Consider the following 68272-nt stretch of genomic DNA (forward strand, 5'->3'; position numbering starts at 1 on the left):
AATCTTTGCTCTTGCAGCCCCCGGAAATACTGGCTTGCCGGGGGCTAGATGCTGGTATGTTCCTCTTTTTTTTCTCCCCAAGTGGTTCGGCACGGATATCTGTGTGTCCTGTGAACCAAAGAAGACAAAAGAAAGACAAAGAGACGCACACTCGACCTCTAAGCTATGGGTTAGTCGCTGCTAAGCACTATCAACCCTAACCAAGGACGAGACTTGACCTAGCATGCATGCTATAACTTAGGGCGCCAGCGCTTCATTTATTTATGCTTAGGGTCTGCGCCTGGCTTTGTACAAAGGGTTACATGCGTCATCGGCAAGGCTCGTACAAAAGGTGGCTTGCCGAGGGGCCCGGCAAGGCGTGCCTCACGGGTAAAACTTGCGAAGATGCTCAATGTTCCAGGAGTTACTCACCGGAACGGCATCTTCGGTCTCCAGGCGGACTGCGCCGGGCCTGGTGACTCGTATTACCCGATAAGGGCCTTCCCACTTTGCCGTCAACTTGTTGGAATTCTTGGCCGATTGAACGCGCCGAAGAACAAGGTCGCCTTCCTCAAAGCTTCGGGCATGAACCTTGCGGCTATGGTAGCGGCGCAAGGCTTGCTGGTAGCGCGCTGCTCTCACAGCCCCCCGAAGACGATCTTCCTCAAGGAGCGTTGCGTCATCTTGCCGCAAATGCTCTTGCTCAAGCTTGTCATAAGCGAGTACTCGAGGTGACCCGTATATGAGTTCCGTGGGGAGAACTGCTTCTGCCCCGTATACCAGGGCAAAGGGTGTCTGGCCGGTGCCTCGATTTGGTGTCGTTCTGATTGACCAAAGAACCGCCGGCAATTCATCAATCCAGCGCCTTCCACTCTTGTGCAGTCTGTCAAAGGTCTTTGTCCTCAGGCCTCGCAGTACTTCAGCATTTGCCCTCTCAGCTTGACCATTGCTTCGTGGGTGAGCAATGGAAGCGAAACAAACCTTGCTGCCGAGGTCTTGAATATATTGCATGAAGGTGTGGCTTGTGAACTGCGTGCCATTGTCGGTGATAACCCTATTGGGTACATCAAAACGGCACACCAGTCCTTTGAAGAACTTGACAGCTGACTGTGCTGTGACCTTCCTCACTGCTTCCACTTCTGGCCACTTTGTGAACTTGTCGATTGCAATGTACAAGTACTCAAAGCCCCCGACAGCGCGGGGGAAAGGGCCCAGTATGTCGAGCCCCCAGACCGAGAAAGGCCAGGAGAGAGGAATGGTTTGAAGGGCTTGAGCTGGCTGATGAAGCTTCTTTGAATGGAACTGACATGCTTCACACCTAGTAGTGACTAGTGTCGTCGCATCCTGGAGGGCGGTGGGCCAGAAGAAGCCTTGCCGAAACGCTTTGCCGGCAAGGGCCCTTGACCCGATGTGGGATCCACATATGCCTCCATGTATCTCCGCCAACAGCCCCAGTCCTTCCTCTCGAGGGATACACTTCAATTTCACGTCGTTCGGCCTCTTTCTGTACAGGACGTCATCGACGAACTGGTACATAGTAGAGCGACGGGCTACTTTTTCCGCTTCTTCCTGCTCCTCAGGAAGTTCCCCTGTTTGGAGGAATCGGACGGTATGCTGTGCCCACGCTGGAGCCTGGGGCTCGACGGCGAGGACTAAAGGCATTTCCTCCGCTATCGGAGCAGCTGTCTCCATGGCAAGAGCTTGATGCTCTGTCGGAGCCAGCCGTCCCGTGGCGGGCTCAGCGTCTCCGATAACATCCTTGCCAGCGGCTTCGGGGAGCTCGGCGGGAAAGTACTTGTCGGGCCTTGATTTTCTCCTCTTGTTCTGCTCTGTTGATGGATCAACGGATGGCTGAGTTAGCCGAAGCACAAAGGTACCTGGTTCCACAGGTAGCTTGAGGGCAGCGTGTTTTGATAGGTAATCGGCGATATCATTCTCCGCTCGGGGAATGTATTCTGCCTGTATACCGTCAAAACGCTCTTCCAGCTTTCTCACTTCATCGACGTAGGCCTTCATCAACGGGCTCTGGTAATCCTTGTTGACTTGCTTGACGACAAGTTGCGAGTCACCTCTGACGACGAGTTTCTTGATTCCGAGGTCCGCCGCGATCCTAAGACCGGCAAGCAGCCCTTCGTACTCAGCCGTATTGTTTGTTGACACCTCCCTGGGGAAGTGCATCTGGATCACGTACTTGAGGTGCTCTCCGGTGGGCGCGACAAGCAGTACGCCAGCCCCGGCGCCCTGTAAGGAGAAAGCTCCATCAAAGTACATGATCCAGTCGCAACTTGCCTCCTTGCCAGGGAGAGCAGTCTCTTGGGTTTCTTCGTCAGGCGTCGCGGTCCATTCTGCAACGAACTCCGCCAGGACTCGGCTTTGAATCGTCGAGGTACTCTCAAACTTGAGGCCAAAGCTGGACAGTTCCAGTGCCCACTCGACGATCCTTCCCGTTGCATCTGGATTGTGCAATATCTGTCGCAGAGGGAGGCGAGTGACGACAGTGATTTCGTGCGCCTGGAAGTAGTGACGCAGCTTCCTCGAGGCCATAAGAAGGCCGAAGAGCAGTTTCTGCACACTGGAGTACCTCGATCTAGCCCCCTGCAGGAGGGAACTAACAAAGTAGACCGGGTGCTGCATCATTTTCTTCTTCGACGGCACTTCAATTGGCTGCGTCGTCTCGGCATCGGTGGCATCGGGCTCCGTTGCTGCTATTACCTCATCATCAATTTCTCTCTGCGCCACTAGTGCGGCGCTGACCACCTGGTTCGTTGCCGCCAGGTACAGCAGCAACGGTTCCTGTGGCCTAGGCGCAACTAGTATTGGCGCGGAGGAGAGGTACCTCTTCAAATCTTGCAATGATGCTTCGGCTTATGGCGTCCACTCCATCGAGCCAGCCTTTTTCAAAATTTTGAAAAAGGGAAGGGCACGCTCGGCGGACTTGGAAATGAACCTGCTCATGGCGGCAACGCAACCAGCAAGCCGACGCACATCCTTGACTCGCTTGGGCGCTTCAGTCTGCTCTATAGCTTTGATCTTGTCCGGATTGGCCTCTATCCCACGCTGTGACACAAAGAACCCGAGAAGCTTGCCAGACGGGACGCCGAAGATGCACTTCTCAGGGTTCAGCTTGAGATTGATCTTGCGTAGGTTTGCAAATGTTTATTGTAAATCTGATATGAGGGTTGCCCTGTTCTTGGTTTTGACCACTATATCATCCATATAAGCTTCCATATTTCTATGGAGCTGGGGTTCAAAACCAATCTGGACCGCCCTTGCAAACGTTGAACCAGCACTCTTCATCCCGAAAGGCATCCGTATAAAGCAATACGTACCACATGGGGTGATGAATGCCGTTTTCTCTTCATCTTCCCTTGTCATGAAGATCTGGTGGTAGCCAGAGTAGGCATCGAGGAATGACAACAGATCATACCCAGCTGTGGAGTCAACAATCTGGTCGATGCGCAGCAACGGAAAGGGGTCCTTGGGACAAGCCTTATTAATATCTGTGTAATCAATACACAGCCTCCACTTCCCATTTGCCTTGCGCACTACCACCGGATTGGCCAACCACGTTGGTTGGAGCACTCCTCTTACCAAACCCGCTGCTTCCAGTTTCCGGATCTCCTCTGTGATGAACTCTTGTCGTTCCAAAGCTTGCTTTCTGACCTTCTGCTTGACGGGCCGCGCATGAGGACAGACAACAAGGTGGTGCTCAATCACCTCCCTGGGAACGCCGGGGATGTCGGATGCTTGCCATGCAAACACATCGACATTCGCCCGCAGGAAGGTGACGAGTGCGTCTTCCTATTTGTCGTCAAGGGTGGAGCTTATGGTAAAAGCTCCTCCCGTGCCATCCTCCTTGACAGAAACCTTGTTGGTTCCCGGCGGTGTGGCCCTGGACTTCTTGTTTCTGTCGGCGGAGCTCTCTGGCACGTCCTCGACGGGAGCGCTACACTCCGAAGAGGTGCGCTTGCCGGAGTGGGTGCCTGAGGTCTCATCGGTCTTCTTCTTTTGCCTTCCCGGGGCTCCAGCGGCAGGAGCAAGCGCCTTATAAGTGGCGTCTGCTGCAACTGCTTGTTGGTAGAGTTGGTCAGCGCAAATTAGTGCATCCTTCTTGTCTGATGGGACGGTGATGATCGTCACAGGCCTCGGCATCTTCAGGGTGTTGTAGGCGTAATGTGACACCGCCATGAACTTGGCCAACGCTGGGCGGCCAAGGATCCCATTGTAAGGCAAGGGGATCTTGGCAACGTCGAACACAATCCTTTCTGTCCTGTAGTTCAGATCACTCCCAAAAGTCACGGGCAACGTGACCTTTCCCTTTGGTTGACTTCTTCCCGGGTTGACCCCCTGAAACGTGCCCGTCTCTTCGAGGTCTTCATCAGGAATCTGCAATTTCTCGATCACGCCAGGCGAGATTAAGTTCAGACCGGCCCCGCCATCGACTAGCATATTTGTCACCTTGAGGTTGCGTATTGTTGGTGAAACCAACAATGGCAAGCACCCGACTGCAGTAGTGCGATCAGGGTGATCCTCAGTGTCAAAAATGATAGGTGTGCTGGACCACTTCAGCGGCCTTTGGGCATCAAACGACGGTTCCGCCGCTGTAATCTCACGCACCCACTGTTTAAGCTGACGGTGAGAGGTATGCAGCGAGGCGCCGCCATCGACGCACATGGCCTCTGTAGCTTTCTGAAATTCTTGGTCACCAGACTCATCGTCCTCTTCATGATCATCGTCTTCTGGCTTTTTGTCACGGCCCCAGGCGGGCCTCTCCCGCTATTTATCTTTGCCGCGACGGCCTGCCTGGCCGTCACGCTTCTTGCCGGACCCCTCATCACCGTCCTGGCCTTTCTCCTTGTCCCGCCTCTCATATTCAGCCCTCTGCTTCTCAGCAAGGAGCTCAACCTGTCGGCAGTTCTAGAGATCATGGCCTTTGGTGCGATGGATCTTGCAGTATTGGTTGTCGGAGTTTCCTGGCTTCTCGGCAGCCGCCAAGGCCCGGCAAGCGACACATCCGGCAATTTCCTTGCCGGGGTCATCTGCCTTGGTTTTCTTGGCGGAGCTGGCGTCGTCAGATCCCTCGACGGCAAGCACAGCTTTACCTTTGCGCTTCTTGTTGCGGCGCCGACCTTTCTTCGCCGGGGCGGCAGTATCCTCATCTGAGGAGTCGGTTTCCATGCCGGCATCTTCGCCGGGGTACTTCCTTCCCTCTTCAGCTCGGGCACATCTGTCAGCAAGAACATAGAATTCTGCCACATCTTTCACCTTGTTCATTGCCAGTTCTTCGCGCATCTTGCGGTTATGCACGTTCTGATGGAACGCGCTGATGATGGCGGCAGGGTCAACATCAGGGATATTGTACTATACCCGGCTGAACCTCTGTACATACTTGCGCAGACTCTCGCCTCCCTTCTGGGGAATGACATGCAAGTCGCTTGCTTGGCCATGGGCTTGGTGACCTCCAGTAAAGGCGCCCACAAACTCATGGCACAAATCCGACCAGGAGGAAATAGAGTCTACCAGCAAGTGCATCAACCACGACATGGCGTTGGGTTTAAGAGCCAATGGAAAGTAATTCGCAAGCACCTTATCATCGCGGGCTCCGGCGGCTTGCATCGCGATGGTGTAGATGCTGAGGAACTCAGACGGGTGAGTCTTGCCATTGTACTTTTCGCCAACGTCAGGTTTGAAGGTGCGGTGAGTGGGCCACTGGAACTGCCGCAGCTCACGGGTAAAAGCCGGACAGCCTACCTCGTAAGGTAGGCCTCCAGGGCTCTCCGGGGCCGGGTGGTTCACAGCAGGCCCTGCTCGCATGTCTGATTGGTGGCGCGCTCCACGCCGGCGCTCGATAGTGGTTCGAGCGTCTTCATGGGCTCGTTCCTGAAGAACTTGGCGTTGGTCACAGTGGGTCTGCGGGTCAGACGATGCTACGGAGATGTCGTCGCCCGCGACGTCGCGGCGAGCCGGCATCCGCGGTACCGGATGGGGAGAGGTGAATGCACCGTGGTCGCGGCGCCACCGGCTTTTCCGCCACTGGTCCGCGGGACTCCATCGAAGCGTCGGCCCGGGGGCCCCACCGGACTTGGTTTGTCTTTGTTGGCCACCGCAACAAGGCTTCAGATAGTGGCTCTCCATTCGTCGAGTTTCCCCATAGTGGGAGGAAAGTCAAGGAGCAACTGCGCGCGCGCCAGGGCCTCTGCTGGCGTTGGTGGTAGTGAAACCTGCACGGATCGCGACGCGCTTCGACTTCTGACCATGTCAGAAGGAGCTCTATCACGACCCCGCGGTCGCATGCCGTTTTCACCAGCGCCTCGGCGAGTGGGCAGGTCTTCTACGTCCCGAGAGTGGCGCTCGGGGCTCTTCCCGCGGCGACGCCCGGGATCTTCGGCATGATTACGCCGTTCGTCGTGCGCTGCTTGTGAAGAGCGCGCTGTTGGCGCCAGCATGGGAGTCTTGAAGGCCCTTGCGTCGCCTTCGGGGGGCGGCAATGACCCTGGAAGGCCCCGCTCCACCCGCGAAGGGCTTGGCTCTGCCTTTGGATTTGGCGACGTGTGGCCCGTTATCAGGCGCACAAACATCGCCGCCTCCCAAACTTCGGCTGCGGGGATGGTGTTGGTGTTCACGAGCAGCGCCCCGGGTCCTTTCTGCGACCGGTCCGCTGCTCGCCCGCGTCGGGACGGGCTGTCCGGCTTCTGACTGGCCAACCGCCACCGTCGTCTTCTTCTTGGGCGCCATGATGATGAAGAAGCGCTGAACTAACTGCAAAAGTCGATTCTCACAACTGCGCCCCCTACCTGGCGCGTCAAAGATGTCAGTGGGAACGACACCTATGGGATCACAAGAATCCCTACTGTGGTTAGCGGGGCGCGGGGTCGTGAGAAGAGCGGATCAAACAGATAGCACATGGTTCGTTTATCCAGGTTCGGGCCGCGAGGATGCGTAAAACCCTACTCCTGCTTTGGTGGATTGTATATATGTGTTCTTGAGCTAGCTATGGGGCGTGAGGAGCTCCAAAAAGCCGAATCCCCCCTCTGGTCGCCTCGGGCCTCCTTTTATAGAAAAAGGGGTTGCCACAGTGGCACACAGGAGGTGGAAAGGGTACAGTCATGCGAGGTTATCCCTCGCATTACATGACAAAGCGCATTTAATGCGTCTTTCTTAGGTTTCCTTGCTTTATCGGGGACGGGGGAGAGATCTGTCTCGTCCGTCGCCGCTCTTTCTTGTGTCGACACGCGCCCTGGCCAGCGACGCCTGCGATGCCATGTAGGTAGGCAGGCAGCTGAGGTGGCGCAGTGGTGGGTCTTCATGAAGATCTGCATGCCGCCACGCGGGTGCCTGCTCAGCTGGTTGGGGCAGCAGCTGCATGCATGCGGTGGTGGAGGTTTAGTCGACGTGGGCCTGATGGTGGCCCTGCGGGTGTCCTCGGCAAGGGCCTTGCCGGGGCCCCGGCAAGGGTCTTGCCGAGGCGCCTGCTGTCATCCCCGGCAAGGCGCTTGCCGGGGGCCTTGTGGTCTTCCTTGGCTGGGATCCCGCCAAGGGTTGTCGTCTCCTTAGTGCGTATCTGATCTTGAATGTCTTCACAAAGATCGGCATGCCGCCACGGGGATGTCTCCCGAATCCTTGCCCTTTGGGGGCAGTGGACTCAAGGGTGATTTGCTCCATAGGCGCGGGACGAGTCGCCGCGGCAAGGGTCTTGTCGGGGCTGCTAGAACTGTCTCCCGGCAAGAATCTTGCCGGGGGAGTCCGTTTCATCCCCTTTGCTCTTCGTGGTCTTGGCCTTGGCGTCGTTCTAGTTCTCTTGAGCTTCGGTCTTACCCTGGCTCACCTTCCTTGCCTTGCTTGGTGTGGTGGTGTCCGTGGCTCAGACTGCCCGTGCATAGTTATAGGGGTACAAAAAGTGTACCCCTCTTTTTGTACACCGACATGGCGGCTCGGGGCGGGCACGGGCGCGCGTGAGGTCGACGGGGCGGCTGGCGGCGGCGGGCGCGACTAGCAGCGGCGGACGCGAGCGTGGGCGCGGGATTTTTCCCTCCCGCACGAGGATAACCGCCAAATGAGGGTTGGGGTAGGTTTTGCTCCCCAACCCTTATATTTCAGGGTTGGGAGAGGGTTTGAGGGTTGGACCCTTAAAAAAATTTAAAGATTTGAGGGTTAAGGGGTTCTAGTCTACGCGATTTTTTGCTTGCAAATTGTAAAAAAGCAGCTATTTATAAGGATTTGAGGGTTTGAGGGCTCTGCTAGAGATGCTCTAAGGACACATACTCAGTAAGTGTCGAAGCCAATCACTACCAGAATAGCAGAATGACTTTTCATCCGAGATCACAAGGCTCTACTTTTAGTGCATGCCACAGCTGCATGTGATATTCTTCTGGAGCATTTCCACAAATAGTCCAAACATCATCAAGTTCTAAAGTTCTCTTCTGCTTATTTTGTTAGGTAGCTAAAGTATTAGTTGCTACCCTCCACCCCAACATTTTGAATTTTTTTCGGACACGTTGGATTTTCATATCACATCCCAAATGCTGCGAACATGTGCCTTTCCAGACGAACTCGAGGCGGCAAAAATTCCATGAGTTCGGTCTAGGTTGTTTGCACTCTTGAGCGTGAAATCACCTGACTTTTCATAGTGCCACACAATGCAGCCCTCGGTCGTACTGGTTGGGGTACGGATTTTGTATATTCCCTCGGCATCAAAAGGATGAAAGATTTGGTTTAAGAGCTCTGTATCCCACTCTTTGGACCCCATCCTTCATAAGTTGATTGGCCTATCTACAAACAGATATGAAAACCTGTCCCAAGTGATTCCGAGCTACAATACTGGATTATGGTCCATCTATCTCTGGTTGCCTACCTTTGGTTCACCAATAGATTTTTTTTAAGAAGCTCCATTTTTAGCCAGTAGTGGTGATGAGACCTTCCTCTGTAGGTGATGCTTCCAAAGCATAGAACAGGAAGATAGTGAACAAAAAAGGATGTCACTGATGTAAAAAAACTGGGCAACATTGGTTATCTGGCCACTATGTATATCTGTATTTGGTATATAATCCTTCCTTTCACACAACAATAGCAATTGTCCATGCCTCCCCCATGGCATGTTCAGCTTAATGCCTACTGAATCTCAAGATACAAAAAGACATTATTCAATCATGAAATTGAATAAGTTTTTCGGTGGAACAAATCAAATTAATGTTGTGAAACATCACAAACCATATAATATGAAAACACCGAATGAAAAAATGAACTATTTGTGTGTGCATGATTGGTCATCTGGTCTTAATGAATACGTATATGTAGAACAATATTCTTCATTTCACATAAGATACAAGAGTTGTGTTATAAATAAAATGCAAGAAACTTGGAAAATATCAAAACTTTCAATGGTGCAATTGAAGTCCAGAACCCTTGCTCAATCATAAGGGTATCTAAATGCCAATGACTATTGAAAAATAAGAAGAACATCGTAGCAAAATCTTGTTAGTGAAAAGGGACATGATATAAACACATATGACTTTTTGTGCATATGTATGTGAGAAACAAGTCAATTCTAGCTAGTGCATTTTTGGATACGTGAGAAGAAAGATGACATCTATACATGTGACTTAAGCTCAAATGGTTTGAGCACATGCATGCTATTTATGTAATAGTTTAACACAATTGTATGATGCAATGCATACCAAGGTAGAACAAAAATATGTCAAAACAAGGTAGATCAAACTTTTATGGAGGCTAGAAACATAACATGAAAAATTTCTTATAGAGGAAAGGGGAAGAGAAGGAGACGGAAGCGCGGCGGCATTGCAAGGAGCAAAAGGGCACGATGAGGAGTGGCGGCTAGGGTTTTCATCCGCTTAGAGGCCACATCAGAGAGAAAGAGAGAGTGCACAGGCGATTAGGGTTCCCTCACCTCCCGCCGGCGCCGCCATCGATCTACCTCGCTTATGTGGCCTTCGGTCCATGGAGGCGGGGTGGATCTCGGCCCCCGCCTCGAGAGGGCTCTGTTTTCCTGGTTTTAGGGTAAATGTTTGGTGGGACGACACTTAGATGGTGGTGGTGGTGTCTTCTCCAATAAAGTCTCCCCGGCTTCAGCCCCATCTCGGCGACGACGTCGGGAACCTTGTGGGAGTGGTGTGGTTCTTGAGGACTTCTTCTAGTTGTGGAGATCCATGGATCGTCAAGGAGCTTCATCGGCGGTTCTTCCTCCTTCGTCATCTCCGGGATGGATGTGGTCTTCTTGACCCGTTCGGCGACTTCCCGTCCGCATCCAACTAAGTCAGGCCGGCTCATGGAGGAGCGGCAGTGGCGGCGCATCGTCGACATGGTCTGGAGGTTGAAGACGAAGGGCATCTCAAGGAGTCCATTGCAATTTTCGTTTTTGTTGAGGTGCTTTGTACTATCTGGTGTTTCTTTTAATGCCAGGGTCCTTTTTGCAAAAAAGAAGAGGCCAAGCCCTCTCCTATCAAACCCTAAGCCACCATGCGAAATCCCAAAACTACCCCCACCCAAATCCTGGAAAATATCCAACGGCCAAGCTCGCATAAAAAATATCGAACGATTGAAATGATCCAGACCCAGAGATAGACGCCCACGATCGCATTGGCAAATCGATCGGGCGGACGATATGGTCCAAGCTCTGAGTGGCCCTAGTGCGTCGGCAAATCAATCGGACGGCAGATATGCTCTAAGCTCAGAAAACCCTAGTTTCTTGCATCTACATAACCATGGTATGGGTTGGAATTCCCAAGTGCGCCGCCGGTCATGCCCCCATCCAAAAAGCCCAGCGAGCTCCTCTGCGCATCCCTATCCCCGCTAGAGGCGACCTACCATATTTGATCTGAACTCTGAAGGCGACTGCATCCATGGAGAGCATGCCGGAGGAGCGGCGGCCGAAGCTTTCTGACGCCGGAGGCGGCGAGGACCGTCTCAGTGCATTGCACGACGACGCCCTCATCCAGATCCTCCTCAAGCTCCGTTGCCTCGCTACAGCCGCCCGGACCAGCGTCCTCTGCCGCCGTTGGCGCCACCTTTGGGCCCTCCTCCCGAAGCTGCACTTCTACAACGCGACAGACCCCCGCCGCATACGCTCCGCCCTCGCCGCCCACGAGGCCCCGACGCTCCAGGAGCTCGTCGTCGTCCAGCAGGACGCCTCTTTCGGGCCCACAGGGGCGTGGCTCCCCATCGCCGCGTGCCGCCTCTCCGGCTTACTGTTTTGCCACTATCTGTCGCAGAGGGTCAGGGCTAGGAGAAGAGCTGCCTTGAAGCTGCCATGCTTCGAGAGCGCCACCGGGATCTCTATGCGGTTAGGGTTCCTCCGCCTTACGCTGCCGCCTTCCGGTGTGTTCGCCCGACTCAGTCTTCTTCACCTCTTTCAGCTCCGGCTGCATGGTATGTGTGAGCTCGGTGCCATTGTCTCCTCGCCGCGGTGCCCATGCTTGGGTAGACTCGTCGTCGATGACGTCCGGGGTGTGGGCGGCCTCGCAATCCACTCGGAATCTCTTGGACAAATTGAGCTATATAATCTGCCCGACTTGCAGCAGCTCACCATCGTGGCGCCATCACTCCAGCAACTAAAAGTGCAGGATTGCTTTGCTCCGGTTGCGCGGCAACCAGTTGCCAGCATCTCAGCCCCACACCTGCTGCAGCTCGCATGGATAGATGATTATGATCAAAACTCCGTCAAGCTTGGCGAGATGGCACACCTACAACGGCTTGACGTCCAACAATTTATCGTATATGGAAAGGACTACATTATTGCTTCGCACAACCGTAATTGTGCGCTTCTTTTGCGGCGCTTTGAACGCCTACACAGTCTTGTTATCACTCTTCATTGCCCCCCGGTGAGTTCATACTATGTATAATCTATGTCATTGTTGAACATGCTATGTACAATCCGTGTCATTGTTTAACTACTATATATGTATAATCCTTTTGTCTGTGACCTCTCATACGAACCGACAGGACATAGCTAACAAGAAATACTTGATGGAAGATATAACAAGGGTTCCTGATGTTAAATTATTGGGATTGGGCATAACAGCATGTGGACATTCCTTTGGAGCCAGCTTATTTCATGTTCTGCGGATGTGTACTGCAATAAGAAGGCTGAATCTTGGTCTTATCGTCGCACCTGAACACGAGGTATGCTATTCTCAATTTGTTTATCTGTCTAGGAGTATTCTCAGTTTGTTGTCATCTATCTGCTATAATTTTATGTCCATCAAACCAGATCGGTTGGTCTTGTTAAGCCAATGTGCCCCTTGTTTCAGGCAGAAACTGTGTGCCCATCAGGTTGTATATGTGATCAGCCGCCAAGCTGGAAAACCAGGGAACTCGTGTTGAATTGCCTCGAAGAAGTAGAAATATTTGACTTGAAAGGAAGTGAGCATGAAATCAGTGTTGTGAATCGTCTATTCAGTTGGGCACCGGTGCTAAAAAGGATGACAGTAAATTTCCATTACTCGGTCACGGAAAACAAAGCTGAAGAGCTCTGCCAAGTGTTACTAACCTTTTCCAGGCCGGAAATATGTATGATTTGTAGGATGCCCAACATGTCGGAGAAAGTTTTGCATGCTTAACAAGACACCAATTTTTCCCCAGTATCCATTGATTGTCAGTTGGGCGAGCAGCTTATGTGAGACTGGACTAAACTAGTTTAAACTGTAGCGACAATCTTCATGTGCGTGTAGCTAGCTGCTAGTTTCCCTCTCCATGATTTATGGTTTGATACTCATATGCTTGGTATGCATTTTGTGTGCGGTAACTAACTGTATGCCTCATGCCTATTAAAATCACAAGAATTTACTACTCTTCAAGTTTGAGAAATTGGCATGCTACTTTGGTTAATAACTTTGTAATAGGATTTCAGTTTACAAGATTGTCAGTTTGTTGGAAATGAAAAATGGTAACCAATTTTGTCTTGTCTGCTTTCCTTCCTCGGCAAAAGTTTTGATCTCCAAAAATTTGGGTCTAGTGCCAACCATCCAAAGCTATATATGCTTATTTCCTCCTCTTATCAACAATTTCTATAGTTGTCATTTCCACACGTATATATTGGGATGAGATGCTTAATTTGGAATGCAAAATACGAGCCCTTCTACAAAGCCTCTGATGAGGAACCATATAATAGGCCTTACCAGTTATCTGTTTCTGGGATTAATTCTTGTCGAAATCTCAAAGCTAAAGGTGCTGAGCTGGAATCTCATTCTAAGGATTCTTGTGTAATGAACAAGGGATACTACACAGAATATATGTGCTAATGAAACAATCACCTCCACTAAGCATCATGCATCCAAGAGGCTCGGAGATAAGTAAGCCATCACGCATTGCGTGCACCTGGAGGTTGACCATCAAGGTCCATTGTGAGGGTATACACCATGGCAGGTATGCCAAGCGAGAGGAGCACGGAGATAACACAGTTGCCGACCAGGTGGTCCTTGTCCCTGCTCCGTGGAACCATGACCGCGAAGATGAAGACTATAAATAGGACACACGCCGTGTTGGCGAACGCCTGCACAAGATTAAAAAAAACAAAGAACTTGTGAGGCAAAACAAAGGATATATATATTCTCATACTGGACATATACAGGATCAAGGCAACACGCATGATAGCTTGCTCAGGCTGCAGGTGGGCACGTACCACGTACGTACCCTGAATGCGCCGACCCATGGAGGGTTGGTTTTCTTGGGTTTTGGCACCAGGCGTGGCGCCACCGTCCAAGCCTGCGGCTGCGGCTGCGGCAGCCATCCTTCCTCTAGCAAGCTGCAGCGCAGATCGTACGCCGGCGCCGGCATCGGCGCCGCCATGGACAGGAGCTTGGGAGGGTCGAGGCCGGTGGCCGTTCTTTGGTAGATGGACGTGCCGGAGTATATGTTATATATCTTGGTCGATTGGTTCAATCGCGACGAGTGTATATATAGATTGATTATATAAATATCTAAAATATCTTATAATCCAAAACAGAGGTTAGTACTCTACTTGCTTACGAAGAGGACTCCGATCCGGTCAGGTACCGCGTACCTGCGTACGTGCTATCAGTGGAGTACGTGCTAAAGGCGTATGCAGCCGTCACCACTCCCTTACCCAAGCCAACTTGAACTTGTTGATGACAGCCGACCGAAGCGTTGCTGTCGTCACTTTCCTATATCAGAGCCAGCTTGACCTTATGGATGACAGCCAACCAACGCGCCAATGTCGGTGTTCCCCTATCTGAGTCGGCTTGACCTTGTCGATGACAGTCAACCGACATGCCACTATCGATGCTCCCCTACCTGAGCCCCCTTGACCTTGTTGATGACAGCCGACCGATGCGCGAGTGTCAGCGCTTCCCTACCTAAGCCGGCTTGACCTTATCGATGACAGTCGGCCGACCATTGTCGACGCTCCCTACCTGAGTCGGCTTGACCTTATCTATGACAACCGGTCGACGCACCACTATCGATGCTCCCCTACCTTAGTTGGCTTAACCTTGTCCATGATAACCGGTCGACGCGCCGCTGTCGCCGCTCCCCTATCGGAGCCGGCTTGACCTTGTCGATGACACCCGGTAAGTCTTCGTGTATGTGCCCCTAAAGACAAACGCCCTGGAGCCGTACTTGTCGTTGTTGAACCCTTGCATAGATCTAAAGCATCTGGCACCAAATCTCGTCACATGACGAGAAACTCTATCCTCACTGCCCAAGGAGACGGCGGGAATCTATGTTGGAGCTATGTCCAGATGGATAAACTCGAGGAGGAACGGAGCCCGGAAGACAAACTCGAGGCGGCAAAAATTCCATGAGTTCGGTCTAGGTTGTTTGCACTCTTGAGCGTGAAATCACTTGACTTTTCATAGTGCCACACAATGCAGCCCTCGGTCGTACTGGTTGGGGTACAGATTTTGTATATTTCCTCGGCATCAAAAGGATGAAAGATTTGGTTTACAAGCTCTGTATCCCACTCTTTGGACCCCTCCTTCATAAGTTGATTGGCATATCTGCAAACAAATATGAAAACCTCTCCCAAGTGATTCCGAGCTACAATACTGGATTATGTTTCATCTATCTCTGGTTGCCTACCTTTGGTTCACCAATAGAATTATTTTAAGAAGCTCCATTTTTAGCCAGTAGTGGTGATGAGACCTTCCTGTGTATGTGATGCTTCCAAAGCATACAACAGGAAGATAGTGAACAAAAAAGGATGTCACTGATGCTAAAAAACTGGGCAACATTGGTTATCTGGCCACTATGTATATCTGTATTTGGTATATAATCCTTCCTTTCACACAACAATAGCAATTGTCCATATGACTATTGAAAAATAAGAAGAACATCGTAGCAAAATCTTGTTAGTGAAAAGGAACATGATATAAACACATATGACTTTTTGTGCATATGTATGTGAGAAACAAGTCAATTCTAGCTAGTGCATTTTTGGATACGTGAGAAGAAAGATGACATCTATACATGTGACTTAAGCTCAAATGGTTTGAGCACATGCATGCTATTTATGTAATAGTTTAACACAATTGTATGATACAATGCATGCCAAGGTAGAACAAAAAATATGTCAAAACAAGGTAGATCAAACTTTTATGGAGGCTAGAAACATAATAACATGAACCATTTTCTTATAGAGGAAAGGGAAGAGAAGGAGACGGAAGCGCGGCGGCATTGCAAGGAGCAAAAGGGCACGATGAGGAGTGGCGGCTAGGGTTTTCATCCGCTTTAGAGGCCACATCAGAGAGAAAGAGAGAGTGCACAGGCGATTAGGGTTCCCTCGCCTCCCGTCGGCGCCGCCACCGATCTACCTCGCTTATGTGGCCTTCAGGCTATGGAGGCGGGGTGGATCTCGGCCCCCGCCTCGAGAGGGCTCTGTTTTCCTGGTTTTAGGGTAAATGTTTGGTGGGACGACACTTAGATGGTGGTGGTGGTGTCTTCTCCAATAAAGTGTCCCCGGCTTCAGCCCCATCTCGGCGACGACGTCCGGAAGCTTGTGGGAGTGGTGTGGTTCTTGAGGACTTCTTCTAGTTGTGGAGATTCGTGGATCGTCAAGGAGCTTCATCGGCGGTTCTTCCTCCTTCGTCATCTCCGGGACGGATGTGGTCTTCTTGACCCGCTCGGCGACTTCTCGTTCGCATCCAACTAAGTCTGGAGGTTGAAGACGAAGTGTATCTCAAGGAGTCCATTGTAATTTTCATTTTTGTTGAGGTCCTTTGTACTATCTGGTGTTTCTTTTAATGCCAGGGTCCTTTTCGCAAAAAGGAAGAGGCCAAGCCTTCTCCTATCAAACCCTAAGCCACCATGCGAAATCCCAAAACTACCCCCAGCCAAATCCTGAAAAATATCCAACGGCCGAGGTCGCATGAAAAAATATCGAACGACTGAAATGATCTGGACCCAGAGATAGACGCCCACGATTGCATCGGCAAATCGATCGGGCGGACGATATGGTCCAAGCTCTGAGTGGCCCTAGTGCGTCGGCAAATCAATCAGACGGCAGATATGCTCTAAGCTTGGAAAACCCTAGTTTCTAGCATCTACATAACCATGGTATGGGTTGGAATTCCCAAGTGCGCCGCCGGCTAAATACGACGCCAACATGTTCCACAAAAATGGTATGGGTTGGAATTCAGATCGGCTAAATACGAAGGCCAACATGTTCCACAAAAATGTGGCTCAATCCGCAGCTTGCCCTCGATGTCAAGACCTGTATGAGGATGCTCTTCATCTCATCTCCACCTGCTCCTTTGCCACACAAGTTTGGTCCAGCTTGGGCCTGTCTGCTCCGACCTCCCTCACTGCTCTTCATCAACACCCACCGATTCTGGGCCTCAACCCCAGCATCTGGCCATCGGTGGCCTTGACCATAACTTGGAAGCTATGGGACTCAAGAAATGCTCTCGTCTTCAGGAACGATGATCACTCTCACAGAATAACGCTAAGAAATATTGTAGCTGACTTCTCTCTCTGGGTTTTCCGGTTCAAAAAACTGATGACGGCAACTCGGCTAGACAGTGGCTAAATTTTCTCTCCTCTGCAATCCCTTCTAGCTGAACTTGTAATAATAACTTGCGTGTATTCCTCTGATCTCTTTGAGTGGTAATATATTCAGGTGGGGAAGCTCTCCCCCCGGTGACCGTTCAAAAAAAAATAGCTGGGCTATGGGCTGTATTGTAATGATTCTTTCTAGGGACTGCTCCTGTTTTGTGACTAGATTGATAATGTAGCCAGTATGTCGCAATTTATTAGATTCATCTTTAAATGCTTAGTTCATGTACCTGCTGACACTGCTTACCTTTTTAGGTAACAAATCAGCGCTTGACTAAGAAGGATCCTGAGAGAGATGTGCGCCATTTTGAATTGGAAGACCCATCTTATGTATTTTCTTTGTTCAATGTGATGATGTTAGCTTGCAGTCATCTTGTTAACACATGAATAGATTGAAAGATGCTAATTTTGTCATGTTAGGCGGTCCGTTATCAAGTCGGTGATGCTTTAGAAATTCTACTAAGTCAGAATCCATCAGCTGTTAATGCTTTCATCAAACGTTGTAACTTGGATCCAGATTGCTACATATCGGTACGTGGCTTTGTTTTACCTTTGTGTTTTTCTCCGCCATTGACGCAACTTCCATTAGTATCTCAACACTTTTCCTTTCCACATTGGCTGTCTGCACATTGTTTGTTGCAAAACTAAATACAACTGCGCCTTGACCAGGCCGCTTTAGTAGTGAGCTATTCATCATGGTTTGAACAATACATCCTTTTTTTTTCCTTTCTCGAACCTATGATTCTTGGATTTAGGCATAAAAAGGGGGGAGGCTAGAGGAAGCTATGTTTTCTTATATCTTCTCAATCAACCATCTGGTTGCAGTTATAGAACTCGATGGCTGATTCTGCCTGATTCTATGGGAAGCTGATTCTGTGGGAAGTTTCCCAAAAGCTGATTCTGGAGAATCAAAAGCTAAAAAGAACTGGGCCATATAGGTGCGACAGTGGGTGGGAAAGCAAGTAACCACAGGAGAAGCACACACCCAATGCTTTTTTTTGGATTTGTGAAACGGAAAACCATCACTATAAAAAAAGAATTTGCAACAAACAGTACTGTAGCTAATTTATTGCGACATACACAAGTATAGTAACAAACAAACATACATCACTCTGCTACTACTGATCTCTACGAGGAGTTTAACATCTTCAGTTCAGGATGGTTTGCATGCTTGTCAAGTTGCCTGCGCAAGTCTTGCGCGAAGCTGCTGCTGTACTCTCCCGTTACACAGATTTCCTTGAGTCCATGTAGGTACCTTAGCCCGTCAATCCACAAGCACGACGATCCACCACAAGATCTGCAGCAGTTAATGTTGAGCGTCTCAACCGAGAAAAAAGTTGCCCGTCCAAAAGTTACCCTTGAGCGGATGCCGTGGCAGTCAAACCTGAGGTGCTCGACAGGTCTCCACTCAGAACCATCAGGTGTAGGCACATGACCAAATGTGAGAAGCTCCTCTACCGGCTGGACATGAGGGCGGTCAGAGCTTCGTAACATATCCCGGCTAAATAACATGCCTATGTCCTCTCCAGTTGATACCCTCCACTCATGTTGGAAACATACGGGATCGGGAAGCCTGGTCCATGTTTGCCTTATGCATGCAACACTGTTACGACTACTAGTGTACAGTACCTTAAGGCGCTTCAGGGTCTTGGGCAGCACGGAGATGCGGTCAAAACAAGCAAACTCATAGCTGCCGGCATTCTCCTGCAGCACCAGTAGTTGCAGTGACAAGGACTCGAGATGAGGGAGGTGACCGGAGATGGCATCGCACAACCCCTTCCAGTTTTTACTGTTGATGCCGGTCAACCCGAGCTTGCGCAGCTGGGTAAGATTCTCGAGCTCCTTGAGGAGTAGGAGACTGTCTTTCCCACCTGCAATATTCACAACACCGAGTGTATGCAACTCCGTCAGCTTCCCAATCCCCTCGGCGGCGGCACGAACAATCTCAACACCGTCACCATTTGCAGCAACACGAACGCGACGCCTGCGCTGTTTCTTCGACTCCCACCAGCTACTGCTGCTGCTGGATTCCACCAAAGCATGCACCCTATTCTTCAATGCTCCAGTAATTCTAGATGATGCTCGTTGGACCACACCTAATGCTGCTGCTGCTTTGACTCCTACAAAGGAGCTCCTTCCACTATGGATGTCTTCTTCTTGTGTTGTTGTTGTTGTTGGTGGTGGTGGTGGTGGTGGTGGTGGCATTGCTGCTGCTGCTCTTGTTGCTGCTTGTAGTCGTCTTGCTTTGGTGGTGCCAGCACGAATGTACTGAAGCTTGTGTAGCTTGGTGATGATAGCAGGTGGCAGCTCGACTATGGAGGTGTGCCTGGCATCCAAAGTCTCCAGCTGAGTCATGGCACCCAATGAATCAGGGAGACGAGTGACTTCCATGCATCCACGCAGGGACATGAACTTGAGGCGACGAAACTGCTTCACGATCTTCTCCAGAACATCATCTGTTACACTAGCAGTACCATCTGATGTCCTACTAGTACCCTCTAGATCAAGCACTCGAAGCACCTTCATCTTGTCCGAGACGAGGAATGGCACCCACTTCCCAAACACTGTCAAAGACCGTAGCCGTGACAAGTCCATGCTATTGAACACAATCTCATCCCTGTCCCAACAGCTGCTTATGGTGAGGTGTTGTCCCGTGAGTCGCGAGCTGGGGCTGCAACCCCCCTCTAGTGCAAACACAAGATTATCTTCCATTGGCCGTGACTTGATGTATTCACGGAAGAAGCCATTGACCATCCAGCTTTTTGTCGTTGATGATGTCCGCTGATCCAGATATAATATGCTCAATTTCATGAGTTCGGAGAAGAGCTTTTCTCCCTTCTCTGCAGCACCACCACCACCACAAGAGGAGTAACCCTCTGCAATCCACCGCCTGAGCAAACGCCTTTGCCTAATGCTTTGGTCCATAGGGAATACTGACATATAGAAGATACATGGCTTGAGTTCATCTGAGCAGGCATCAAAATAGGATTGCATCCAACAAAAGATACCCTTTAATCTAGGAAAGCTTAACGAGTTCTCCAATATTTCCATCAATTCAGCATTGAAAAGCTCCAAGGAACTAATTCTCTCTGAGTATGGGATGGCAATTTTTCCTGCAGCAACTATTACTTCTGGAAGCCCACCACACTTGGACATGATATGCTTTAAAATTGGTTCTACTACCTCAGGGAAAGATTGAGACAGTTTCTCGGCTTTGAGATTAATCTGCAGTTTGGATAGAATATGTCAGCTTAATCAGTGTGCAGGGAGGGAGGAGAGGAATATGCATGCACTCGAGTTGCCTACCTTCTTGAAGAGATTAAGGGCCAAATCATCTTTTAGACCTTTGACATTGAGAATTTCATCCTTTTTATTAGTACAATATGTGGCGATGCTTTCTTCACGTGTAATGACAACGGTTCTTCCTCTAACAGGCTGGGAAAACAAAGCTTTTTTTATCAAGTCCCAGTCATGCTTCGACTGCAGACCATCAATAACAACGAGACAATTGTTTTGACGGAGGATTTTACAGCACCCTTGAATTGGGTCTTTTCCTTCCATCATACTAATTAATGCAGTTTCCTTTGCCTCAAGATTATCCGGATAAAAATTCAAAAGCAATCTCCGGCATAAGTCCGTCAAATCGAAAGGATGGGGTACATCCACCCAGCTGTGCATTATGTAGTGTCCGCCTGTTATCACTTTGCCGTGGAAACTCTCTCTGACGATAGCTGATTTCCCAACACCAGCAATCCCCCACACACACAACAACTTCACGTCAGGACTACGGCGATAAAAAAAGTCCATCTCATCACTACGCCCAACAAAGTTATCAAGTTCAAATTCACCATCTTCCTTTCTGTTGTCTCCTCCATCTGAACATCCACAACGGTCAGAACCCTGCAAGTATGCATGCATGTACAGAGAGGATACATAATTAATTGGCTTCTCGTAGAATCACATAGAAGCATTAATTAATTATTATTGTAATTACACATAGTAGTATGATACGTGCATACCTTGATCATCAGATCTCTGAGGCTGAGCAGCTGATATTCTTTATGATATACACAATATGTGGCCACATTTTTACTTCTTGTAAGAACAACGATATAAGCTCTAGTAGACTCACATAACAGGTGTTTTTTAATCGAGTCCCATTCTGCGTTGGACTCCATCTCATCAATAAAGAGGAGGTGATCATTTTCAGTCAGAAACTTTAGACATTCTTTTGTTATAGCCTCGGGTTTCATCTGCATGAGCTCTACAAATGCATTACCTTGGTCATCTTTTGGCCTAGATTCCAAAAGTATGTCCATGGCCAAGGCATCAACCTGCGTATTTTGCTGACCGGCGAATCCGTGTGTATGGATATTCCAGTAGCTGTATTCAAATTTCACTCCATTGAGTACTCTCAACTTATTCAGGGTGTCGTTGGCCAATTGACTCATGAACTGGCTTCTGTCATCGAAATACAAATCCTGTTCTAACAATGAGATAACACCACCATGTCTTCTTAATCGCCAAATTAATTCGCCCAAGCCATGTCGATGCCAACAGTCCTGCAGCAATGAAATAGTTTTATTAAACTGATGCAAATTGATCGCCTATTTAATTAACGTGTCATTAAATATCCTAATTAATAAGGGCGAGATGGTGGAATAAATTAAATAACCCTTTGTTGTAAACTAAAAGCAAACCTAGCACATAGTCGAGCCCAAAACAGTTTTTTAAACAAAGCTATTGCCAAACCACTAAACTAGTACTTGTATATATACTTGCTTAACCAATTACTACCTCCTTTTCGGTTTGTAAGGCTCACACATATCCCTAGATTGATAAATTGACCAACGTATTATTTTTTGCGAATCACCGGGGGAGGAGTCCCTCCATCTAAATATATTGCTCAAAGTGGCCACAATGCCAGGAGAGTGATCCAGTTTATAAGGAAAACCGGATCCAAAACATTAACAAATTGACCCCGTTTATGAGGAAAACCGAGCCGAAAACCAGACAAGTAATGAGTGTTACAAGAAAAGGAGAGGAACAGGACGCCCAACATAAGGCAAGACCTAACTAGCATACTAACAGGACCAGGTAGACGAGGGGTGCATCGAGGGATCACACTACCAAGACTCTACAAACAGTCTAACGCACCGCACCGGCATGCGTATAAAACCCCACAGCACAACGGAGGAGCATCCACAATCCACGAGTGCCAAAGCTTAACACGAACCTTGACTGAGCGCTCCGCCACGGAAGTTCAAGACGATTAGCAAGTCGGGGAGGCGTCATTGCATCGTCATTAAGCAAAGATGAACCAAGACGAGTGTGACGCCCCCGATTTAATCGTACACTAATCATACACACAAACGTGTACGATCAAGATCAGAGACTCATGGGAAGATATCACAACACAACTCTACAAATAAAATAAGTCATACAAGCATCATATTACAAGCCAGGGTCCTCGAGGGCTCGAATACAAGAGCTCGATCATAGACGAGTCAGCGGAAGCAACAATATCTGAGTACAGACATAAGTTAAACAAGTTTGCCTTAAGAAGGCTAGCACAAACTGGGATACAGATCGAAAGAGGCGCAGGCCTCCTGCCTGGGATCCTCCTAACTACTCCTGGTCATCGTCAGCGGGCATCACGTAGTAGTAGGCACCTCCGGTGTAGTAGGAGTCGTCGTCGACGGTGGCGTCTGGATCCTGGGCTCCAACATCTGGTTGCGACAACCAGGAAGAAGGAAAGGGGGAAAGGAGGGAGAAAGCAACCGTGAGTACTCATCCAAAGTACTCGCAAGCAAGGAGCCACACTACATATGTATGCATTGGTATCAACTGGAATAAGGCTATCATAGGTGGACTGAACTGCAGAATGTCGGAATAAGAGGGGGATATCTAGTCCTTTCAATGACTATGCTTCTGGCAGCCTCCGTCTTGCAGCATGTAGAAGAGAGTAGACTGAAGTCCTCCAAGTAGCATCGCATAGCATAACCCTAACCGATGATCCTCCCCTCGTCGCCCTGTGAGAGAGCGATCACCGGTTGTATCTGGCACTTGGAAGGGTGTGTTTTATTAAGTATCCGGTTCTAGTTGTCATAAGGTCAAGGTACAACTCCAAATCGTCCTGTTACCGAAGATCACGGCTATTCGAATAGATTAACTTCCCTGCAGGGGTGCACCACATACCCCAACACGCTCGATCCCATTTGGCCGGACACACTTTCCTGGGTCATGCCCGGCCTCGGAAGATCAACACGTCGCAGCCCCACCTAGACCAACAGAGAGGTCAGCACGCCGGTCTAAACCTAAGCGCCCAGGGGTCTGGGCCCATCGCCCTTAGCACACCTGCACATTGCAAACGCGGCCGAAAGCAGACCTAGCCTAGTGGCCTTCCAGTCCAATCCGGCGCGCGCCACTCAGTCGCTGACGTCACGAAGGCTTCGGCTGATACCACGACGCCGGGATACCCATAACTACTCCCGCGTAGATGGTTAGTGCGTATAGACCAAATGGCCAGACTCAGATCAAATACCCAGATCTCGTTAAGCGTGTTAAGTATCCGCGAACGCCGACCAGGGCCAGGCCCACCTCTCTCCTAGGTGGTCGGAACCTGCCCTGCCGCTCCGCCTCAAAACTCCACTCGCGGGTGCTCCTCAAGCCGACCCGTCTTTAGTCACCACATGTATCATGTATAAAGTATATAGTATATACCCGTGATCAACTCCCGAGTGATCACGGCCTGATAGTATAGCATGACAGACGGACAAGGATGTAGGGCCACTAATGATAAACTAGCATCCTATACTAAGCAATAGGATTGCAGGTAAAGGTAACAACAGTAGTAGCAAGGACAGGCTATGCATCAGTATAGGATTAACGGGAAGCAGTAACATGCTACGCTACTCTAATGCAAGCAGTATAGAGAAGAGTAGGCGATATCTGGTGATCAAAGGGGGGGCTTGCCTGGTTGCTCTGGCAAGAGAGAGGGGTCGTCAACTCCGTAGTCGTACTGGGTAGCAGCGGCGTCGGTCTCGGTGTCTAGCGAGAGAAGAGGGGGGAGAAACAATAAATATTTAATCAAACAGATGCATAGCGATGCATGACAAGACAAGTAGCGGTGCTAGGGGTGCCCTATCGCGGTATGAGGAGATACCGGTGAAGGGGGGAAACATCCGGGAAGTATCCCCGGTGTTTCGCGTTTTCGGACAGATGAACCGGAGGGGGGAAGTTGCGTGTTTGCTATGCTAGGGATGCGCGGCGGACGAACGGGTTGCGTATCCGAATTCGTCTCGTCGTTCTGAGCAACTTTCATGTACAAAGTTTTTCCATCCGAGCTACGGTTTATTTTATATTAATTTTAAAAGATTTAAATCATTTTTAGGATTTATTTATTTAATTTAATCAACACTATCCAGAATAGTGTCTGCTGACGCATCATGACGTCAGCATGACGTCAGTAGTTGGCTTGGTCAACCTGACAGGTGGGTCCCGTTCGTCATACTCTGTTTTAATTAACTAACAGTTAATTAGGTTAATTAGTGATTAGGTTAATCTAATTATAATTAATTAACTTAATTAATTCCTTAATTAATTATTATTATTATTATATTTTTTAAATTCTTTTCTTCTTCTTTTTTTTAATTAAAACGTTCTGGGGCGTGGGCCCCACTTGTCATAGGGCCAAGGCCCTTAACGGGCATACGGGCAGGTTGGTGCGGGCGAAGCCGCACCCCTGCCCGATAGCGAGGCGAGGCCGGTTCGGGGCCGGAGCGGGCGCGACCAGCGTGGGCCATAGCCGGCGGCGACGGCCGCGGTAGGTGGGGGCAGCAGCGCCGGCGGCCACCGCAACGGAGAGGAGTCCTGGGACGGAGCGCGCGAGAGCGGGCACCGGCGAGCGTGGCCGCGGCCAACGGGGACAGAGGTGGGGCGCGTGTGCCGGTGCGCCAGCGAGTGCCTCCGGCGGCGGTTCGGCGGACGAGCAGCAGAAGTGGGGCGGGGCGCGGGCGTGCGGTCGTGGGCGCGGGCAGTGGGCAGTGGCGGGACTGCGGCTGTGGCCGCGCGGGCGCCGGCGAGGCGTGGGCGTGCCGGAGCGCGGACGACGCGGTGAGCGAGCGAGGGGGAGAGAGAGGAGGGTCGCGGAGGCCGTAGCCTCACCGGAGACGTAGGGTCTAGGGCAGCGGTTGTCGGGGGGGAAGGACGGAGACGACTTGCGACGGGGAAGCAGGCCGGTGGGGGAGCTCCTGGCGCCGGCGCGGTCCAGGCGGCGACGGGCACGCAGGGGGAGAGGGGCGAGGGGAAGACGAGGATGAAGCGGTCCGGCGGGGGGGGAGGGTCGAGGCGGAGGGCGACGGTGGCAGCTCCGACGTAGTGGCCGCGGGGGTCGGCGGCGGCGTCAACGGGATCCCGATCCAGATCGGATCGGGAGGGAGTGGACCGAGCGGGGGGGAGAGTGGGGGATATGGGCTAGGGTTCGGTGGGAGTGGGGGGTTAAGCAGGGGTGGGGTGGGCCGGTCGGGTAGCCTGGTTCGGCGGCCAGTTGGGCCGTTCGGCCCAGTTGGCCAAGGGGGTTTCCTCTTTCTTTTGTTTTTTTGTTTTACCTTTTATTCATTTCTCTTTTATTTTAGTTGCACTATATTTTTGGTTTAGTAAAATATGAAAACAGCTCCAAAAATAGTGTGTCAAATTAATCCACTGTTCTAAGAAGTTTTACCTCAGAATAAAAATAGTTTAGTATTTGGTAAAATATATTAGGAGTATAACTAATTGTTTTGATGTTGTTTTAATCACTTAAGGGTATTTAAATATTTTATAAAGATGTTGTTACTCCACCAATAATATCCATGATTTATTTGTCACATTAAGAACATTTTAGTTTTGACTTTTGAAAACTTTAATTGTTTGACTTGATTTTAAATTTGAATTCGAACCGTTTTTGAACCATCACGAGATTAATAACAGTAACCGAGGTGACGTGGCATCATTAGCGTGGAATTACTTGTAGCATGATTACCCGGGCGTCACAACGAGACCAAGAGCCTGAGGCTCGCCTCAACAGAGCATGGGGCATGAGCATGCATAGAGCACGCCAGAGACCACATGTAGGACAACAAGAGAAACACCTGAAGAAGAACACACCACCCTCGGTCCTGAGCAGGCCGCACCACCATGACCAACCCATGGAGCGTGCAAACGAGATCCAAAGTTCTTCCAGGCGACGCCCCAAAGAGGGAAGCGAACGATGCGACGCCGTCGCCCGACCTGACTGGGTCTTAGGCTTTCGCCCGAAGAACTGGATCCAAGGGTGCGTGAAGGGTGGACTCCACGGCGCGCCTCCAAGAAGGTGAAACGACGCCCACAGACACCGACGCCATCGGCCGGCAAGAGCGCGGCAAGCTTTTTCGCCCGGAGCAACACCCACACCCACACCCCCACGCATAGCACCTCCGCTGACCCGCACACCTCCCACGAACCATCGCGCCATGACCAAGCAGAAGCCATCACAATCCTCGCCGCCGGCTAGACGCCAACGAGCCGAACACGGCCGAAACAAGCCAGATCCAGCAACCCACTGTTGCTGCAACGCCACAGAAGAGCCCCGGGCAAGGAGGGAGGGCCACCACCTCACCCCAACTCACCGGACGAGCTACCAGATCGGCAGCCGACCGGCCGAAGCCCCAGCCTGAACCACCACGGCACCTAGCCGGAGAAGACGCTGCAGGAGGCCTCCAAGACGCGCAACAGAGGAGCCGAGCCTCCCTCCACCGTCCGCGCCAGCCGCCGCCCGCGGATCCCAGATCGGATCGGGACCGAACAGGCCCGACGACCGCGACCTCGCGCACCGCGACGGTGCGCCCACCACCGCGACCAGACGCCGCGCCGCACGCCGAAGACCGCCTCCACCGCGAGCAAGGACGCTGCCCCGGAGCCGAACGCTGGATAGCCGCCACCCACACGCGAGATCCCCTCCTCCCGAGTGAGCAACAGCCAGAGAGCACCCCGCCGCCGACGGCTCCGCGCAGGCTTTGCCTGCCGGAGGCCACCAGCGACGGCGAGGAGGAGAGGGGATGGTGAGGGGAGGCTGCGGGAGAGCGGGGGTCGCCGCCCGTGTCGCCCCGGGGAGGGAGCGGCGCGGGGGCTCAGGGATCTTTTTTTCGCGTATCTGAGAGTGGGTGACCAACGTATTATGAGTGATATATTAAAAAATTATCATTGGAAACTTCAAATGCTATATATCACAGATGCTTTCAGATTTTTTCCCCCCTTCCATTGATAATCGAGCTTTAGCGTAGGGAAGATTAGAGTACGCGCTGGACCTCCGGCCTTTTGTGCATGATAACGTTAACCTGGAGTTATATTGATGTTTATGTAGTAGGAGTAGGAGTAGTACCAATATCTACCTCAATCACTAGGGGGGGGGGATGTAATGTAAGCACCGCTTAAGTAATGCATCCTCTTTTTATCAAGGCTGCGGGGCCATGGGCTCTACAGGCCATAACGTATCTCCGCCTATGCTGGAAATCTACTAACATCATTTCCTATTGCAGCCCTACCATGCAATGAGTATGTGACTTACAGGCGCGTAGTTTTCTGGCAATTGTTATAAGAAAGACTGCCTTCTGTACAACCATGAAAACTAAAGGGTATTCTGAGGCCTACTTTTAAGTATATTCTTAAAACTTTGAACAAACTTGAAAGTTTGAGCAAATGTTGGTCGGACCACAGTGCCATTTTTTCTCAGATATATTTGCGGTCTAGTAGCCAACAAGTAGATACAGTTTTATATTGTTAATAGTATATCATGTCGTTCCTTCAGCACCAAGTGTCTAAATATATAAGCTAATAATACATATTTAATAATTATTATGGGTGGCATATTAAATCCTAGGTCACAAGTAATGCTCAATCTATAACTAGGTACCAGCTCTTGGATTAAAATGAACATTTGGAATAGGGCGACCTGATATCTTAAAGTTCCTCTCATAGAGTAGACATATGTTTTCCATGATTAAATACTAAATTCTAAAAAAACATCTTAATTAACTGGATAAAAGCTGGGGAAAGTAATGATGTAAGTTGGTATGCAAATACATTGAACAGTGAAAGTGGAAAGTAATAAAAAATAATGTACTAATATTTTCTCAGTGTCTATCGAACTAAAGTTGTTATTAGCTAGATTCTTCCTCAAATTAAGATTATGATTCTGTATCACAAAATTAACTGCACGTTAGTAGAGCAATCATATAGCTAGTGGTGACTAATTGCTCTACATAACCAATAAAAAATTACACATAAATTGTGTATTGCAGTTTATATGTACCTTTGGGAAAAAGGCATAAAGACCTCCGTCATGAGACAAGTGTATAAGTTGGGAAACTTGGTAGGGGACCCGCGTGCAGACAATTGCAATTTTCAAATGCTTGGTGGAGACAACAATCCGGCTGCCCTTTTTGCCGTCCGGGAGACACTTTCTGATGGCATTCCAGTCTGCAACACTGGATAACTCTTCCTCTAGGACGATGAGATACCTGTGCTTATTGACTTGCAGCATGAGCTCGGATATGTCCTCATGGTGGTGGTGATGGTGAGATGTACTAAACTGAGTCAACAAGTCGTTGAGAAACTTTACCGGGTTGAAAGGATGATGTGTACTCAACTTTACCCAGGCACGGTTCTTGAATTCTTGGTAGATTTCTGGGTCATCATACGCCTTCTTCAGAATACTCATGCACCCATGTTCCCCAACAACATCAACTTGAGGACTTGGCCAAAGTGAGAGAGGTGTGATTCTGGACCATGGTTCAGCCGAACCTATGGTCGACACCGTACGATTCAACATCCTGCTACATGTGGATCCGCGTCATGCATTGTTTAACATGCAAACAGCTCCCATCATGCATTTTTTAATCAATCATACACGGATCCTTATGAAAAGTGTTCAGAGATCAATGGTGTCGAGCGTAGGTTCGGCTGAACCATGGTTCCGTATAACATTTTCGCCAAAGTGAGATCACTTGGAGCTCACTGCCTTGGCAATCAATCAACCTTTTCAGATCGTCGGTGATGTGATCGCCAAACTTTCCCATGGTCTTCCACACCTCCATTAGGTCTTGGAATGTTGCCGCTGCTGCCAATGTATAGGGGGTGGTGGCCTCCAGCTTGGAGCCAGGGGCGTCATCGAAGTTGCTGAGGAGGTTGTAGCGGGTGCATCTTTGGCTTACATCCACCACCCTGGCTTTGAGCTCCTGTATATTGGCTATTGCCTCATCCAAGGGAAGTAGCCGTAGCATGGGGAAATAATGCCGGCCCAGGCGCCAGCTCCATATACAAGCACACGGCTTGGTTGCGCTGAGGCTGATGATGAGCTCGGCGCAGTCCTCCACGTCGAAGGCAAGCTCACGGAGCTGCCTCACCCATGTCCGCACCACTTCATTCTTGGCACGCTCTATGTTCGCCTCCTTGAGGAACGACCGCATCATTTGGAACTCGCCCGTGATGAACACCAGGTCTTGCTGAACTTGCACCTTGAGCCTCAGCTCTTCCGCGATGGCCGTCCTCATAGCGACCAGCGTCCCCTCCACCGCCGTCTTGGCTAGCCCAATCGCGAACCTCTCCGCCATTGCTCTCTTCTTGCTTGCTTGTGTGTGTGTGTGTGTGTGTGTGTGTGTGTGTTTAGTGGTTGATGCTCATAATGCTTAGCCTCGGTTTGTGAAGCGGATGGACAAGGAATTATAAAGCGGTTGATGGGGAGCCAGGTTTAGGTAAGCATCGTATGTAGTCAGACAACCCTTACAAATGCAAGCTGGTTGGATAGAAGGAGTTGAACCTAGAGTAAGATTACTTAGGGGTTACCCCCCCCCCCCCCCCCCCCCCCCTCCTTTTTTTTTATAAGAGTAAGAGGTGGCACCACAGCATGCGCACCATGTCTCTTTGTACATAACTATCACATTCTATTAATTCAAGCAGGACCTTTGCCAGCTGCTTGATTAGACAAACGAGTCAGTCCTAACAGACTAATACAGCATATATTTGGCTGCCCACGATTAGCCCACTAATCGCCTACCTACCGTGTGGCTATTACACCCTTTGTTTAAGCCTGCTCTTTGCAAGCGGTCTCAGGAAATTAAGCAAAAGTTGAGGCAAGATGTCCGAAAAAGGCTTTCGCGCCATTTTATATATAAAGCAAAGATCCACGGCAACCTGATACAGACGCACGCCACCATACCACACGCACACACCCAAAGCAAGATACATAAGCGCTGATCGCAGCAACAACATCCCTAGCCCTACAAGAGCAACCAGGGTCTCAACGGGACCACGCCACCACAAAGAGACGAAGCCGCATATGACGAACAGTGGGCCTCAAGGCGGCGCCTTCAGGAAGGATATGACACCAAAGCGCCACCATCGCCCGATCCGAGGATCAGAGTTTTCCGCGACGACACCTTCAAGAAGGGAACGAGTTTCGTCGTCGCCGGTCCGCCCAAAGATAAAGCAAGTTTTCACCCCGGCCAACACTCACCGCCATCAAACGCCACACCCCAGCAACCACGCCGCACACACGGCCATGGCCTCCGGGTAGCACCAAGCAATGAGCTCTGCCCATGAGCATCGTGCTACCACCACCAAGGTCGCCGCCTTAGCATCCAAGACCTTGACACCACCTCACTCGAGATTCGCCACTGCCCCAACCAAAAAGACGAGCGGAAAGGTCCCGCCTTTCACACCCCTGGGCAGCCCCCAGCGCCGAGACCCAATATGCCGGCCAAAACTGGCCTCCATCGACCTGTCCTGTTGCATCGGGCGCGAGACAAGCTCGGTCCAGCGGCATTGTGTGCGAGATGAGGTCGGTCCTGCTGCACCGTGCGTGAGATGAGTTCGGTCCTGCTACACCATGCGCGAGACAAGATCGGTCCTGCCACACCGGTCGCGAGACGAGCAATGGACCGCGGTTGGGAGAAGGACAGCCCTTCGATGAAAGTAGCGGCCGAACGACGAGGAGAGGAATCAAAGGCCGACACAGGCCGCCTGCGAGCGAGCAGACGCCGAAACAAGCCAATCGCCGCCGCAACCAACCTGCCACCTCATGAGCCGCCCACCAACAGGCCGACGCCGGAGAAGACCAGCCGCCGCTGTGGAACGGCCTGAGCCACCGCCGTGAGCCACCACCACGCCGTGGCAGCCCACATCCACACCAGGACCCCGAAGGCCAACATCGAGCCGCCCGTCGGCGGCCATGGGCCAGATCCGAGCCGATCTGGCCGGCAACCACCGCTGCTAGCGTGCCACCGTGGTCTACGATCATGGCCACGACCCTACCAGTCCGCAGCTCACCCTCGCGTCGCCCGACGCCCACACGCCCGCCAGACCAGAATGGCGCTGGACGGGTGATGTAGGGTAGAACCCTATGTGGCCGATCTTTCACGAAAGGAGCGGATCCCACGAAGAACACGAAGAACACGAGGGGAAAACGAGGGGAATCACAAGGGGAAACACGAGAGAAGCACTAAAACCAACAAGAATGATCACACATGCGCTAGATCCATGAACACAAAGGGAGATACAAGATCCACGATCAACAACGGACGACACAAGAGGTAACGGTCTTCTCCGTGAGGAGGTCTTGATGGGGCCGCCCAAGAGGGGGTCTTGATGATCTTCTCCGCAAGGAGGTCTTGAATCCAAAGGGATCTTCTCCGAAGAGGGGCCGCGGTCTCTCTCGTGGAGTAGATCCGATGTGGATGAGCAATGCTCTATCTCTAAATATGAGCTAAACCAATGCTAACCCTCAAATGGTGGAGGTGGAGGAGTATATATAGTCTAGGGCCACGAAGGGGTAAGTGAGGGCGAAGGGATACATGGGCTCGGCCCGATACATTGTGCACAGACAGGCATCGGACGTCCGACGAGTACCGGACGTCTGGTGGCTCGCGAGGGTCCGGTCGTCCGGTACTTGTCGGACGTCCAGCGTTTTGGCTCGGGAAAGCCATCGTCGGATTTCCGGACGGGGCCGGCCGTCCGGGCGCTGGAGGATGTCGGACGTCCGGTCAGCGTCGGTCGTCCGACCGCCGTAGGTCTCACTGGCTGGGACTTGGGCTGGCTAGTGAAGTCTCTAGGCGTCGGACGTCCGGTCCAGACCGGTCGTCCGGTGGCTGTAGATTTCTGGCAGCTTCTTCTCTTGGTCCTTGTACTTGGCGTCCTCACTAGCTCGACCGTTGTATGTGGTGGCTCCGTGGCTTTCCTCTAAGTACCTGATCATGCATAGCACACACGTTGGAGGTAGTAGCCATGTCTCACATGTACAAAGTAGAAAGTTTGGAGAGGAGCGAGTTCACCTTGTGTCCAATGGCGCATGTTCGAGGTCTCGTTATATGTCCTCTTGGGGCTTGGAGAGTAGTCAGAGTGTACATGGGGATGAACGTGGGATGCTCCGCATCATCTCCCCCCCCCTTGGGGAAGATCCGACCTCGGACCGTGATCCTCATCACCATGGAAACGATTGTCGTGGACGGACTTGTAGTTGGACGGAGTTGAAGGCATGGCGCAATCCAAGTACTCCAAGGTGTCTCCGGTATGTGGTGCATGCAAAATGAGCAAACACGAAGTACACTTGGAAATACATTGGTTAGCACGCTGTAACACCCTCGATGCGACTATAGCTCCCACGTGTCGAGGCACGACTTAGAGACATAATCGCATTGAAGGCATCTGTCGCAAGTTAGGCAATCTTCACAACATCCCATGTAATGTGAATAATAAAGGGGAGAACATAGTTGGCTTACACTCGCCACGTCACATCAGAGTACATAAATAACATACATCATCCAAACACTCATGGCCCGACTACGGCGCCAAAATAGAAGAAAAAACCCAACATGCGACACAGTCCCAATCACCCCCAACTGGGCACCACTACTGATTGTCGGGAAAGGAAACATAATAACGCTGAGAGTCCTCGTCGAACTCCCACTTGAGCTCGTACTCGTCACCTGGAGCGGAATCACCTGGACCTGCATCTGGAGTTATAGTATCTGTGAGCCACAGGGACTCAGCAATCTCGCACCCTCGCGATCAAGACTATTTAAGCTTATAGGAAGGGTAAGGCAAATATATGTGGAGCTGCAGCAAGCGACTAGCATATATGGTGGCTATCTTATTCGCAAAAGAGAGCGAGAAGAGGAGGCAAAGCACGAGCGAGAAACTAGAGGAACAACCTGCGCAAGCATAACTCCAACACCGTGTCCACTTCCCGGACTCCGCCGAGAAGAGGCCATCACGGTAACACACTCAGTTGACTCATTTTAAATAGTTAAGGTTCAAGTTATCTACAACCGGACATTAACAAATTCCCATCTGCCCATAACCGCGGGCACAGCTTTCGAAAGTTCAATCCCTGCAGGGGAGTCCCAACTTAGCCCATGATAAGCTCTCACGGTCATCGAAGGAATAGACCTCCTTCCAAGACGTTCCGATCAGGCTCGGTATCTCGGTAACTCAAGACACTTCGACAGGTTAAAACAAGACCAGCAACACCGCCCGAATGTGCCGACAAATCCCGATAGGATCTGCACATATCTCGTTCTCAGGGCACACTCAGATAGGTCAAGCTACGAGTAAAACCAACCCTCAAGTTTCCCCGAGGTGGCCTCGCAGGCTGCCCGGTTCGGACCAACACTCAGAGGGAGCACTGGCCCTGGGGGGTTAAAATAAGATGACCCTTGAGTCTGCAGAACCCAAGGAAAAGAAAAGGCTAGGTGGCAAAAGGTAAAATCAATGTTGGGCATTGCTGGAAAAGCTTTAATCAAGGCGAAATATCAAGGGGTTCCTATTATAACCCAACCGCGTAAGGAACGCAAAAATCCGGGAACATAACGTCGATATGACGGAAACTAGGGCGACAAGAATGGAACAAAACACTAGGCGAGAGGCCGAGCCTTCCACCCTTTACCAAGTATATAGATGCATTAAGATAACATAGCAATATAATGATATCCCAACAAGTAAATAAAAGATGTTCCAACAAGGAACGGCCTCCAATCTTCACCTGCAACTAGCAACGCTATAAGAGGGGCTGAGCAAAGCGGTAACATAGCCAATCAACGGTTTGATAGGACAAGGTGGCTTAGAGTTTCAACATAGCAATTGGGAGGCTGACAAGCAAAAGGTAGTCATCGGAGCATTGGCATAGCAAGAGCGAGCAAACTAGCATAGCAAAGATAGTAGTGATTTCGAGGGTATGATCATCTTGCCTGCACAGTTGTCAGAGTTGGCTGGATCCTCACAAGCAAACTCAACGGGCTCCTCGGTAGCGAACTCGTCTCCCGGCTCTACCCAAACAAGACAAACAAGCAACAAGGATACAATCAACCACGTGCAAGACCAAGCAATATGATGAAATGATGATATGCTATGCGCGATGCGATGCAGAATGCAAAATGCAAGATATGACAGGAAATGCATGAACCTGGCCTCAAATTTGAATTCCAAGGGTGCCACTGGAAAGATGAGATGAAATCGCTTGAAAACGATATAAAGATCATCGGAATCGGAGTTACGGTTTGGAAATGGCAAGCGTTTTAAGAATGACACCGGTATGCGATTTACAGCAAGTAGGCATCTAAATGCAATGCAACAAACATGCTACAACCACCAAACATGACAACAAAATACATGGCAGGGATGAACACAAGATGCTTAACAAAAGACTAGCACTGAGCCACGGCCGATTCATCCATTAAGAGGTTCAAACAAGCATGGCAAAAACGCAAATGCAAAACAGATTCCAGACTGAGTGAAATTAACACTTGTCTGAAATTTCAGATCACGAAGCCCTCTTCGGAGCAGCAAAACAACATGTTACATGACCTTATTAAGACAAGTAAGAACATGGCATGGAGCTACTCAACAAGCTTAACAAAAGACCCAAAGTGACCTGGGGCCAAAAGGGTTCACAAAGTATACTAACGGGCACACGAACATAGCTAAAACACAATCAGTTTTCAGACTTAGTGAAAACTGAGACATGCTGAAATATAACTCACGAAGGCTTGTAAACGAGCTCGATGCACTCACTACGGTGCAAGTCATGGCAAGGCAAGTATACATCCATAAACAAGGCACAAAATCAAGCTAGGCATGGCAAGAACAATGGCATAGCATGCGCGGATCACCTACAATAACGCCGGCAAAATCGCAAACTAGTTGACGATCTGCTCAGATTCACAACGAAGCAAAAGTAGAGCTCGATTGACTCAAGCTAGGGTGCTCCATAATTTCAAACAAAGACATGGATGGATAGAGCATAACATGCTTAACAAAACTCCTTTACTGATCATCCTCAAAAGAGGCACGGATCACTAGGAAATAAGCTGAACATATGGCATCATGAACTAAATAATCCCAGACTTGGTGAAAACTACTAAGTCTCTGAAAACAGATTTCCCGGGTGCCTCTCTTTGCAAGCTTGCACAAGTCACCACACACATCCTAAAAATGCATGGGTTACACCTCTAGAAAGAAGACAAAATTCTTAACAAAACATATGAAGGACTCACAGGCATATCATGCACACAATAATCATGGCAAAAATGACAAAAGTCTAAGATGAACTAGCAGATCTGACAATTAACTCACGAAGGCTCCTTCTAGAATCTTTTCGGGCATCAAAATGAACTCAAATGAAAATGATGCAATGTAATGAAATGATGTACTCGTCGATACGAACATTTTGATATACTATATGCCCAAATCAGAGCTACGGATGCAAAGTTACGGCAGGTCAAAGTATGCTCAAAAATTAGGGTTTCGGGAGGAGAAAGTCAACCGGATCTCAGATCTGGATCTCAGAACACTGTAGTAGCACTGTTCATGGCACGGATTCCGAGGTCGCCGGCGAGGTGGTCGTGGTGGCCGGAGTAGGGGGCTTCGCCGGGGAAGGAGAGGAGGAGGCCGGAGCCGGGGTTGGCGTAGACGGCGGCGGGGTCCGGCTCCCGCGGCGGGGCGCACGGCGGCGAGCTCCGGAGGACGCCGGGCGGTGGCCGGCGTGGAGCGACACGGCGGGGCGGTGGCCGCCGGTGAGGATGGCGGCGGGGCCGCGCGAAGACGAAGGGCGGCGGGCGCGCGGGCGTTGGGCGGCGGCGGCTCGGGCCTCGGGGGCTCTCCCCAGGCCGAGCGGGCTTCGGTGGCGGCGGCGGGCAGGCATGCCACATGGCGGCTTGCGGGTGGACGGGCTGCGGCGGCGGATGTGTCCGTCGGTGGGGGCGGACGTGTCCGTCGGCGGCGGGATATTTTAGGGTTTCGAGAGGGGGAGAAGATCCGAAAATGGAGGGGTCTATTTATAGGCATAAGTGGAGCTAGGAGAGTCCAAATGAGGTGCGGTTTTCGGCCACGCGATCGTGATCGAACGCTCTAGATGATGGAGCAAAATTTGGTGGGTTTTGGGCCAAATTTGAGGGGTGTTGGGCTGCAACACATACGAGGCCTTTTCGGTCCCTCGGTTAACCGTTGGAGTATCAAACGAAGTCCAATTGATACGAAACTTGACAGGCGGTCTACCGGTAGTAAACCAAGGCCGCATGACAAGTCTCGGTCCAATCCGGAAATGTTTAATCCCCACACATGAAAGAACGCTAGAATTGACCACCGGAGGAGAACGAAGCGCTGGAATGCAAAACGGACAACGGGAAAAATGCTCGAATGCATGAGATGAACACGTATGCAAATGCAATGCACATGATGACATGATATGAGGTGCATGAAAACGAAAACAACACACGGAGACAAAGACCCGAACCCGAGAAATAAATATAACTTAACGCCGGAGACGGCAAGAGTTGGAGTACAAATTGGAAAAGTTACATCTGGGGCGTTACACACGCACAAAGTGTCCATCAAGTAAACATGTGTCCATGCGACAATATTGATCATGACAAGGTGCATGAAGCTTATCCAAAAGATATGGAAATGTATGCACAACATTCATGGGAGCAAAAGCAAAAATATGATCAATGCAACCACAGTGCAAAATGATGTCATAGTGAGACGGTTTATCAATAGCATGAATATGGTAATGGGTGCTCAATGTGATGTGGTCATGCAATTGATGGTAGGCAATAAGATCATGATGTATGAATATGCCATCAAGAAAGATCACAACAAATTTGCTAAAGAAATGCACAAGCTAATACATCATGGATGACATGGGAATACAAGATGCAACATGGCAATCATAATATGAGTCAATCCATGCATAAGATGCAAATTTGTCATGTGTGTGAGATGTCCATCGAGCATGACATGTGTGAGCACAATCAACAAATATGGAGGTGTTGGTGTACCAATGCTCGATGTCGTGGCATGAGTGGCGGTTCGAAGGTGCATCCAATAAGTCCGAGCGCTCCTCAATGTGAAGGTCCATAGAGCCAATATCCCATGTCGCTCCTCCGTTCGCGAGATGTATCATGTAGACAACAAGAAGGAGACAACACAATGAAAGAGTGACCCATCCAATATGCATATTTGAGGATGGCTCAAAGGGAAGGAGTTCACCTTTATGAGAATGTCAAAAATGTTGGTATCGCACATCGTGTACGCCTTCACATGACCAAGTTGTCTCGTGATGGTACCACCTTGTGAATCCTTCAAAATGAAAGAACATGACAAACACTCGGAAAACAAATGAGGTTAGCGGTAGTGCAAAACCTATCATTCGTGTGGTAAGATACCCAACAAGTATATGCATCATGCTCATCATAAGAAAGGACAAGGGAGCATTTCATAGTATGGAGGCATATGATGCGAGAACAACCAATTAGAATAGGCATAATCAAGCAAGCATGCATCACAAGTAAGGTGTCCAAGTCTCCACAATCAATAAGCATAGATGCAACAATTGGAGGCGAGCAACAATGAACAAAATATATCATGTGAGAGGCATGAACATATGCGTCATCAACCCAAGAAAGCAAGTAATAATGGAACATGGGTGATGCAACAAAGCAAGCAATCATAGCAATCAAGTGGTGTGAGCTAGTAGTGCAAAGATGCAACATACTAGAGGGAAACATAGCAAGCATGTCATGGGTGCAAATAGTGTGCATGAATAATTCACATGACATAGCACAAACATCAAAGGAGGATATGAGCAAAATAGCATCAATAGCATGAGGCACATGATAACACATGGCAATAGCAACACGGATCTCCACCAAGCATGCAAATACACACATAGGAGTAGCATAATGGTGAAGCATGGGTAGATGAACGCAAGGGTCACAATTGCATGGCAAAGGCATAGAAGTAAGCATAGCATGCAAAGTGAACACGGGAAAATGAGCATGAAGCAACAAGCGGTATATAGCCCATAGCCGTGTGAGGGCCAAGTGAGAGAGATGCCCGTAGTCGTTGCGCAAAAGGAACGGTGGTAAGGATAGTCCACGGGATCCCAAGTCATCTTTGCTCTCAAGAGCTCGTTTCGTCAACTCTTGGGATTGAGAGGTTGACGAGTATACGGGAGTACCTACACAAAACAAAGACAAAGGGAAAATTGTGTGTGCGTGGTAGATGTACACATCATCCATCATGATGCGCATGTGCTTGTGTTGGTTAGCACAAAATATCCAATGCTCGAATAAATGAGATGCGTGATATAGAAACATGTCATCCATCATGATAGGTTTGTTATGATGTATAGCATAATGGAGACTCAAATTGGGCAATGCATCATGAGAAATATGTAGAGCATTGTTATGCGTGGAATGCATATGGTGTAAGCAATTATGAGAATCATGCAAAGTATAGAATGCATCAAAATCTCCTAATATGTATGAGGAAACTATGGGGGTCTCCTCATGAGCATTAATGGAAACATCACATGGAGAATACTGACATCCAAAACAATGCATATTTGGAACAATGTGATCATGGCATGGCATATTAGATGAATTGCGCAAATTATGTAAATGAAGCATGGCAATATCATCACATGAAAAACAAAAGCCAATGACCATCATCTCGTCATCTATGCCATAAGTGCAAATGGGATTTATTTGAATGGGGCATGCATAGCTACTATGTTGAGATTGAAATGATGCGATATGGGAGATCTCACTCATAGCATATGACAAGTTTAAAGGATTATCAAACATGATGTGACCAATAGAATTTTCACATGATATCCTATGTAGCATGGCATCACAACTAGGCAAATCAACATGCTCATCATCATATTCATCATAGATAGGTAAGTCATGACATGAAGAAGTCGCACTAGCATGAAGCATGGGAATAGGTGGATCAACATCATGCAAGCAATCATTGGTGAGATAGTCCACTAGTGGGACAAGAGAAGTACCGTCACCTATGTTACCGTTGGAGCATCGCTCATGTGTTGTAGGTGAGGTGTCGAAGACCGAGTCGTGGTCATCTTTATCTTGATGAAACCATGTGGGGAGTGCATCATCATCCACCATGGCCATCATCGTCTCCATTGGAGGTATGGACTCATCGGGGATAGGCGTGTCGTCATGTAGGAGACCTAGCACCAAAGAAGAAAACACAATCGGAGTAGAGGTTAGGTCGTTAGAAATCATAGTGGCCTGATACGTCTCCAACGTATCTATAATTTTTGATTGCTCCATGCTATATTACCTACTGTTTTGAATGTTTATGGGCTTTATTATACACTTCTATATCATTTTTGGGACTAACCTATTAACCCAGAGCCCAGTGCCAGTTTCTGTTTTTACCCTGTTTTAGGGTTTCGAAGAAAAGGAAAATCAAATGGAGTCCAATTGACCTGAAACTTCACGGAACTCATTTTTGGAAGGAAAGAAGCCCAGAAGACTTGGAGTGCACGTCGGGGAACCTACGAGGAGGTCACGAGGAAGGGGGGCGCGCCCACCCCCCTGGGCGCGCCCTCCACCCTCATGAGCCCCTCGTGGCCCCCCTGACGTACTTCTTCCGCCTATATATCTCCATATACCCTAAAAACATCCGGGAGCACAATAGATCGGGAGTTCTGCCGCCAGAAGCCTCCGTAGCCACCGAAAGCCAATCTAGACCCGTTCCGGCACCCTGCCGGAGGGGGCAATCCTTCTCCGGTGGCCATCTTCATCATCCCGGTGCTCTCCATGACGAGGAGGGAGTAGTTCTCCCTCAGGGCTGAGGGTATGTACCAGTAGCTACGTGTTTGATCTCTCTCTCTCTCTCGTGTTCTTGATTTGGCACGATCTTGATGTATCGCGAGCTTTGCTATTATAGTTGGATCTTATGTTTCTCCTCCCCCTCTTCTCTCTTGTAATGAATTGAGTTTCCCCTTTGAAGTAATCTTATCGGATTGAGTCTTTAAAGATTTGAGAACACTTGATGTATTTCTTGCCGTGTGTATCTGTGGTGACAATGGGATATCACGTGATTCACTTGATGTATGTTTTGGTGATCAACTTGCGGGTTCCGCCCATGAACCTATGCATAGGGGTTGGCACACGTTTTCGTCGTGATTCTCCGGTAGAACTTTGGGGCACTCTTTGAGGTCCTTTGTGTTGGTTGAATAGATGAATCTGAGATTGTGTGATGCATATCGTATAATCATACCCCACGGATACTTGAGGTGACATTGGAGTATCTAGGTGACATTAGGGTTTTGATTGATTTGTATCTTAAGGTGTTATTCTAGTACGAACTCTAGGGCTGTTTGTGACACTTATAGGAATAGCCCAACGGATTGATTGGAAAGAATAACTTTGAGGTGGTTTCGTACCCTACCATAATCTCTTCGTTTGTTCTCCGCTATTAGTGACTTTGGAGTGACTCTTTGTTGCATGTTGAGGGATAGTTATATGATCCAATTATGTTATTATTGTTGAGAGGACTTGCACTAGTGAAAGTATGAACCCTAGGCCTTGTTTCCTAGCATTGCAATACCGTTTACGCTCACTTTTATCATTAGTTACCTTGCTGTTTTTATAATTTCAGGTTACAAATACCTTCTATCTACTATTCATATACCACTTGTATCACCATCTCTTCGCCGAACTAGTGCACCTATACAATTTACCATTGTATTGGGTGTGTTGGGGACACAAGAGACTCTTTGTTATTTGGTTGCAGGGTTGCTTGAGAGAGACCATCTTCATCCTACGCCTCCTACGGATTGATAAACCTTAGGTCATCCACTTGAGGGAAATTTGCTACTGTCCTACAAACCTCTGCACTTGGAGTCCCAACAACATCTACAAGAATAAGGTTGTGTAGTAGACATCATGGCCTCACATGCCGTGTCAACTACCTCACTCACTAAGTGTTGTGGATCACTCACTCCCGGTATGATGCTCTCACTCATATGGTTGGTGGAGTCACACAAATGGCTCTCAACCTCACATAGGATGTGTGGCATGCTCTCAAGTGTGGGGCTAGTGGTGGTCACACTCATCCTCTCATAGGAAATGCTCTCAATGTCATGTAGGGTGGAGTCACTCTTGTCACTCATGTGGTGGTGGCTCTCCTCACATGGTAATTGGGGCATCTCGTCACATGTCTGTGTCGGAGAGATGTAGGTGCAAATGTCTCCATGCTCAATCATGTCGTAGTCATAGCCGTGGATGAAGGCCGAAGATGGCACATCATCACTCTCCTGTAAGACCAAAGATAAGGTCTCAGGTGCAGTCTCGTAGCTTGACTCGGAGTATGAGTCCAATATGGGCGCCGTCTTCATGTTGTTGAAGAGGTTTGTGCTCATCGCTGTGGTCGAAGGGGATAGTCGAAACTCGACCGTCTTGTCGCCGTCTTGTTGTAGGAGGCCCATATGATGTGGCACCTCGTAGCTCGTTTCCATGACCGAAGGGAAATTCCCATGCTCGGCCATCTTCCTTGGGGTGCTTCCGAAGATGGAAGTGTTGCCCTCACTTGTAGGTGGTCGCCTTGGACTTGATGAAGTCGTTGTAGGCATACTCGTGGGAAGTAGGCGAAGATGCCGTACGTCCAAAGGCGAGGATGCCTTGAGAACACTTGGCGAAGATGCCGAAGTGGTGGTGGTAGTCGTAGCTTCGTCTTGGTGGTGCTCATCTCGCGGTCTTCTCTTATGCTCATGAATGTTGGCCTTGGCGTGAAGTAGGGCTTGTTGGGACTTGTGCATTTGCGCTTGGCGAGCATCTTCATGATGATGGTGTCGTTGTTGTGCTTGAGCTCGATGGCGTTCGTTGTCGTCGTGCACATGATGCTTGGAGGTGACTTGCCCTTCATGACGATGTGGATCACGAATGTGATGGTGGTCGCCATGGAGATGTGGATGTGGACGACTTGCGCTTGCATCATTGTTGCGCTCTGAAGACTTGTGACTTGAACATCGCCGCCTTTAGGATGATGAAGGGGAAGAACGGTTGATCAACAAGGTCTGAATCTCCTCCATCCTTGCATCTTGCTCCTCCTTGTGCGCGAAAAGCTTGTTGTCGATGTAGTTCCTTTTCCTTGCTTAGGAGTGACGAATGTCGATGGAGAGGTTCTCGATGCGCTCTCGCAATCTTGATTGTGCGCCTTGCATTTGTCGTTGTAGGTCGAAGATTGACGCTTTGGTGATGTAGTTGTTCACACCGTCGTTGTTGTGAAAGACCGGAGATGAAATGCCTTGCCTATCCATCACTGCAAGAGAAAAATGTGAGTGGTAGAAAGAGAAGAACGAATACCAAATGTACCTTGACCGAATTTTAAAGTGGATCAATGATCAATCCAATGTGGACAAGGAAATAGCACAATTGGTACCAATTCTTGTCGGTTTCTCACACCTACACAAATAAGGCTTATGGTGGAGCTCGGTGAGGATAGTGGCACAAAAATTTGATGCAAAATGTTAGCAAGAGTCAATAATGTTGAAAGAGATTCACAAATTTGCAAGTGAGACAAGTAGACCAATAGCAATGAATGGCACACGGAAATACACACACGGTTAGATAAATGGGGTCGTGCAACCAAGGATGAGCACAAAATGTGGAATCCACGGAAAACGCTCGTGTTGCACAACTCAAGAGAGACGCTAGCACGATTGCTCTATAGGCGGATATGACACTTGTGCACAACCTACGATATGCAAAATGTATGTTTCTATCCCAAGTATGCTATGTTTATGATGTTCCGGTGGTATGATCCAAGATGATTGGATATGACAATCTTATGTGCAATGTGGTATGATGCTATGGCACCTGCTTACAAGCTCTTTTGTTTCTGTCTTTTTCTTTGCTTAAAAGCTTATTCCTCTTTTTGTATATGGCCACAATGTGGAATGCACAAACCAAGATAGCAATTGTATATTTGCGGGAACAAACTTGAGGCACAAGAGATGATATGATGATACCAATATGATATGGTATGTATGCAATGGAAGGTGTAGCTCGATGAGCACTAATGTGCACAAGTAACATTGTCGGCAATACTCAAATGGCTAGTCTTGATAGGCAAGTAACGCAAAATGGGCTAGAGCTTAACAATGCAATGGCAAGGGAATATACAATGGAGGGATACCACGATACCAAGATGATATGGAGGTTACCGTCCGTGTCGATGATGAGTGGCGGTGATCTTGATGGAGATACCAAGATGATGGAGACTCGTCCCTAAGTAGCCGAAACTGTTGGAAATATGCCCTAGAGGCAATAATAAATTGGTTATTATTATATTATATTTCATTGTTCATGATAATCGTTTATTATCCATGCTAGAATTGTATTGATAGGAAACTCAGATACATGTGTGGATACATAGACAACACCATGTCCCTAGTAGGCCTCTAGTTGACTAGCTCGTTGATCAATAGATGGTTACAGTTTCCTGACCATGGACATTGGATGTCGTTGATAACGGGATCACATCATTAGGAGAATGATGTGATGGACAAGACCCAATCCTAAGCCTAGCACAAGATCGTGTAGTTCGTATGCTAAAGCTTTTCTAACGTCAAGTATCATTTCCTTAGACCATGAGATTATGCAACTCCCGGATACCGTAGGAGTGCTTTGGGTGTGCCAAACGTCACAACGTAACTGGGTGGCTATAAAGGTACACTACAGGTATCTCCGAAAGTGTCTGTTGGGTTGGCACGAATCGAGACTGGGATTTGTCACTCCGTGTAAACGGAGAGGTATCTCTGGGCCCACTCGGTAGGACATCATCATAATGTGCACAATGTGACCAAGGAGTTGATCACGGGATGATGTGTTACGAAACGAGTAAAGAGACTTGCCGGTAACGAGATTGAACAAGGTATCGGGATACCGACGATCGAATCTCGGGCAAGTACTATACCGCTAGACAAAGGGAATTGTATACGGGATTGATTGAATCCTTGACATCGTGGTTCATCCGATGAGATCATCGTGGAGCATGTGGGAGCCAACATGGGTATCCAGATCCCGCTGTTGGTTATTGACCGGAGAGTTGTCTCGGCCATGTCTGCATGACTCCCGAGCCCGTAGGGTCTACACACTTAAGGTTCGATGACGCTAGGGTTATAGGGAATAGATGTACGTGGTTACCGAATGTTGTTCGGAGTCCCGGATGAGATCCCGGACGTCACGAGGAGTTCCAGAATGGTCCGGAGGTAAAGATTTATATATGGGAAGTCATCATACGGTCACCGGAATAATTCGGGGGTTACCGGTATTGTATCGGGACCACCGGAGGGGGTCCACCGGGAGAGTCCACCTGCCCCGGAGGGCCCTATGGGCTGTATGTGGAGAGGGACCAGCCCCTTAGTGGGCTGGGCGCCTCCCCCCTAGGGCCCATGCGCCTAGGGTTTGGGGGAACCCTAAAGGGGGGGCGCCCCCTTGCCTTGGGGGGCAAGGCAACCCCCCTTGGCCGCCGCCCCCTCCTCAGATTGGATCTGGGGGGGCCGGGCCCCCTCTCCCTTGCCCCTATATATATGTGGGGGGTGGGAGGGCAGCCGCACCCAAGTTCTGGTGCAGCCCTCCCCCTCTCCCAAGTCCTCCTCTTCTCCCGCGGTGCTTGGCGAAGCCCTGCAGGATTACCACGCTCCTCCTTCACCACCATGCCGTCGTGCTGCTGCTGGATGGAGTCTTCCCCAATCTCTCCTTATCCCCTTGTTGGATCAAGGCGTAGGAGACGTCACCGGGCTGTACGTGTGTTTAACGCGGAGGTGCCGTCCGTTCGGCACTAGGATCATCGGTGATTTGGATCACGACGAGTACGACTCCATCAACCCCGTTCACTTGAACGCTTCCGCTTAGTGATCTACAAGGGTATGTAGGTGCACTCTCCTTCCCCTCGTTGCTAGATTACTCCATAGATTGATCTTGGTGATGTGTAGAAAATTTTAAATTTCTGCTACGTTCCCCAACAGTGGCATCATGAGCTAGGTCTATGCGTAGTTTCTATGCACGAGTAGAACACAAAGCAGTTGTGGGCGTCGATATTGTCAATTTACTTGCCGTTAGTAGTCTTATCTTGATTCAGCGGCATCGTGGGATGAAGCGGCCCGGACCGACCTTACATGTACTCTTACGTGAGGCTGGTTCCACCACTGACATGCACTAGTTGCATAAGGTGGCTAGCGGGTGTCTGTCCCTCCCACTTCAGTCGGATCGGATTCGATGAAAAGGGTCCTTATGAAGGGTAAATATAAATTGGCGTATCACGTTGTGGTTTTCGCGTAGGTAAGAAACGTTCTTGCTGGAAACTTATAACAGCCACGTAAAAACTTGTAACAACAATTAGAGGAGGTCTAACTTGTTTTTGCAGCATATGCCATGTGATGTGATATGGCCAAAAGGATGTGATGAATGATATATGTGATGTATGAGATTGATCATGTTCTTGTAATAGGAATCACGACTTGCATGTCGATGAGTATGACAACCGGCAGGAGCCATAGGAGTTGTCTTAATTTATTTATGACCTGCGTGTCAACATAAATGTCATGTAATTACTTTAATTTATTGCTAAAGCATTAGCCATAGTAGTAGAAGTAATAGATGACGAGACAACTTCAAGAAGACACGATTATGGAGATCATGGTGTCATGCCGGTGACAACGATGATCATGGAGCCCCGAAGATGGAGATCAAAAGGAGAAAAATGATACTGGCCATATCATGTCACTATTTGATTGCATGTGATGTTTATCATGTTTTACATCTTATTTTCTTAGAACGACGGTAGCTTAAATAAGATGATCCCTCACTAAAATTTCAAGAAAAGTGTTCCCCCTAACTGTGCACCGTTGCGAAGGTTTGTCGTTTTGAAGCACCATGTGATGATCAGGTGTGATAGATTATAACGTTCGAATAAAACGGGTGTAAGCCAGATTTACACATGCAATACACTTAGGTTGACTTGACGAGCCTAGCATGTACAGACATGGCCTCGGAACAAGGAAGACCAAAAGGTCGAGCATGAGTCGTATAGAAGATACGATCAACATGAAGATGTTCACCGATGTTGACTAGTCCGTCTCACGTGATGATCGGACACGGCCTAGTTGACTCGGATCATGTTTCGCTTAGATGACTAGAGGGATGTCTATCTGAGTGGGAGTTCATTAAATAATTTGATTAGATGAACCCAATTATCATGAACATAGTCTAAATTGTCTTCGCAAATATGTTGTAGATAAATACCTCACGTTGTAGCTCCCTGTTTTAATACGTTCCTAGAGAAAGACCAAGTTGAAAGATATTGTAAGCAATGATGCGGACTGGGTCCGTAGTCCGAGGAGTGTCCTCACTGCTACATAGAAGGCTTACGTCTTTGATGCACCGCTCGATGTGCAAACCCCTACAACGTCATCTGTGGATGTTGTGAACACCTGACAGACACATCCTGATGACTACTTGATAGTTTAGTGCACCATACTTTACGGCTTAGAATCGGGATTCCAATGACGTTTTGAACGCCAAAGAACATATGAGATGTTCCAAGAGCTGAAATTGGGATTTCAGGCTCATGCCCGTGTTGAGAGGTGTGAAACCTCTGACAAGTTCTTTTGCCAACAAGATGGAGGAGAATAGCTCAGCTAGTGAGCATGTGCTCAAAATGTCTGTGTGCTACAATCACTTAAATCAAGTGGGAGTTAAACTTCCAGATAAGATAGTGATTGATAGAGTTCTCTAGCCACTATCACTAAGCTACTAGATCTTCGTGATGAACTATGGCATGCAAGGGATGGAGTTGATCCCGGAGCTGTTCGTGGTGCTTAAGACCGCATAAGGTAGAAATCAAGAAGGAGTATCAAGTGTTGATGGTTTAACAAGACCACTGGTTTCAAGAAGGGCAAGGGCTAGAAGGAAAACTTCATGGATGGCAAACCAGTTGCCGCTCCAGTGAAGGAACCCAAGGTTGAACCCAAACCCGAGACTAAATGCTTCTATTGTAAGGGGAACGGTCACTGGTAGCAGAATTACCCCAAATGCATGGTAGATAAGAAGGCTGGCAACTTCAAAGTATATACGTGTTATTAATGTGTACCTCACTAGTACTCCTGGTAGCACCTGGGTATTGGATACCGGTTCAGTTACTATTATTGGTAACTTGAAGCAAAAGCTACGGACTAAACGGAGACTGGCTAAGGGCGAGGTGACGATGTGTGTTGGAAGTGTTTCCAAAGTTGATGAGATCACCATCGCACGCTATGTCTGCTTTCGGAATTAGTATTGAACCTAGATAAATATTATCAGGTGTCTACGTTGAGCATGAATATGATTAGATCATGTTCATTGCAATACGGTTATTCATTTAAGTTAGAGAATAATGGTTATTCTGTTTACATGAATAATACCTTTCATGGTCATGCACCCTATGTGAATGGTTCATTGAATCTCGGTCGTGGTAATACACATGTTCACGCCAAAAGATGTAGAGTTAATAATGATAGTACCACTTTGTTGTGGCACTGTCGCTTAGGTCATATTGGCGTAAGATGCATGGATGTTTGGAGTCACTTGATTTTGAATCGCTTGACACATGTGAGCCATGCCTCATGGGCAGGATGACTAAGACCCCGTTTTCAGGTACAATGAAACAGGCAAGTGACTTGTTGGAAATCATACATGCAGATGCGTGTGATCCAATGAGAATTGAAGCGTGCAGTGGATATCGCTATTTTCTCATCTTCACTAACGATTTGAGTAGATATAGCTATATTCATTTAATGAAGCACAAGTCTGAAACGTTTGAAAAGTTCAAGCGATTTCAGAGTGAAGTTAAGAATCATCATAACAAGAAGGTCAAATTCCTACGATCTGATCAATGAGAATTTCTGAGTTATGAGTTTGGCAAACACTTAAGACATTGTGGAATTGTTTCACAGTTGAAGCCACCTGGAACACCACAGGGTAATGGTGTGTCCGGACGTCGTAATCGAACCTTATGAAATATGGTGCGATCTATGATGTCTCTTACCGATCTACCGCTATTATTTTGAGGTTATGCATTAGAGACAGCTGCATTCACTTTAGATAGGACACCATATAAGTCTGTTGAGACGACGCTGTATGAACATTGGTTTGGCAAGAAACCAAAGTTGTCGTTTCTTAATGTTTGGGGCTGCGATGCTTAAGGCTTCAGCCGGAGAAGCTCGAACCCAAAGCGGACAAACACGTCTTCATAGGATACCCAAAGGTGACAGGTGGGTATACCTTCTATCTCAGATCCGAGGGCAAATTGTTTGTCGCTAAGAACGGGTCCTTTCCCGAGAAGGAGTTTCTCTCGAAAGAATTGAGTGGGAGGAAGATAGAACTTGATGAGGTTGTCGAACCTTTACTTCAACCAGAGAGTGATGCAACATAGAAAGATGTTTCTGTGGAGCCTACGTCTGTTGAATAGGAAGTTAATGATAGTGATCATGAAGCTTCGGATCAAGTTGCTATCGAACCTCGTAGGTCGACAAGGATATGTACTACTCCTAAGTGGTACGGTAATCCTGTCTTAGATATCATGTTGTTAGACAACAATGAACCTACGAGCTATGGAGAAGCGATGGTGGGCCCGTATTCCGACAAATGGTTAGAAGCCATGAAATCCGAGACAGGATCCATGTATCAGAACAAAGTATGGACTTTGGTGGACTTGCCCGATGATCGGCAAGCCATTGAGATAAATGGATCTTTAAGAAGAAGACGGACGTGGGCGGTAATGTTACCGTCTATGAAGCTTGACTTGTGGGAAAGAGTCTTTTCACAAGTTCAAGGAGTTGACTACGATGAGAATTTCTCACCCGTAGCGATGCTTAAGTCCATCGGAATCATGTTAGCATTAGTTGTATTTTTCGATTGTGAAATCTTACAGATGGATGTCAAAACAAGTTTTCTTACCAGTTTTCGTAAGAAAAGTTGTATGTGATACAATAAAAGGTTTTGTCGATCCTAAGGATGCTAAAAGGTATGCTGGCTCCAGCAATCCTTCTATGGATCAGAGCAAGCATATCGGAATCGGAATATATGTTTTGATGGAGTGATCAAAGCTTTTAGGTTTATACAATGTTTGCTAGAAACTTATATTTACAAGAAAGAGAGTGGGAGCACTACAACATTTCTGATAAGTATATGTGGATGACATATTGTTGATTCGAAATGAAGTAGAATTTCTGGAAAGCATAAACGGTTGTTTGAAGAGTGATTTTCAAAGGAAGACCTGGATAAAGCTGCTTACATATTGGGCATCAAGATCTATAGAGATAGATCAAGACGCCTGATGATACTTTCAAAGAACGCACACCTTAAGATGTTTTTGAAGGAGTTCAAAATAGATCAGTCAAAGAAGGGGTTCTTACCTGAGTTGTAAGGTGTGAAGTTGAGTAAGACTCGAAGATTGACCACGGCAGAAGAAAGAGGAAGGACGAAGGTCGTCCCCTATGCTCTTGTCATAGGCTCTATACGGTATGCCATGCTGAGTACCGCACCTGATGTGTGCCTTGCCACATGTCTGGCAAGAGGGTACAAAGGTGATCTAGGAGTAGATCACCAGATAGCGGTCAAAAATTATCCTTAGAGGAATAAGGAAATGTTTCTCGGTTATGGAGGTGATAAAGAGTTCGACATAAAGAGTTACGTCGATGCAAGCTTAACACCTATCCGGATAGCTCTGAGTAGAGATACCGGATATGTATAATGGAGCAATAATTTGGAATAGCTCCAAGTGGAACGTGGTAGCAACATCTACAATATAAAGTTTTGCGAAATACATAGGGATCTGAATATGGCAAGACCCGTTGACTACAACCTCTCTCACAAGCATAACATGATCAAACCGAGAACTCTTTGAGTGTTTATCACATAGTGATGTGAACTAGATCATTGAGTCTAGTAGACTCTTGGATGTTGGTCACATGGCGATGTGACCTGTGAGTGTTAATCACATGGCGATGTGAACTAGATTATTGACTCTAGTGCAAGTGGGGGACTGTTGGAAATATGCCCTAGAGGCAATAATAAATTGGTTATTATTATATTATATTTCATTGTTCATGATAATCGTTTATTATCCATGCTAGAATTGTATTGATAGGAAACTCAGATACATGTGTGGATACATAGACAACACCATGTCCCTAGTAAGCCTCTAGTTGACTAGCTCATTGATCAATAGATGGTTATAGTTTCCTGACCATGGACATTGGATGTCATTGATAACGGGATCACATCATTAGGAGAATGATGTGATGGACAAGACACAATCCTAAGCCTAGCACAAGATCGTGTAGTTCCTATGCTAAAGCTTTTCTAACGTCAAGTATCATTTCCTTAGACCATGAGATTATGCAACTCCCGGATACCGTAGGAGTGCTTTGGGTGTGCCAAACGTCACAACGTAACTGGGTGGCTATAAAGGTACACTACAGGTATCTCCGAAAGTGTCTGTTGGGTTGGCACGAATCGAGACTGGGATTTGTCACTCCGTGTAAACGGAGAGGTATCTCTGGGCCCACTCGGTAGGACATCATCATAATGTGCACAATGTGACCAAGGAGTTGATCACGGGATGATGTGTTACGAAACGAGTAAAGAGACTTGCCGGTAACGAGATTGAACAAGGTATCGGGATACCGACAATCGAATCTCGGGCAAGTACTATACCGCTAGACAAAGGGAATCGTATACGGGATTGATTGAATCCTTGACATCGTGGTTCATCCGATGAGATCATCGTGGAGCATGTGGGAGCCAACATGCGTATCCAGATCCCGCTGTTGGTTATTGACCGGAGAGTTGTCTCGGCCATGTCTGCATGACTCCCGAGCCCGTAGGGTCTACACACTTAAGGTTCGATGACGCTAGGGTTATAGGGAATAGATGTACGTGGTTACCGAATGTTGTTCGGAGTCCCGGATGAGATCCCGGACGTCACGAGGAGTTCCGGAATGGTCCGGAGGTAAAGATTTATATATGGGATGTCATCATACGGTCACCGGAATAATTCGGGGGTTACCGGTATTGTACCGGGACCACCGGAGGGGGTCCACCGGGAGGGTCCACCTGCCCCGGAGGGCCCTATGGGCTGTATGTGGAGAGGGACCAGCCCCTTAGTGGGCTGGGCGCCTCCCCCCCTAGGGCCCATGCGCCTAGGGTTTGGGGGAACCCTAAAGGGGGGGCGCCCCCTTGCCTTGGGGGGCAAGGCAAGCCCCCTTGGCCGCCGCCCCCTCCTCAGATTGGATCTGAGGGGGCCGGCCCCCCTCTCCCTTGCCCCTATATATATGTGGGGGTGGGAGGGCAGCCGCACCCAAGTTCTGGCGCAGCCCTCCCCCTCTCCCAAGTCCTCCTCTTCTCCCGCGGTGCTTGGCGAAGCCCTGCAGGATTACCACGCTCCTCCTTCACCACCATGTCGTCGTGCTGCTGCTGGATGGAGTCTTCCCCAACCTCTCCTTCTCCCCTTGCTGGATCAAGGTGTAGGAGACGTCACCGGGCTGTACGTGTGTTGAACGCGGAGGTGCCGTCCGTTCGGCACTAGGATCATCGGTGATTTCGATCACGACGAGTACGACTCCATCAACCCCGTTCACTTGAACGCTTCCGCTTAGCGATCTACAAGGGTATGTAGATGCACTCTCCTTCCCCTTGTTGCTAGATTACTCCATAGATTGATGTTGGTGATGCGTAGAAAATTTTAAATTTCTGCTACGTTCCCCAACAGAAACACCTTAGGAAACGGAAAAACCGTGAACTCAAAATCTCAAATGTCAAATGTCAAAATGGTGGTAGCGGGAGCTCAATGGGATTGCGGAAATGCAATGATGTGTTGTGGAGTACGCAATGCGGAAGTGGAGGGTAAGGTGGTGTACTATACACGGTGTCGGAGTTGGAAGTACGGTCCCTAAGTAGCCGAAACACCTTAGGAGACACAACTCACAACGCAAACAAAATTGGGTTAAGTTGGGGTGGCGGAAGTGTATGGTGGGCAAAACTATGCGGAAGTTATGGTGGTGTTGGTGGTTGATGAAGAAGTAACCGTCCCTAAGTAGCCTAGACACCTTAGGAGACTCAAATCACTCCTCAAGCAACCACTAATGCGATGGGGATCAATATTGGTTAGGTTGCAGAAGTCGGTGGTGGTGTAGCGGATGATGTGGTGGAAACCCTAGGAAAAGATGCCAAAGTTTCAAAAAGTTGATTGTGTCAAAAGATGTTGGTGGTATTTTTGTGGGAAGCGGGATGTCAAGAGCTTCAAAACTAGCTAAAGAACGCTAAAATCGGAGTTCGGATGAATTAGTTATGGACAAAACAAAATCAGCCGCAGGTGGTATCTACAGGTTACGGACGTCCGGACAAGGTCGGATGTCCGGGGGCGGACGTCCGGGCGGACTCGGAAGTCCAAAATTCAGCTTGGGTTAGGGGGTTCCGGTCGTCCGAAAAAGGTTGGACGTCCGGTCGTTCCAGGGGCTCCGGACGTCCATAAAAGGCCGGTCGTCCGGTGGGTCGGGGTCAACGCGAGATGCGAGTTTCGGGGCGCGATTTTGGGCGGAAAATGGAGATTTTGGGGTCAAAATTGATGATATTTCGTGGATGGAAAGTGGGGAAACTTGGAGAAATGCTAGATCCACTTGAAACCAAGCAAATCCATGGATCAAATCCAACAAAACTTCGTCAAACCAACAAATCACAAAAAATAGGGCTATTTTGGTGGGGATTTTCGAAATTGGGGAAGAACACAACAAAATTAGGCTAGAAAACAAAGAGGGGAGGCTCCGAAATCGTGATCAACGTGGCTCATGATACCAAGATGATGTAGGGTAGAACCCTATGTGGCCGATCTTTCATGAAAGGAGCGGATCCCGTGAAGAACACGAAGAACACGAGGGGGGAAACAAGGGGAATCACGAGGGGAAACACGAGAGAAGCACTAAAACCAACAAGAATGATCACACATGCGCTAGATCCATGAACACAAAGGGGGATACAAGATCCACGATCAACAACGGACGATACAAGAGGTAACGGTCTTCTCCGTAAGGAGGTCTTGATGGGGCCACCCAAGAGGGGGTCTTGATGATCTTCTCCGCAAGGAGGCCTTGAATCCAAAGGGATCTTCTCCGAAGAGGGGCCGCGGTCTCTCTTGTGGAGTAGATCCGATGTGGATGAGCCATGCTCTATCTCTAAATGTGAGCTAAACCAATGCTAACCCTCAAATGGTGGAGGTGGTTGAGTATATATAGTCTAGGGCCACGAAGGGGTAAGTGAGGGCGAAGGGATACATGGGCTCGGCCTGGTACACTGTGCACAAACAGGCGTCGGACGTTCGGTGGCTCGCGAGGGTCCGGTCGTCCGGTACTTGTCGGACGTCCGGCGTTTTGGCTCGGGAAAGCCATCGTCGGATTTCCGGACGGGGCCGGTCGTCCGGGCGCTGGAGGATGTCGGACGTCCGGTCAGCGTCGGTCGTCCGACCGCTATAGGTCTCGCTGGCTGGGACTTGGGCTGGCTCGTGAAGTCTCCAGGCATCGGACGTCCGGTCCAGACCGGTCGTCCGGTGGCTGTAGATTTCTGGCAACTTCTTCTCTTGGTCCTTGTACTTGGCGTCCTTGCTAGCTCGTCCGTTGGATGCGGTGGCTCTGTGGCTTTCCTCTAAGTACCTGATCATGCATAGCACACACGTTGGAGGTAATAGTCATGTCTCACATGTAGAAAGTGAAAGTTCGGAGAGGAGTTCGGAGAGGAGCGAGTTCACCTTGTGTCCAATGACGTATGTTTGAGGTCTCGTCATATGTCCCCTTGGGGTTTGGAGAGTAGTCAGAGTGTACATGGGGATGAACGTGGGATGCTCCGCATCAACGGGGCCGCCACCGCCAAGCACGCATCACCGCCTCGGACACCAGTCGAGGCCTCACCGCTGCCACGGACGACCACCGCCGCACCCCACGGCGCCGTCCGCAGCCCGCGTCGCCACGTGGCCAGATCTGGCGGAGTCGCGCTGCCCCACACCATCCGCCGCCGCCGGCCGCCCAGCACGCTCCGCCACCACGACGCCCGTCGTGCGGTCAGCAAGTTCCCGTCGCTGCACAGCTCTGGCTCCCCGCCACGCCACAGCGCCCGCCGCCAGGGCTACACCCCAGCCCGGCCGCCCCGTCCCGCGTTAGGGCCCTGCACGAGAGGATGAAGTCTCCCCGCCACTGCCGCCGCCAGCCACGCTTCGCCCGGCTGCACCCCCTGGCGGCGGCGAGGAAGGGAGGAGAAGAGGAGGGGGAGCCCCGACGGCGGCGGCGGCTAGGGTTCCCTCCTGGCCGCCCGCGGGGGGGGGGGGAGGGGGGGACGCAGGAGTTTTTCCAAGATGTCACACTAATTGCTACTTTCTTCTGTGTTTACTACTCCATCTGTTTCTAAATATATGATGTTTTGAGAGTTTACATATGTAGAAATGGAGTAAGCAACGGTGTTAATTGAATGTGGTACATGTTGCATATGGAGAGGCTGGGCGTATGCATGCATACTCCTTCAGTTTCTAAATATAAGTCTTTCTAGAGATTTCAATGCGAACTACATGTATGTATGTGCCATTAACCAACAAATTAAGTTTCCCGCAAAAAGAAAAACCAACAAAATAAGTATCCTACATGCTGGTCGGCCGGCTTAAACAACCGGTGAACACCAGTACCCACTACTCACATATTTGTACTGTAGTGTACTTTGAATCAAGTTGGCATGAGCCGATCTGAACGCGATGCCGATCGAATAATGCCCAAAGCTACGTGCCATCACCAACCAAATTAAGTAAGGATTAGACTTGTCGTACTCGTCATTGTTACATGAACACCAACCAATAAAGTAGTACTCCAGCTGTTGTCACATGGGGTCTGCTGGATTAACACTCCACGCCGGGATGCTCTGCTCCGGGGACTGGGTTCAGATCTGTTACGCTAACACAAATCAAGCCAGCAATCGACAAAGGAAATTGATCATGTGCAGTGAATTTCCCTTTTTGTGCTGGGAAAGTATGTTAACTAGTACTTTCTCTGTAAATTAATATAAAAGCAACTTTAATACTCTAACACTTTTATATTAATTTACGAAGGAAGTAATTGATTTCTCTACAAGTGACTGAACAGAAGCAGCTCTCTAGGCCACTACAGTAATGAACTGCAGTTTGGAACTGTAACGATGATGAGGATATATTTTACCTGCAGCTTCATCTACTATGTTCTACTCCCTCCGTTTCTAAATATTTGTCTTTCTAGATATTTCAACAAGTGACTACATACGGAGCAAAATGAGTGAATCTACACTCTAAAATATGTCCATATGCATCTGTATGTGGTAGTCCATTTGGAATATCTAAAAAAACAAATATTTAGGAACGGAAAGAGTAATCAATAATGTTACGGCACGCAGATGTTAGCCGTGCCTCTCTTTAATTAATTTATTTACGCATCTGTGAAAGCAAACTGATTATGAGAATTCTTGGCAGTGCAGATCAAGGCAGCATATGCCATATATACAAGGCAAAACGAGGTTACTTGATGTGGATTAGGATGCCTCGCTCACCTTTGGCTGAACTGAGCAATTCTTCATGTGCGACTCTGCAGACTGTAGAAAAGGATGGATTAATTTGTTGGTGGAAAGCGAGATGTATACAGTCAATCTGTAGGTAAAAATCCTGGTAACCGAGAAAGAAAAAGGAAATATTAGCCTGAAGAAAGACGGGGGTGAACCGGAGGACTTGTGGGAGTGAGGAGTGAGGGCCCATTGGTCGTGGTCGATGCCGCTGGCAACGGAGGCGAGGCGCTTAACCAATCTAACCCAATCTAATCCAATCGAAGCACCAAAAGGATCGAAAGATTTGGTCTATGAGATCCGTATCCCACTCTTTGAACCCCCTGAAAAAAATTATATGAGATCAGGTCTCACGATTAGCAGATGAGACCCGTCTTGATGGATGACACGTGGCATTCACAAATCACAAAACATCGGTATGCTTTGAAATTTGTGAATGCCATTCTATGAGACTCATTCTAATAGATGCCACGTGTCATCTATCAAAATGAGTCTCATAGAATCCCCCCCCCCCTCCTTCATAAGTTGATTAACCTATCTGCAAACAGATACAAAAATCTGTCCCAAATGATTCCGAGCTACAATAATGGATCATGGTTCATCTATCTCTGGTTGCCTACCTTTGGTTCACCAATAGAATATGTTTAAGAAGCTCCATTTTAGCCGGTACTGGTGATGAGACCTTCCTCTATAGGTGATGCTATCCAAAGCATGCAACACGAACATAGTGAACAAAAAAGGACGTCACTGATGCTAAAAAAAACTGGGCAACATTGGTTATCTGGACACTATGTGTCGTGGAATTGTCACGGCAGATGTCCTAGTGTGAAGACTTAGTCGTGGAGCCATCGTGTCGGGGATATACCCCGCGGTATGACCCGGCCGGAAGTATGATCCGGCCGGACTTGGCGCTTTATCATGGCCCGCCAGAGGATTGGCGACTCACGAGTCTGGCAGTTCACTGCTGTGACGACCCACGAGCCTGGCGATTTAATGATGGCCCCAACGACGAGTCAGACGAATGACAAGGGCCCAAGGCCCAGTAGGCCGGCTCATGTTATAGTGGGCCGGCTTAAGACGGAAGGGATGAGAAATATTTCTTTTACGAGGAAGCAAGACCCGTACTTGTATCCGACTTGTAGTAAGAGAATAAGTTAGTTCTAATCCTACTAAGACTCTACATGTAAGCCGCCCCTTCAACTTATATAAGGAGGGGTAGGGCTCCCCAAAGAAGGACAAGCAACAAAAGATCTCTAGGGCTAGACACAAAGGGGGAGCCGGCTTATGCGGCGGCTCTCTCATGAGCATAATGAGATCTAGCCACAAACAGCATGTAGGGCTATTACCGGATGATGTTTCCCGGGGCCGAAGCTGTCTAAATCTTTGTCTTGTGTGATGCGTCTCTCAATTACGCTCAACCCCTCTCAAGATACTATAAAGATGCGTTGACCTCACGACTAAATTCTCACACTAGAACATCTGCCATGACAATTCCATGACAGTTGACGCCCACCGTGGGGCCTGCACACGGTGGTGTTGGGTTTTTGCAGGGATCTTTTCAGGAATTGAGAAGCTTGCGATATGTTAGATGAAAAAGTGCCAGCACGGAAAGCATGCAGGATAACCCGGTATACAGATTTGAAGATTGAAGAGATTAGGTTTGCGAGCGCCGCCGCACGCATCGCTGGATGATCCGTTGAATTCAACTTTCTGTTGTTGTTTCCGCACATGATTGGGAAATCTGTCCGGGTCGACCGAAAATTACTGCTTCTCCCACAACACGGAAGTTTGAGATCTGTCCGGTTACACCGCCATGCAAATTTCACTGGCTAAGACAACAAAGCGACTCACCAGGGGATTTGATAGATCATTGTTGTTACTATTTACGTGAGGGAATCTGAGACGGTCTGCTATGTGGTCGCTAAGTAGTACTACTATTCATCGGAAAGTCACGCTGCCAACTTGACTCGGACAGTTTTTTCAAGCTGGCCACGACCTGGAGAAGGATCCTGGCGTGCACCCGGACTCAGAAGATTCTACGGCGCCAAATTCGCCCTGAACCGCTGTACGCTGTGTCAGGATAAAGCAAGACCATGAAGAAAATCTTGAGGCGGAGCGATTGGTCAATCAGCCAGGTCGTTCTGTCGTAGTATTACCAATCCTTGAAGTAGTACATGCACGAGTACCGGAAGGAGACTTGGCAAATAATTGATCAAAGATACCGCCTACACCGGCCATATTCATGGACAGAAGCACGGCCTCCAAAGCTCGGAATCACGTGAGACAAAAAATACTACTTGGCCAAACAAGAATAGAAGACACAGTGGATTACATGAGTATACTAATTGAGGGCCTCGTGCCGCCGCTTGGCCATGTGCTATTTCAGAAGTCGCTGGCCTCATCTTCTACCTTTGCCTCTGCTTCGAGCCGCCCGATCTCTTGCGCTGTGCTTTGTTTCCACCGCCACACCACCATGAGCCTCCTTCGCTGCACGCCGCCTCCGAGCTGCTACCATGAGCCGCCGCGCTACTGCGACCCTGAGCCGCCCTGCGGTCACTGCCGCCGTGCCTTGAGCCGGCCGGGAAAGCTGCCGGTGTGTCGGCCTCCTGCTGTTTCTGCTTCAAGTCGCCAAGTCGCTCGCGCGCCCGGGCCAGGTCGCTGCTCGCGGCCGCCTCACATGCTGCACCCTGCAGCTCCGCACGGTGCCCCTCTGTTGCCCGCTATCGTCGTGGAGTGACTTTGCTGTGGATTGTGGTTACTGTTGGTCAAATCAACCTAGCTGATTGTTTGCTTGCAAACATTGAACGAACGCGTGCATTGGTGTCCTGCCCCGGCGTTTGATATTTCAACTTGTGAAGCACTGACATTAGGAGATAGAAACCAGTATTAAGGCATGAGGTCATTTGGCTAAAGGATATGTCAAGGCTCAGCAAGATATGGAGGTTAGGAGCTGCGACAGCATCTGGCAAGGTCCTCAAGGGGATCAATGCAAAGACCTTTGGATGCATATAAAGACAAAACGGGATTCAAAAACTGTGCTCACAAGTTATCTACGGATGCTAATTACAGATCATCCGTCGACTGCACAAATCAGATACGTGCGCAAGTCGCCGCCCTCGCTACATCCGCACGCGTGACTCACTCATCATCCGCGTCCACGTTTGTCTCACCCGTGTCCGGGCCGTTTCCAACACTGTGGTCGTCTCTCACGACCGCACCGGCTTACAACGCCACGGACGACTCGCCCGTCCGCTCTCGCGGCCGGTTCACGCGTCTGCACCGGTTTACAACACGGAGGACAACTTGCTCGTCTGCGCCGGCTTACAACACTGCGGCTGACTCATCTGTCTGTGCCGCCTTCGATGTTGCGGCCGTTTTACTGACCGCCCTAAGGTCCGGCCTATTCAACGTGCCGGGTTAACTAACGGATACCGCTGAGGATTATAAGGTCCAAATACATCAGGTGATATCTGTCCAGGCTATTTTAAATAGCACGTATCAAAATTTTCCTTTTGAGAACAATTACGTTGGTTTGTGATATTTTTTCACAGAACCATTATTCATTACAAAAGTGCCGCATAACGCGCGTGCCAACATCACCTTTGGACTAGCGTTTATTGAGCCGCTGAGGCCGCGTTGAGCCGCCTCTGCTGTGTTGAGCCGCCGGGAGTCACCGGTCTGCCTGAACCGCCGAGATTATATTGAGCCGCCTCTGACGCGGCATACAGATCATATGTCATTCACAAACATCAGGTGATATCTATCTGAACTTATCTTATTAAACACTTATTGTTTTTTTGTCAAAGAACAATTACTCTGTCATGTAACATTTTACGCAGGACAATTGTTTATGCCATTATACCACGGATGCACGTTCAGCTGTGCGCACAGCTTCACGGACATGTGTGTTGCGGTCCATTTTGCATCAACACGTCGGCCGACTTGCCCGTCCGCGCCGCCTTACAACGCCACGGATGACTCGCCCGTCCGCCCTCGCGGTCGGTTCATGCGTCCGCGCCGGTTTACAACGAGAAGGACAACTTGCTCGTCCGCACCGGCTTACAACACCGTGGTTGACTCATCTGTCTGCTCCCGCGGCCGACTCGGTCATGATTGATTTCAGCTTCACCATGGTGATCATCAACTCCGTGTTCTCCAGTGCAGGACAAGTTATGTCACTGAGATGTTGAATGACGCATACCGGTTTATATCACGGTCAAATATGGAGAGTCTCAAGCCAACTCCTCGAGTAATCTTAAGACTCGGGGGCTATAATGACATGACTCGAGAACTCCGGGTCATTGGAGGGAATGATAACCCGGTTCTGGAGGACACCGCCATATCAAGTGCATATCAGGATGTTCGATTCCATCTCTTGCATAAGGGTTAGCTAGCAGTTGTTCTATCATACCCGAAGGAATTTCATATTCAATATTTTTAGTAGTTGCAGTAGGTTGAGGGGTAATTAATTGTGGTTCCGGATAAGGTGAAGATACCCCGAACAATCCCCTCAAAGGATTGTTTTCCATAGTAACAAGTGACAATAAATTTCAGCATACTATATAAATGTTTCCTTACCAAAGGCACTTCGCTCCCCGGCAACGGTGCCAGAAAATAGCCTTGATGACCCACAAATATAGGGGATCAATTATAGCTCTTTTCGATAAGTAAGAGTGTCGAACCCAACAAGTAGTAGAAGGAAATGACAAGTAGTTTTCAGTAAGGTAATGTGTGCAAGTGCTGAAATTGTAAGTAGCGGAGTAGTTTGATAGCAAGATGATTTGTAACGAGCAAGTAACGATAGTAGTAACAAAAGTGCAGAAAGGTAGCCCAATCCTTTTGAGGCAAAGGACAAGCCAAAACGGTGTATTATGATAAGAAAAGTGTTCTTCAGGGTACACGGGAATTTCATCTAGTCACTTTCATCATGTTGGTGTTGGGAAACGTAGTAATTTCAAAAAAATTCCTACGCACACGCAAGATCATGGTGATGCATAGCAACGAGAGGGGAGAGTGTTGTCTGCGTACCCTCGTAGACCGGCAACGGAAGCGTTGACACAACGTAGAGGAAGTAGTCGTACGTCTTCCCGATCCGACCGATCCAAGTACCGAACGTACGGCACCTCCGAGTTCTGCACATGTTCAACTCGGTGACGTCCCTCGAGCTCCGATCCAGCAAAGTGTTGAGGGAGAGTTTCATCAGCACGACGGCGTGATGACGGTGATGATGTTCTACCGACGCAGGGCTTCGCCTAAGCACCGCTACGATATGAACGAGGTGGAATATGGTGGAAGGGGGCACCGCACACGGCTAAGGAACGATCACGAAGATAACTTGTGTGTCATGGGGTGCCCCCTTGCCTCCGTATATAAAGGAGGGAGAGGGGGAGGTGCGGCCGGCCCAAGGGGTGCGCCTGGAGGAGTCGTACTCCCACCAGGAGTAGGACTCCCCCCTCTTGCCTTGTTGGAAAAGGAAGGGGGAAGGGAGAAAGAGGAAAGGGGGGCGCCGCCCCCCCCCTTCCTTGTCCTATTCAGACTAGGGGGGAGGAGGCGCGCGGCCTGCCCTGGCCAGCCCTCCTCTTCTCCCTTAGGGCCCATGTAGGCCCAATAACCCCCGGGGGGTTCCGATAACCCCCCGGTACTCTGGTAAAATCCTGATTTCACCCGAAATGTTTCCGATATGCAAATATAGGCTTCCAATATATCAATCTTTATGTCTCGGCCATTTAGAGACTCCTCGTCATGTCTGTGGTCACATCCGGGACACCGAACAACCTTCGGTACATCAAAACACAAAAACCCTAATTACGATCGTCACCGAACTTTAAGCGTGCGGACCCTACGGGTTTGAGAACTATGTAGACATGACCGAGACACGTCTCTGGTCAATAACCAATAGCGGAACCTGGATGCTCATATTGGCTCCTACATGAAGGAAATATGCCCTAATAAAGTTATTTTTTATTTCCTTATATCATGATAAATGTTTATTATTCATGCTAGAATTGTATTAACCGGAAACATAATACATGTGTGAATACATAGACAAACAGAGTGTCACTAGTATGCCTCTACTTAACTAGCTTGTTGATCAAAGATGGTTATGTTTCCTAACCATAGACATGAGTTGACATTTGATTAACGGGATCACATCATTAGAAGAATGGTGTGATTGACTTGACCCATTCCGTTAGCTTAGCACTTGATCGTTTAGTTTGTTGCTATTGCTTTCTTCATGACTTATACATGTTCCTATGACTATGAGATTATGCAACTCCCGTTTACCGGAGGAACACTTTGTGTGCCACCAAACGTCACAACATAACTGGGTGATTATAAAGGTGCTCTACAGGTGTCTCCGAAGGTACTTGTTGGGTTGGCGTATTTCGAGATTAGGATTTGTCACTCTGATTGTCGGAGAGGTATCTCTGGGCCCACTCGGTAATGCACATCACTATAAGCCTTGCAAGCATTTCAACTAATGAGTTAGTTGCGGGATGATGTGTTACGGAACGAGCAAAGAGACTTGCCGGTAACGAGATTGAACTAGGTATTGAGATACCGACGATCGAATCTCGGGCAAGTAACATACCGATGACAAAGGGAACAACGTATGTTGTTATGCGATTTGACCGATAAAGATCTTCGAGAATATGTAGGAGCCAATATGAGCATCCAGGTTCCGCTATTGGTTATTGACCGGAGACGTGTCTCGGTCATGTCTACATCGAACCCGTAGAGTCCGCATGCTTAAAGTTCAATGACGGTTATATTATGAGTTTATGTGTTTTGATGTACCGAAGGAGTTCGGAGTCCCGAATGAGATCGGGGACATGACGATGAGTCTCGAAATGGTCGAGACGTAAAGATCGATATATTGGACGACTATATTCGGACATCGAAAAGGTTCTGAGTGATTCGGGTATTTTCGGGAGTACCGGGGAGTTACGGGAATTCGTATTGGGCCTTAATGGGCCATACGGGAAAGAAGAGAAAGGCCTCAAAGGGTGGCCGCACCCCTCCCCATGGGCTAGTCCGAATTGGACTAGGGAGGGGGGCGCCCCTTCCTTCCTTCTCCTTTTCCCTCCCCTTTCCTTCCCTCCTACTCCTACTACTTGGAAGGGCTCCTAGTTCTACTAGGAAAGGGGGAATCCTACTCCCGGTGGGAGTAGGACTCCCCTAGGGCACGCCATAGAGAGGGCCGGCCCTCCCCCTCCTCCACTCATTTATATACGGGGGCAGGGGGAACCCCAAAGACACAACGATTGATCTCTTGATCTCTTAGCCGTGTGCGGTGCCCCTCTCCACCATAATCCACCTCGGTTATATTGTAGCGGTGCTTAGGTGAAGCCCTACGTCGGTAGAACATCATCGTCGTCACCACGCCGTCATGCTGACGGAACTCTCCCTCAAAGCTTGGCTGGATCGGAGTTCGAGGGACGTCATCGAGTTGAACGTGTGCAGAACTTGGAGGTGTCGTGCGTTCGGTACTTGATCGGTCAGATCGTGAATACGTACGACTACATCAACCGCGTTGTGCTAACGCTTCCGCTTTCGGTCTACGAGGGTACGTAGACAACACTCTCCCCTCTTGTTGCTATGCATCACCATGATCTTGCATGTGCGTAGGAAATTTTTTGAAATTACTATGTTCCCCAACACTACATATTCTACGAAGATCTTTATCGGTCAGACCACATAACAATATACGTTGTTCCCTTTGTCATCGGTATGTTACTTGCCCGAGATTCGGTCGTCGGTATCTCAATACCTAGTTCAATCTCGTTACCGGCAAGTCTCTTTACTCGTTCTGTAATACATCATCCCGCAACTAACTTATTTAGTTGCAATGCTTGCAAGGCTTGAGTGATGTGCATTACCGAGAGGGCCCAGAGATACCTCTCCGACAATCAGAGTGACAAATCCTAATCTCAAAATACGCCAACCCAACAAATACCTTCAGAGACACCTATAGAGCACCGTTATAATCACCTAGTTACGTTGTGACGTTTGGTAGCACACAAAGTGTTCCTCCGGTAAACGGGAGTTGCATAATCTCATAGTCATAGGAACATGTATAAGTCATGAAGAAAGCAATAGCAACAAACTAAACGATCAAGTGCTATGCTAACAGAATGGGTCAAGTCAATCACATCATTCTCCAATGATGTGACCCCGTTAATCAAATGACAACTCATGTCTATGGCTAGGAAACTTAACCATCTTTGATTCAACGAGCTAGTCAAGTAGAGGCATACTAGTGACACTCTGTTTGTCTATGTTGGGGAACGTAGTAATTTCAAAAAATTTCCTACGCACACGCAAGATCATGGTGATGCATAGCAACGAGAGGGGAGAGTGCGATCTACATACCCTTGTAGACCGACAGCGGAAGCGTTAGCACAACGCGGTTGATGTAGTCGTACGTCTTCACGGCCCGACCGATCAAGCACCAAAACTACGGCACCTCCGAGTTCTAGCACACGTTCAGCTTGATGGCGATCCCCGGACTCCGATCCAGCAAAGTGTCGGTGAAGAGTTCCGTCAGCACGACGGCGTGGTGATGATCTTGATGTACTACCGTCACAGGGCTTCGCCTAAGCACCGCTACAATATTATCGAGGATTATGGTGGAAGGGGGCACCGCACACGGCTAAGAATATGATCACGTGGATCAACTTCTGTATCTAGGGGTGCCCCTGCCCCCGTATATAAAGGATCAAGGGGGGGTGCGGCCGGCCAGGAGGAGGGCGCGCCAGGAGGAGTCCTACTCCCACCGGGAGTAGGATTCCCCCCCCCCTTTCCTAGTTGGAATAGGATTCGGGAGGGGGAAAGAGGAGAGAGAGAAGGAAGGGGGGCGCCGCCCCCCTCTCCTTGTCCTATTCGGACTAGGGGGGAGGGGCGCGCGGCCCAGCCCTGGCCACCTCTCCTCTCTTCCACTAAAGCCCACTAAGACCCATATACCTCCCGGGGGGTTCCGGTAACCTCCCGGTACTCCGGTAAAATCCCGATTTCACCCGGAACACTTTCGATATCCAAATATAGGCTTCCAATATATCAATCTTTATGTCTCGACCATTTCGAGACTACTCATCATGTCCGTGATCATATTCGGGACTCCGAACAAATCTTCAGTACATCAAAATGCATAAACTCATAATATAACTGTCATCGAAACCTTAAGCGTGTGGACCCTACGGGTTCGAGAACAATGTAGACATGACCGAGACACGTCTCCGGTTAATAACCAATAGCGGAATTTGGATGCTCATATTGGCTTCCACATATTCTACGAAGATCTTTATCGGTCAGACCGCATAACAACATACGTTGTTCCCTTTGTCATCGGTATGTTACTTGCCCGAGATTTGATCGTCGGTATCTCAATACCTAGTTCAATCTCATTACCGGCAAGTCTCTTTACTCGTTTCGTAATACATCATCTCGCAACTAACTCATTAGTTGCAATGCTTGCAAGGCTTATGTGATGTGCATTACCGAGAGGGCCCGGAGATACCTCTCCGACAATCGGAGTGACAAATCCTAATCTCGAAATACGACAACCCAACATTTACCTTTGGAGACACCTTTAGAGCTCCTTTATAATCACCCAGTTACGTTGTGACGTTTGGTAGCACACAAAGTGTTCCTCCGGCAAACGGGAGTTGCATAATCTCATAGTCATAGGAACATGTATAAGTCATGAAGAAAGCAATAGCAACATACTAAACGATCGGGTGCTAAGCTAATGGAATGGGTCATGTCAATCATATCATTCTCCTAATGATGTGATCCCGTTAATCAAATAACAACACATGTCTATGGTTAGGAAACATAACTATCTTTGATTAACGAGCTAGTCAAGTAGAGGCATACTAGTGACTTTTAGTTTGTCTATGTATTCACACAAGTATTATGTTTCCGGATAATACAATTCTAGCATGAATAATAAACATTTATCATGAAATAAGGAAATAAATAATAACTTTATTGTTGCCTCTAGGGCATATTTCCTTCAGTCTATGTATTCACACATGTATTATGTTTACGGTTAATACAATTCTAGCATGAATAATAAACATTTACCATGAAATAAGGAAATAAATAATAACTTTATTATTGCCTCTAGGGCATATTTCCTTCAATCTCCCACTTGCACTAGAGTCAATAATCTAGTTCACATCGCCATGTGATTTAACATCAATAGTTCACATCACCATGTGATTAACACCCATAGTTCACATCGTCATGTGACTAACACCCAAAGGGTTTACTAGATTCAATAATCTAGTTCACATCGCTATGTGATTAACGCCCAAAGAGTACTAAGGTGTGATCATGTTTTGCTTCTGAGAGAAGTTTAGTCAACGGGTCTGCCACATTCAGATCCGTAAGTATTTTGCAAATTTCTATGTCAACAATGCTCTGCACTAAGCTATTCTAGCTAATTGCTCCCACTTTCAATATGTATCCAGATTGAGACTTTGAGTCATCTGGATCAGTGTCAAAACTTGCATCGACGTAACCTTTTACGACGAACCTTTTGTCACCTCCATAATCGAGAAACATATCATTATTCCTCTAAGGATAATTTTGACCAATGTCCAGTGATCTACTCCTAGGTCACTATTGTACTCCCTTGCCAAACTCAGGGCAGGGTATACAATAGGTCTGGTACACAGCATGGCATACTTTATAGAACCTATGGCTGAGGCATAGGGAATGGCTTTCATTCTCTCTCTATCTTCTGTCGTGGTCGGGTTTTGAGTCTTACTCAACTTCACACCTTTGTAACACAGGCAAGAACTCCTTCTTTGACTATTCCATTTTGAACTACTTCAAAATCTTGTCAAGGTATGTACTCATTGAAAAACTTATCAAGCGTCTTGATCTATCTCTATAGATCTTGATGCTCAATATGTAAGCAGCTTCACCGAGGTCTTTCTTTGAAAAAACTCCTTTCAAACATTCCTTTATGCTTTGCAGAATAATTCTACATTATCTCCGATCAACAATATGTCATTCACATATACTTATTAGAAATGTTGTAGTGCTCCCACTCACTTTCTTGTAAATACAGGCTTCACCGCAAGTCTGTATAAAACTATATGCTTTGATCAACTTATCAAAGCGTATATTCCAACTCCGAGATGCTTGCACCAGTCCATAGATGGATCGCTGGAGCTTGCATATTTTGTTAGCACCTTTAGGATTGACAAAACCTTCTGGTTGCATCATATACAACTCTTCTTTAATAAATCCTTGAAGGAATGCAGTTTTGTTTATCCATTTGCCAGATTTCATAAAATGCGGCAATTTCTAACATGATTCGGACAGACTTAAGCATAGATACGAGTGAGAAACTCTCATCGTAGTCAACACCTTGAACTTGTCGAAAACCTTTTTGCGACAATTCTAGCTTTGTAGATAGTTACACTACTATCAGCGTCCGTCTTCCTCTTGAAGATCCATTTAATCTCAATGGCTCGCTGATCAATGGGCAAGTCAATCAAAGTCCACACTTTGTTCTCATACATGGATCTCATCTCAGATTTCATGGCCTCAAGCCATTTTTTGGAATCTGGGCTCATCATTGCTTCCTCATAGTTCGTAGGCTCGTCATGGTCAAGTAACATGACCTCCAGAACAGGATTACTGTACCACTCTTGTGCGGATCTTACTCTGGTTTACCTACGTTGTTCAGTAGTAACTTGATCTGAAGTTATATGATCATCATCATTAGCTTCCTCACTAATTGGTGTAGTAGTCACAGGAACAGATTTCTGTGATGAACTACTTTCCAATAAGGGAGCAGGTACAGTTACCTCATCAATTTCTACTTTCCTCCCACTCACTTCTTTCGAGAGAAACTCCTTTTCTAGAAAGGATCCATTCTCAGCAACGAATATCTTGCCTTCGGATCTGTGATAGAAGGTGTACCCAACATTTTCTTTTGGGTATCCTATGAAGACGCATTTCTCCGATTTGGGTTTGAGCTTATCAGGTTGAAACTTTTTCACATAAGCATTGCAACCTCAAACTTTAAGAAATGACAGCTTAGGTTTCTTGCCAAACCATAGTTCATACGGTGTCGTCTCAACGGATTTAGATGGTGCCCTATTTCACGTGAATGTAGTTGTCTCTAATGCATAACCCCAAAACGATAGCGGTAAATCAGTAAGAGACGTCATAGATCGCACCATATCTAATAAAGCACGGTTACGACGTTCGGACACACCATTACACTGTGGTGTTCCAGGTGGCGTGAGTAGTGAAACTATTTCACA

General features: G+C 48.6%; 2 protein-coding genes and 1 long non-coding RNA gene across 3 annotated transcripts; 1 reads left to right on the forward strand and 2 right to left on the reverse strand.

Annotated features, from left to right (window-relative positions):
• Positions 1-11939: 11939 nt before the first annotated feature.
• On the forward strand, positions 11940-12721 carry LOC125547903. Its single transcript, XR_007300831.1, has 2 exons — positions 11940-12114; positions 12243-12721. It is a non-coding gene; the product is annotated as an uncharacterized LOC125547903 (long non-coding RNA).
• Positions 12722-13291: 570 nt separating this feature from the next.
• On the reverse strand, positions 13292-13779 carry LOC125546628. Its single transcript, XM_048710810.1, has 2 exons — positions 13624-13779; positions 13292-13483 (listed from the first exon to the last, which is right to left on the reverse strand). The coding sequence occupies exons 1-2, from the start codon at positions 13777-13779 to the stop codon at positions 13292-13294; spliced, it is 348 nt and encodes a 115-aa protein (XP_048566767.1).
• Positions 13780-18040: 4261 nt separating this feature from the next.
• LOC125547904 lies at positions 18041-21657 on the reverse strand. Its single transcript, XM_048711641.1, has 3 exons — positions 21021-21657; positions 20308-20901; positions 18041-20226 (listed from the first exon to the last, which is right to left on the reverse strand). The coding sequence occupies exons 1-3, from the start codon at positions 21450-21452 to the stop codon at positions 18130-18132; spliced, it is 3123 nt and encodes a 1040-aa protein (XP_048567598.1). The 5' UTR covers positions 21453-21657; the 3' UTR covers positions 18041-18129.
• Between the last annotated feature and the right edge of the window lie 46615 nt (positions 21658-68272).

Source organism: Triticum urartu, chromosome 3, assembly GCF_003073215.2.
Source record: "Triticum urartu cultivar G1812 chromosome 3, Tu2.1, whole genome shotgun sequence".
NCBI lineage: Eukaryota > Viridiplantae > Streptophyta > Magnoliopsida > Poales > Poaceae > Triticum > Triticum urartu.

Coding starts and splice junctions, on each gene's coding strand:
- LOC125546628 (XM_048710810.1), bottom strand. CDS start 13,779: ATGGCGGCGCCGATGCCGGCGCCGGCGTACGATCTGCGCTGCAGCTTG. Junction 13,484..13,623: donor CATGGGTCGGCGCATTCAGG/GTACGTACGTGG, acceptor AATCTTGTGCAG/GCGTTCGCCAACACGGCGTG.
- LOC125547904 (XM_048711641.1), bottom strand. CDS start 21,452: ATGAGTCAATTGGCCAACGACACCCTGAATAAGTTGAGAGTACTCAAT. Junction 20,902..21,020: donor TCAGAGATCTGATGATCAAG/GTATGCACGTAT, acceptor GCATACTTGCAG/GGTTCTGACCGTTGTGGATG. Junction 20,227..20,307: donor CCCTTAATCTCTTCAAGAAG/GTAGGCAACTCG, acceptor TCCAAACTGCAG/ATTAATCTCAAAGCCGAGAA.